The sequence below is a fragment of the Mastigoproctus giganteus genome, chromosome 3 (genome assembly GCF_048544385.1).
Source record: "Mastigoproctus giganteus isolate SK-2022 chromosome 3, ASM4854438v1, whole genome shotgun sequence".
NCBI classification, from domain to species: domain Eukaryota; kingdom Metazoa; phylum Arthropoda; class Arachnida; order Uropygi; family Thelyphonidae; genus Mastigoproctus; species Mastigoproctus giganteus.
Window position 1 is genome coordinate 80,914,209 of NC_143577.1, and position 72,089 is coordinate 80,986,297.

Here is a 72,089-nt window from a genome sequence, read left to right on the forward strand (position 1 = left end):
TGATGAACTTTTAGAACTAGAGGTGTTCTTCTGTAAAAGTAAAGCAGGCTGCGGGCGTCTCAGGAAACTGATATAACGCAACATTTATTCACATGGTAGGAAGTAACAGTATGAGCAGACAAAGCGATCGACAAGTAAAAGTGCGCATGTGAATTCAGCAAAAATGACAGGAGTAATATAAACGGAGACAAACAGACAGACAGACAGATGGGACGAATCATTCGGTTTTTTCATGCCTTATATAAATTCCAATTCAATGAGGGATGCTATTCATCGAAAGAGAAATAATTGAGAAAATGTATTATCTGTTAATTATTTGCTAAACGAAAAAGCCACACACAAAAAACTATTATATTAGGCTACCCGAATATTTAAATTCATATGCCGTGCTGTGTGTCTTATGTTTGTTAATTGTGTGCAGTCTATGGTCGATTTGTCTGTTTTGCTGGACGAAAAACCCCAGTTTCTGGGGGGGGGGGAGACCTTTCTATCTACGCCTGAGATCGACTAACTCGGCCACAGAGTGAAAAAAGTCCATTAAAGTTCCTCGCATCATCAACGGGATTCGAACCAGGGCCTTTTCCACCCGGTGTGGGGGAGCACGATGACGATAGCATTCTGCTGCCCGCGCAGACAAAATGCCACATATAGACATACAAATAAGAAATGTCAAAACCTTTAACCGCTACAGACGGTAGACGTTGAAGGTTTTGGCGCATCCCCCATGTATTCCACGCCAGAGTAGTTAAAACGTTTCTCTTCAGTCCTCTACCTCTTTGGTCAGCTGATATTCTGTGGGGAAAGAAATTTACAGCTGATGAAGGAGGTGTTGCCCTAGCTGTACTCTTTTTTGATTTTTTTAATGTTGACTCCATAATACCTGCAACACTCCAGTATCTTGTATGGATTGAAGGATGGAAAGACAAAAACTTTGTTGATGTTAGACTCGAATTTCTGTAATTCATAGTTTTCAGGCAATATGCGTCAAGGAAGTTGTTCAAAAAAAGTAGAAGGGATAAATGGGGAAGAGAAAAAGTTAGTTCTGTTAGGGTTTTCGCGAGTAGCACAGTTAGTATTATCCTAGTTTTCCGCACTTCCGATAAAAAAAAAAAAAGACCTGAGTTCGAATCCCGTCACTGAGACGAGAAATTTTTATGTCTTTTGCACAACGTAGCTGAGTTAGTCGGTCTCAGGTGAGGGTAGCATGGTTTTTCTCCCGGGAACTCGGGTTTTTCGTCCAGCAAACAGTAAATCAACCATAGACATTATATACAGCTCAATATGGTCTAAGTTTCTGATGCTCCTTAAACCGTACACGAACCAACCGACCAATTCTGAGTTTGGAGTTGGACAGTGAATGGATGTTGACTGGTTGAAGAACGTGTTCGGGTTGGATTTATGGATGGTACACTGTAATTCAGAAGAATAGCGCCAATCAAAGTATCCATAGAAAAGGCATTCAGTAGAAACATCTGTATGACCAGAGAGTGGAGAGAGAGAGTTTGTAAGAGAAGGGTCATTAATTAAACTGACTGCCCACTTTTGTACAGAGTATATCGGTCTAAAAGAAACTTTGGACACCCCACCCAATTGTGGGAACAGTTTTCCATGGTAGAGCAGATTTGATTTGTGAATTGTACAGGGTCGGCAGCTGTTTAGAAGAAAACTAATGTAGAGAGCTAAAGAGATTTTCTTCTCAGCTGGTATCCATTAATGTGTGCTAATTTGTGCTCTTGTGGAACACGTGCCTAAATTGTCGTGGTAATTATGTCAAAATATATGCACTGTTATATGTCTGTTTATATAAGTGAATCAGAACACAGCACAGCACAGCAGCCATGTATACCTACCTCACTTTTACAACCCTAAAGAAACAAGTGAAGATTGGACGCGATTACCTGTAGTTTGTAATTTTCAGGATGTGTAATGGAACTGCAGGGGATAAATGAAGAAAACAAATTTAAATTTCTTCATTCATGTACAAATAATAATGGCCTTTGATTCATGCTATTTATATGTGTTGTATTTACATTGACCTCAATAAAGTATTTGGTTTCTGCTGACCAAAGAACTAAATGTGCTGCATTTGGAGTTTGATCATTTATAATAGCATAGGATTATTTTCTTTTAATAAATGAAGTTTATCACGAAAGTATGAAAAAAAATTTACAATCATAAAAAAAAATTTAATTAATTTAAAAGGAGATATAAACATTAAATTGATCTCTATATCGATGCATGTCGCAAGCGTGGGCCACACAGCTGAAGAATTATGAATTATAATTTTGTATCATAGAAGGGTTTTGGGAGAGCGTGTAGTTTAGCTATTGGTTACAATAATTAGCTTTAGAAAATAATTTCGTAGTTTGAAACGACTTAATAGAGACAACAATTTATTATATTATTGCCTTCTAAAGAATAAAGCAACTTACCTGTAACGACACTGACCAGCAGTCCTAGAATAAGAGTAATAAAGAATCCTATAGCGGTATACCATAGATAAGATATTCGGTAGAGCGAGGACTGTAGAGGACTTAAAAGGAAAATAAAACAGCATTAATCTTCCAATAAAATGAATTATGTTTGTTTTAATATAAATTTTTATTTTTGCAGCATTTAATAATTCAGATATAAAAATTTTTTAAATATTTTAACCTGCTTACTCATTAATTTTAAAATGCCAATAAATTTGAAATTCATTATTCATTTCGTAAATAATACAGATTTTCTTTCTTGTTCTGAGTTGTGGTAAAATTTAAAAGAGCTAGTTGCCGATTTAAAATACCAGTGGTCACAAATAGGTCAGCGCGCTTTCCGTTGTCAGTATCCAGTTTTACAAGTCTACCCTGCAGGAGAGAAAAACTTTCGAGACAGATTGATGCCAGAAAGAAAATCTAGCCATAAAATTCTGTGCAATTATTATTAGTTTAATTAATTATTAGTCCTTTAGCACCGTATAATTACTGTAGTTAGTTATAATGGACTAATAATTAATGTAATATCCTTAATTATTCTTATTTTTATCCAAAATTATATTTATATATTAATTAATATAATATAATATAATTAAATAATATTAATTATATTAATTTTATAAAATTCATTTTATATTGGATTTTTATTAGAATGACAGTGAGCAGGCATAATTAAAATGAACACATTCCGCACTATATTTTATTAAGTGAGAAATACGAGAATAATTGTTACTGCTAACTTTAGGAAAGACATATTTACTCGCTTATAGAAGAGAATGTCGTGTTGGCAGTGGTTGACAGCAACGAAAGGTCAGTCACATTCATGTATAAGTCGGCACATCCTTCCACAGAGAACGGTGCAGTTTGGAGTGGCACTTGATAGACAATGGCACCAATACATATCCATCCAGACACTGCCAATCCAGCTATAAATCCAGTTGTGGTTCCCTAAAAAATTAAAGATGTGCATTTTCTGAGTCCATCGAATGTTTTTTTTTCACAACGAGTATTCACAAATCTAACTAGACGTGAAAAGAATACTAACTATACTATTTGTCCATGGAAAGAACATGCCCAATGAGAAAAGTGCCAGCGTCGGTCCGCCAAAAGCCCCACTTAAGGACATAGCTGCCTGAAAAATAAAATAAAATAAGTAATTAAAGTAGAAACTGCACGTATAGACACGTAGGAACACTTTAATTGAGAAATAGAAAAATATAAATTATAAAAAATGAAAAAATTTAAAATATAGAACAAAAAAAAAAAAAAAAAGGAACAATGATTATTTCAGCAAAACAAATTAAATAATATTAATTATATTAATTTTATAAAATTCATTTTATATTCGATTTTTATTAGAATGACAGTGAGCAGGCATAATTAAAATTAACACATTCTGCACTATATTTTCCCCTTATGCTCTTTCATATATTGTATACCAAAGCATTTTTAACTTCATCGCATTTGCTTCTCTATTCGAATACGTAAAAGGAATTTTTAAACTTCGATTACTTTCCTCTAAGCGATTATTTGCTTTCATAAATATAATTCTGCTCTTACTATATACTATCCTGCCGAAAGTATTCAGATACCACTGAGTGGCCCTCGTGGGCAGAATAGTTGGAATGATCGCCGTCCTCCCCATACCGGGTGAAAAAAAAGACTCGAGTTCAAATCCAGTCAATGATGCGAGGAATTTTTGTGCATCTTTATCACAACGTGGCTAAAATAATCGGCCAGAGGCAAGGTTAGCATAGTTTTTATGCCCGGAACTTCGGTTTTTCGACAGAAAACCGACCACAGAACACACGCAATTTACAGACATATTATATACGACGCGTTATACGGCCTAAGTTGCTGATGCGCCTAAAACCATATGACAACCGACCATCGCGTGTTTGTCAAAACACTAGTTTTAAAAAAAAAACAAATTAATAAGTTTCCCCGGCTTTGGCCTCAATGACAACATCGGTTCGTCGTGGAAAGACGGATCGATGCTAACATTCGAACCAAACAGTTTCTTGTAGCAGGCAGTTGGAATTTGTGTTCATTCCCCCTACATTGTAGTCATCAGTTCAGATGTACAAGGGTGGGGTGTATTGGCTTCCTGTTCCGGATTTACAGCTCATCCTAAAAGTATTCGATTAGTTCATACTTGAACCTGGGCCAACAAGTCCAACTGCTGGATTTCGTTTTCCTCAAATTATATTTTAAAACCGGACGATAATGCTAACGACCTTTTTCTTTCATTTGTGTGATGTGCAGCTTCTGAATAGCAGCTTTGGAGCTTCAATTTATGTTTTTCAAGGATTTTGCTCAGTTCGCTTTCTTCAGTGATTGGCTATCCAGCAGGAGTTTTTTGCTACTTACGCAAACCTACTTCGTCCTGTTCGCTCATCTTCTCACTACATCGGTAGTTGACTTTGAGAGTATCAACATGTGGCTGTAGCAAGAAATGACAAACTGATGATATGGCATCCGACGAGTAGGCCACTTTGAAACACTATAAGCACATTGGCAATAGCAGAGGTGTATAGGCATTAGCAGAATTGCTATTGTCTGTGCACCTTTAAATCGCCTTGGCGACCAATTATGCTACTGCCTGTACACCTTTAAATCTACTTCTGTTTGCATGCATCCACTTTGCACAATCCACTACATTGGGAGGGGTATCCGAATACGTTTGGTTGAGTATTTTATATTGTTTGGAACCACCAGCAGAACGTTATTGAAACGCTTGCAATTAATTCTTCCACTTCAAGCCAAATACGGTCCGTTTTCACTAAGAAATTATTTGATTGGTCAAAATTAACCAATGTGTGTAGGAGATAGTGACGTAGGTAGCATAAATCTGTCTTTAAAAGAAGCATAATATTAAATTTTTATGTAACTGTCACTCATAGGATTATTTTCTCGCCAAGGACGGACTACAAATTGTAATATTTGTAGTCCTTGGCGAGGGTAGCATGCTTTTTTGTTCCTTTTTTTTCGGGAAAGTCAGATTTTTCTTCTAACAAAATAAGTAACCCGATCAAAGAACATACGTAATTACAGAAAGAGCGTACTGCCGGAGTATGATATCGGCTCGAGGATAAAGGCATTTTAACTATGCAATTGCAATAATTGCAGGTGTAGGAAGACTCGGGTCCAAAAGGAATCCAAAGCTGTGAAAGATTCATATTTTAACTTTTCATTTGGTTCCCAGCCCAATCGGGAAGGGGGATAATTATTAATGCGGTGGGTTCGCATTAATAAGTAATCCTGTTGTAGTTATCATGATATTTATCTTTAAGACTACAGCAATACCTTTTTTACTTACTTAACAATTAATTGAAGAATAGAATTATCTAATACACATTATAATAGAAAACTGGATTAAACTTGCCTGAAGTACCGTTCCGCTTAAATACTGAGCTGCAGCAACCAACAGAAGTGAAATAATGCCATACATGATTCCTGAAACGTAAGAAATTTTGTTAATCAGTGATAACCATTAGTGAAACTATATGATTACTTTATAAATACAAGTGTTAAATGTCCTTAAACCTATATTATTAAATCTTTCACACGAATTGCGATGGATAAAAGAATTACTGTACATTTCTTCGCGTGATTTCCATCTGATGGTTATGTGCAAAATTAGAAGTGAGAAGTTGGATGCCTTTGATTATAAAACTCGAAGATCTTTATAATATGAACCCGCCCACCAATTTCCTCCCCTTTATGATAAAAATCTGCAATCCATTTATAGTTGATCTCATGCTGCGTACTTTCAGAGAAATCGTACGCATCGACTCGTTTCCAATAATCTGGAAGCAATATACTGTGAAGCCGGCCCGGAAGACGAAGAATCCAAAGTCCCGCAAAGATTTTATACCCATAGCAATAAGCTGCACCTTGCTAAAAATAATTGAAACACTGCTGTACTCTACAATTCTCAAATCACTGATTTTATCACCGCCTCCATATAGCTATCAACAAAAGATTGACAACCACCGATTCTTTTGGACTTGTTAGACGAGATTCGAGAGGGCCTTAACAACAAATCAGAACTTATCAAAGGCAGAGTTGATGTCATTTTCCTTGACATCAGTCTGCCATTGATAGAATCACTGTTCTGGTTATTCTTAATTTTCCACAAAATTATTTCAGTGTCAATGGAAATATTCTTCTAATTTTGTCAACCCATCCTTCAGGAAAGGCGCCTTTCAGTCACCCACCAATAATTTCTGTATAAATATACCACTTCAAGAGGAGTGCCACAAGGAGCTCTTTAAATTTGTTGTTTGCCACTGCACTTGATACCCTTCTACCAGTCATTCCGATATGCTATCATATATAGATGACATCAAGCTCTTTATCTATTTTGATGATCTAAAGAAAGTCCGGGAAAAAATCGACAGATTACTGAACTATAAATTGAACGTCAAGTATACTTAAACTCAATTGGCATGGAAATTAACCGCCGACCGGGCTAGTCGAGTGGGTAAAGTGCCTGCCTGGCGACACAAAGGTCGCGGGTTCGAATCCCGTCTCGGGCTTGGATCAGAATAGTGCAAAAACCTTGGATGGTGCATTATGGCCACAGAAGACAATGCACCAACAACAAAAAAAAAAATGGAAATTATCCGCTGAAAATCAGCTCAAATTATATTTACGACTGACTGAAAAACATGAAAGGATGAAATAATCATTCAAAATAACACACTCAAATTCAACACGTCAAAGCCCATGAAAACTTTGGGTTCATCTGGGATGAAATCCCTACACTTCTCTAACATTTCAAAATAATAAAAAAACCCCAAAATATTAACTGTGAAACATCGAAGAGAACCTTATCAGTATAAACAACGCCAAAATGATTACACAATGTACTCAACGATGCGTTACATCAGTTTTCATGTATGCATCCGAAGGTTAATTTGACATATAGTACATTTATCAAAATTCCTTAATATCGAATACTAGATCTTCCGATGGCAACATAAATTTCCCCGGAACCCAACAACCATTTCCAAGACAGTGATACTTGCTAACCGGCAAGTCATTTCTCGGACAAAACTTGTTGCCGTTAGAAAACTTATTACCTTGTCTCAATTCATGACGAGGTAGACTGACACTCCTGATATCTCTAGAGTTCTCACAGACCCTCAAAACAAAGGAAACATTGCAGCTGCAACACCCAATGGGACTCTAAGCCCGATAAGATTGACTGCCTTGAACACCTCTCACTAGCTAATACGGTTCCTCTCTACCTAGAAGTCGACAAGGTGTGTAAGAAATACAGAGCCGGAGCCTTGTCACAAACATTCGACATATTCAATTCTAATGAAGGCCTGACATGGAGTTGTGTTCTTATAGTCCCTTAATTATTTCACTAGACCCTAACCGAAATATCTTTCACTAATTAACTCTAAAATGAACATATATTCCTTCCAATAAGTGTGATTTTAAATGATATAATTTATGTTATATATAAATGGTTGTCATGAATTAGATATAATGCTATGTTATATAATCACATGCGCTATATTACATATTAATAAGCCAATAAATTATGTGAATGAAACCCTTCTAATTAATCAAAATAAGTATCAAATTTGTTGTTGTTGTTGTTGTAGGGTTTTAGGAGCATCAGCGACTGGGGCTATATTTTTCCGTGTGTACTGTCTGTAAATTGAGTGTGGTCTTTGGTCAATTTTTTATTGCTGGACGAAAAACTCGAGATTCCGTGAGAAAAAAGCCATGAACTCTCCCCCTCCCCATCAGGGAGAAATAACATAACAACAACACTCAAGTACGAATAGCAAAGCTTAATAAACGGTACTCACCTTAGATAATCTGCTGTTGTTACATGAAGCAGGATGGAAGAATAATTTTGAGGCTTAAGCGGTTTTGAATAATTTAGAATTTAAAATTTCCTCCCCCTTATCAGAGATTTATTTAGCAACCATAGAAAACCAAGTACTACAGCCTTACCCTTCAGGGATTAAACTATATATACGTTACGCAGACGACATACGCTTAATAGGAAATAGAACTACAATTGATAATCTTTTTATTAAATTCAACTCAATACATGAGAGATTAAAATATACACTCGAAACAGAAGTTAACAACCAAATCAATTTCCTTAACCTCACAATATACAAAACAGGCACCAAACTGGGAACCAAGATTTTTAGGAAAAATACACACACATCTACACTTTGAATCACACCACCCACTTAGTACAAAAAAAGCTGTTCTTTATAACCAAATTCATAACGCTATAAAATACAGTTCTTAACAAGACGACTTATCTGTTGAATTACAATATCTAATAAAAAAGTTCATGTCCAGGAAATATCCGTTCCAATTAATCCAACACATAATTTCCGTCGCTAAGAATAACACCAACAATTTATCCAAACACAACACAAAAGGGCGCACGCGCATCATTCTCCCTTATCCCTTATTCAAACCGCTTAAGCCTCAAAATTATTCTTCCATTGTACTTCATGTAACAATAGCACATTATCTAAGGTGAGTACCGTTTATTAAGCTTTGCTATTCGAACTTGAGTCCAATCATATCGGTACTTTAAGAAATTATATAACTTATCTAATTGTCATAACAACAACAATAATAATAGTTACTGGACACAACCAACCACTACATACACTTGGTACCAGATCCGTCACGGGGTGGTAAAAATTCCATATGGAGATAAAAGCCGCAATAATAATTATAATAATAAAGGGAAATACCAGTTGATCAAAGAAAGTGTATCGTATTACAAGTACGAATCCCAGGCAGAACTAGAGACCCCAACCCACAGGCTGTATTGGGACCGCGCCATAATAACGGGGAAGACAAATCCCGCACAACAGACCGGACATAATCCTTGTGGACAATAAGGAAAAGGCTACCTATCTAACTGACATAGCAGTGTCCAACACTGGCAACTTCCAGAAAACCCATGAAGAAAATATCAGGAAGTACAAGATCCGAAGACAGAAGATCAAAGAGGTGTGGCATATGCAACAAGTAAGGACCATCTCGATCATTGTGTCAACCACCGGTATGGTGCTAAAAACTCTACATAACAGCGGGTCTCCCAGAGCAGCGGGTTTCCCAGAGAACACCTACAAGAAACTCCAAGAAACTTCTACAAGTGTTCAGGGTTGCGACAAGAAAGTCGCAACCCTGAACACTTGTAGGATAGTCAGAGAGTTCCTCGACCGACAGTAACACCAAGCATAACAACCACCCTGTGTACTCGGTGGCAATACCCGTCACGAGGTGGGATCCCCAATCAGGGAGAAATAATATATTTTTTTGGTTGGACTAACATAGATTGGACAACACCGAGCTGGAGGATATCATGAGAAAGACAAGGACAATGATGACAAAGAGCCGCCAACACCACCCGAAGTCAGCCGTGGAGAGACTGACAATAATTCGGAAATAGGGAGGAAGGGGCCTGATAGAACTCGTCGAGCAACAGAAAACAGCAATAGTTAACCTGAAGGATTACTTCCAGAAAAGCACAGCAGCAGCAGCACTCTACCAGGCCATAAGGAAGATTGACAAGCGGCATATTCCACTCAACCTAAGTAAGGAGTCCCCTCCCGCATAAACGAAACTAGAAAGCTGGGCAAAGAAGACACTCCAAAGAAGACACTATAATGACCTCCATTAAGACCACATCGATAAAATGGCTTCCAATACATGGCTCACTAGCGGGATGCTCTTCCGCGAGACTGAAGGATTTATGCTCGCCATCCAAGACCAAGTAATCAGCACCGGGAACTACAGAAAATACATATCCAAGGAACCCGGAGTGACAGATGACACATATCGACCATGCCCCCTTGCCTCAGAAACGATCCAACACATCACTGTAGGATGCAGGGTGATCACCCAGACGAAGTACACTCATAGACACGACAAGGTCACCATGATAATACATCAAAAACTATCGAGGAAATACCCGTTGATCAAAGTGTACCGTATTACCTGTACGAACCCCAGGCCATACTAGAGACCCCAACTCACAAGCTATTCTGGGACTGCGTCATAACAACGGACAAGACAACGGACAAGACAGACCGGACATAACCCTCGTCAACAAGAAGAAAAAGGCTACCTATCTGAAAGACAAAGCAGTGCCTCCAGAAAACCCAAGAGGAAAATATCAAGAAGTACAGAGACCTAAGACAGGAGATCAACGAGATTTTTCATATGAAACAAGTAATGACCAATGTTAACCACTGGTATGGTGCCACAGACGTTACATAACAGCCTAGCTGCAATAGTTTTCCCAGAGCACACGTACAAGGAACTCCAGAAAGTCGCAATCCTGCACACCTCTAGGACAGTCAGATAGTGCCTTGACCAACAGTAATAACAACTGGATATAGCAACTTGTGCACTTGGTACCAATACCCGTCACAGGATGGCAATCCCCCCCCCTCATCAGGAAGATATAATAATAAAGAAGTAAATATATGTAAAGAAGTAAATATATGGAGAATAAATAAGCTTATAGGTTTAATTTTGAAAAAGTTTATTCCTGAAATATGGAAATTGAATATTTCTGAATGCGATTATCTCCTTCCTCTAATAATACATCAAAAACTATCGAGGAAATACCCGTTGATCAAAGAAAGTGTACCGTATTACCTGTACGAACCCCCAGGCGATACTAGAGACCCCAACCCACAAGCTATACTGGGACTGCGTCATAACAACGGACAAAACAGACCGGACATAACAATCGTCAACAAGAAGGAAAAGCGACTGTCCATCTTTTCTATTACATTGGAGTATAAATTGTTTAATAGACTATCCTACCCGGTATTTTTAACTTGGGCACCATCCTTGAACTTTCCTCCCGAGGTAGGTCATTAATTGGCGTAGTCAGAAGGTGCGTAATCAAAACTATACGCATTCCGATTTCTATTTAAATTTAAACTCGTGAATGAGCTCCAGTGTTAGTCTGGCAACACGGGATGAGTGTGTGTGTGGGGTTAACATTATACTGAAACAGAACAACTCCTCTTATAGGAAAACCGAACCTTTTCGACTGACCTGCTGACTAACATTCGATTTGTCACAAATCATTAAAACTGATGCTTCCGTTCATAATAAGTTCTTAAATACATCGAACTTACAGATGTCGTTCCCGTCGATCTACCAGGCCGTTGTTCAGAGACTGTCTGTACAGTTCGTTCCACTTGTATATGTTTTACCATAATAAACGACTGTTACCATGTTTTATCAAGTAATCAGCACCAGGAAATATAGAAAATACATCTCCAAGGAACCTTCTGTTGTGCCTGTCCTTCAATAATTAATTCCAAATATTGAATGACACTTTGCTATTTAATAACTGCATATTCTGAAAGAGAGGTTGCCATTGTTAGATTAGCACCAATATTTCGTATATGTTAAATATTAATTCTTTGCATTTGGTCCTTGAAACATTAAAAACTATTTGCTTTTGTATGATAAAAAGTAACAGAGCATAGGCATGAATAATGATTTTTTAAGCAACATTTTTTTCGAGGATCTGGAGGAAAACCTGGTGGTAAAATGCGGGCCATGGTTCACATAATATTCATGTCTACAAGTTGAACAAGAATATAGGATGTATATTTTTCCCAGCAACAGAAGTTAATTACAGTATTATTTATACGCAATAAGGCTTCATTTGGAATAATGTACAATTTGTGTCATACATTTGTGTTGAGATGTTTGAAGGTTAGAAGCAGGCGGGATGATAACCCGCATATATCATTGACCTAGTGACATAGGGTTGAAACATGGTCTTGTTTATAAATGAGTTACCTGTGTATTAATAACTGAAAATAAATGTAACTGAGTGTGAAGGATGGTATGACACTATTATATTAGTGTTCACTTGCATTCAAAGCCTTGCCTGTAATAACATTAGCCTACTTATTTCCGGGTGGTTACTCGCTAGTTTAAAGGAAACTAGGTTAACTCTTAAAACAAACCCTTTAACTTCTTCTTAGTAATAATTTTACAAACGTATTAAACGAGAAAACAAATGGATATCATGGTTTAGAACAATAAACGAAACTACTTACCCAATAGTTTAGCAGTTCTAGTGGCCCATGCTTCTGACATTCTTGGAGCCACATAAAGTCGAATACAGTCCTCTAAAGTGACTGCCGACAGTGAGTTCAAAGTGGACGATAGTGTACTGTAGGAGAGAGAAAAACAGTCATTTGTAGTAACATAGCTATCCTTTAAATTTTTTACAGGTATATATTATTAAATAAAAGATATTGAGCCACATCTTTCGTCGAATGAAAAGTTCTAATTTATCAGTTGATTCAAGAATAAGTACTTAAATACGTAGACAACCTGGAAGAAGAAGAACAGCAAATAAACTTTGATCTTCTGCAAAGACGTTACTACAAATTCTGAGTTTCTAACAAACATACAAATCATCATATATTTTTATTCGGTTAGCTTTAACCCCTCCTCCTCCCATATGGGGATCTGGGTCAGTCGTTCTTCCACTGATCTCATTATAACATTTTTCTGCAGTTATTAAAATGCAATGTGGTGTCAGATTACTTTAAACAAAATGAAAAGTTCACCAGGTGCAAACTAATATTTAGTTGAACCGCCTCTGATGAGAGCAGCACACCGTCGAGGCATTGACAAGATCAATTTCTGAAGATAATCAATTGATAGTTCGTAGTTCCAAACATGAATTATGGCTTCCTGAAGTTCACGAAGGGTCTTTGGTTTCTTTCTGGCAACTGCAGCTTCCACGCGATGCCAACAGTTCTCTATAGGATTCAGGTCCGGGCTGTTTCCTGGCCAGCTAACAGATGTAATGGACCGTTCTTCCAACCATTTTTTCACTTGTAACAAATGTAAACACGTTACTGTCGAACCTCTAATGCAGAAATGAAGCTAAAGTAACTACAGAAGTGCTTACTTACACTTTTCGCCTGATGACAAGGAGCAGAGTCGTCCTGAAAGATAAGATACAGTTACTTAGCAGGTTGAAATGGTTTCTAATGGTTCGCAGCAATTTACCTCCCACTGGCATTTACGGAACCTTTTATAAACTACCGGTGACCTACTCCGCGATACGAAATGCACCCCATATCATTTAGCTGGTAGGGAATTTCACTCTAGACGCCATACAGTCTGGATGGTATTCTTCACCACGTCTACGGCGAATCGTTTGTCTCCTATCAGAGCCATGCAGGTTGAATTTCTTCTCATCCGAGAAAACAGCTTACTTCCACTGCTCTGGTGCCCATGTGATGTGCTCCTTTACACCAAATTAATTGGGCCTCTTTAATTTTTTTTTGTGAGGAGGGGCTTCTTCTTAGGATATCGGGCTACAACTCCATTTTTGAATAGGCGTCTTCTGACTGTTACTGCACTTGCTACCACTCCTGTATGTTCTTCCCATTCTCTTTTCAGCTCAGACGAAGACGCTTTACAGTTTTTAAGGCAGAGCACTTCAAAATGCAGTCCTGTTTTCACGTTGAGACTTGTTTGCGTCCAGTTCCTTTTTTCCTATCAGCAGAACCAGTATTCTTAAGTTTGGAAAGAAATCTACTCACTGTCGACTGATTACAAGACACTCTATAAGCAGTATGACGGGAAGACATCCTTCCTCACGTAAAGTAACAATAGCACTCTTTCTTCGTGGCGTCAACTGCATGTAACTCGCCATCCTGACACAAGCAAGGAATAACTGCAACTCTTGCAGAGCGTGCTTATATAGCTGAAAGTAACAGCTGATGCAATATTACGTGATCACCTACACCTGTCAGTCTTATTTGATGCAATCTGTAAGAAATATTGCCATATACGTTATTCGGACGACAATTACAATTTTAAGGGATGATGCACTTTCTTTGAACACCGGTGTATATATGTATAGAGGGAGGGGGGGGAGAAATTCATATTGTGTATCTAAAGCCCGTGCTCCCATCGCCAACTTTAAAAGTTTATTCTGTTTTCATTCCATTGTATTTTCAACTAGTACTAATTATTAAAAGTTAAATATAAAAATAGAATGTATTCATTTCTAACACGAATTAGAGAAATTAACTTTTTGAATTAATGTGTAAATGGTGATCGTCTAAAACGTGCTTACCTAAGGGCTCCGCAAAAAATGCCCGCTGCAAAGAGACCAGGTAAACCAGGAACAAAGGTAAGAGTGTCAATTGCAAAGAACGGAAATATCTGAAAGGAATGAAAATGAAAATGATTTGTTAAAATTAATTGGTTTCGTTAAAGCATTTTTATGACGAGTGATCCTAAAAGGTTATACTTTTAGAATCACTCGTCATATTTTGTATTAAACTACCAACTAATACACTATGATATTCTTAGAAAAAATACAGCTTATGCAGTTTTTGTGGTAAACAAGCTGTAATGAGAAAAAACCAAATTCGGAATATCATTACATATGACAACGGTGGCCAGGTAGTGTTCACCACTACTGAAGAAGGTTTTTCGGTGCTTTTAGGTGTTCTTCTAAGATTGCTCCGGGTTGTCTCCCATAAATTAAAAATAAGTAATACGCTTCAATTTTGAATCAAAATTATACTATATCACAAAAATATTCGAAACTCTGCGAACGAAGCGAACTGCGCCAGTTGGTCATAAATGGAGCACTGCACGAGTGAGCGCAGTAGATACTAGCGATATTAGTAGTATAAATTTAGAAAATCAAAGGATAGAGAACAGCAGGTCCTGAAAAGGGTGGTTACATAATCCTCAAAGACGTCCCTGCACAACCTGACATTAGAGTTCCAAATGCCAACAGACGTTCATAAATGTTTCATAAGCTGTTCAGTTCATAAAATGGCCACAAGTGTCCAGCCATGAAACTCCACTTTGTTTACGAGGAGTTGTACGGCTTGGGTTTCTTGGGAAAGCCGCAGCGCACAAGTCTGATGTAATACAACAACAACAACAACAACAACGAAACTGTCATATTAAGGTTACCCGAAAATAATCTCATCCACACATACTACAATAGAATGTAGTATGTCTATAAATTGTATGTATTTTCTGGTCGGCTTGCCGTTTTAATGAACGAAAAAGCCGAGTTTACGGAACTTTGTTATCATCGCCTGAGGCCGACTAAATCAGCCACAATGGGGCTGGTTTAGTCGGCCTCAGGCGATGATAACAAGGTTCAAATCGGCCTAAATCAATATTCACTTGTGATGGCCGAGATTGGAGAATGCCCACAGAACGTAACTTATCGCAGCAGAGTCCCAACGTAAGCTTTCACATAAAGTGAAGCTAATGTGAAAGCTTGTGATGTTGGGGCGATGATCCACTGCTGTTTTCACATAAGCCGAAGCTCATGTGATTTTGCATTTATTGAAGTTAAAAACTTCACATAACTGTTTATTCCAAGGATAAAGAAAATTGGCTTTTTAATATTTTAACGTTTAAAAACATAAACATTCTTCCAAACTGGAGATATATATTCCAATATAACCAAACTATGAACATTCTGTGTCAAACAAATTTCCCTATTACAGAAGAATAGATTCATTTAACCGAGCTATATATATAAATAGGCAAGGGTAAATGCAAGAAATGATAAAATCATCAAAACAAAGATCATGAACGCCAACGTGCATTATTGCGAATTATGATCCCATCTGGCACCCAATGAAGCAGTTAGGTCTTGAAACTGTCAAAAAAAGAGTGCTTTGTGTGGTCTTTATTTCTTAAAACCGCCATGATTTTGGCTGGTTGAGAAATTGCTGTCCCATCATGGTCCAGACATACTCAACAGGAAACAAATAATGCAGTCCTGTTTCTGTTAATTGATACTTCTTGATACTGGATTTCACAAAGATGAATTAATATAATTTATATTCTTCTCACTGAGCAGAATAGTCAGTTTAGTCTTAAGCAAATTATTGGGTCATCACATTCTGATATTTTTCTGGATACTCCAGAACTTGGATGACGGTTGTTGGTGTGTTGTGCTGTCAACTGGTTCCGACATCGACGAACTCTCCTAGAATTTCGTAAATATGACCAGCAATTTGTAGGCTGGCCATCCAAACTCACGGAGTCCAACGGTGCGATCACTGCAAGCCCTTCGCAGGTAGTATAATTGGTAGGATCTCCGTCCTCCGCACACCGGGTGGAAAAGACCCGAGTTAGAAACCCGTCGATGACGGGAGGAATTTTTATGGGTCTTTTTCACAAATTGGCTGTGTTAATCGGTCTCAAGCGTGGGTAACATGGTTTTTCTTCCGGAAACTGGAGTTTTTCGTCCAGAAAACAGAAAGTCGACCTCAGAACACACGCAATTCACAGGCAATATACACGGAGCAACTTGGCCTTAGTCGCCGATGCTCCTAAAACCCAATAACAACAACATTTCTGCCAAACTCATTCAATTCAGTATTAGCTGCTCGTACATATGGTCTGGGCACCTTAAAAGCCTTTTCGACAAACTGAATTGTCAATATTCGGTCTTCTTTTGTAGCTAGTAATAATATGTGCCACATTTACCTAACCAATGGCTCTGTATCCTACTTATGTTCATTTTCAACTTATAGCCATTCTAAAATTTTGGATAAGAAAATTTTTACTAACAGTCCCATTTACTATTTTAGGATGGTTGGATTTAGATGGCAAAGAGTAAAGGTTCCAGAGAGGATCCTTCATTTGTTCCGAAACTTGGAGAAACAGGGAAGATATCGCTAAATTAACACAGATTAATTTAAGCGGCACGGTGTTAATTGGTAGCGTCACAATGGATAACACCGTGCTTCATGTCATTTCTGACTTAAAATGAAGTAATTCACAAGAATTTGGTAATCGCGAACAGTAGAACCTTTAAATCAGGCATCCTCGGGGACAACACTTTCGGTTTTTTGAAAGTTATGCTTATTGCCTCAGTATTCGAGGGACTTCGTCATTTTTATTAGATGATACAGTAGTTCTGATCCCTATAATATCCACAGAACATAGTCGCCAAAATGTTAACCCGTGACTGATAGTAGCCTGAATGAATGAACGATAGCAACCTAAAAAAATTGTTTGGAAATTATTAATGAAAAGCAATGCATAATGATGCCTGTTGTGTTTTTTTTTTAAGTCCAGGTAGCCTATTTCCCCTCTGCGTTCGACTTCCCTCGGAGAAATATTCAAAAGTTCGCGGATTTTTGAAGTTTTACTATATTTATTTTATGCTTTTGTCCTAATTCAACAGCTCATGGATAGTAATAAGGCGGAAAAATCACGTAAAAGAGAAAAAGTTTTTATCTTTTTTAATTAATAATGAACTATTTTAGGAGGCTTGCTGCCAGTTAATAAGAATCTTGGTATCCAACTTACCTGATTCGGTGTATCAACTTTTTTCGTCATTATCGGGTCACAGTTATGGTAGCTAGCATAAACCACGAGTCCAATCAAACAGGTGAGGATCACATTTAATATGTTTGCTGGAAGATTTATCCAAGTGGCACTGAAAATCAGAAAAATTACATTCTGGTGAATAAGATCTACTGGCAGACAAAGTGAAAGTAAAGCAACACAGCTATTTAAATTACGTGTTGCCTTGAATAGTTTTGCTATTTAGAGATAATTTAGTAGATTTTGGTACTGGTTGTTTACAAAGTACCTGTAATTTCATCCAATGTTTCAGCTGTTTACTTATTGTCGCACTACTGTTCTTATCTCAATACTTATAAAAGTATAGTGAAATCCAGTAACAGATTTCTAGACAGAATAAAATACCTCCACTTGGGATAACCTGAATCTCAATTGTTTTTGGCGCAGACATGTAAAATTTGTACCTCATACGCCAAACATGACTTTCTTTTCTATTAACTTCATTTTTTTATGATGTGCAAACCTGAAATCCGTTTTTCATAGATTTATATTTCAACAACTACAGTGTGTTTCCAGACATCCTTAAAATACTAAACACTATTGAAAATAAAGTGATAAACAGGTTATTTGATGATATTCTGTTCTACAGATATTTCCATCTGTATTTTTCTTTTGAAATGGCACCCCTTTCTTTTAAAACTATTAGAATGGGTAGCAATCAAATTCCATCTATTTACAGTTGAATCCCAATTACCGAAGTAAATTTTCCTCCATTTTTTTCCTCTTTACTTACTGTCCCTTCTATTTATTTTCTGAAAATTGCGATCTTCGGGTATGCAAAAAAAGTTGAATATTAATATGCATTTTCTGCTTTCATGTCTATCCACTTCCAATACTCCAGTGGTCTAGGTTTAATAATCTATCGTGTTTGGGAATATCATAAAAATCTTGGTATTGAGGAAATTAAATTGTAAAAAAAAGCATTATTTCGAATAATCTGGACGATGACGGGGACGCGTTCTTAGATCCCCATCAGCTTTCAGAAAGAATAATTTGCTCTTCAGTGTGTTTGGTACAATCATTGTTCAAAGGATGTCAATGAAAATTATCATAAAAAAATTAATTGCAGTTCTGGAAAAAAAAGCACTGGGGACTTGTAGTTCATAGTTTAATTGAAGAGCAGGTGTAATACTCATTTCTTTCAGCATGATTCCAATTACACTCGTAAGTAAGACTTGATTTAAAGGTTATTTTGGTTGTTCTGAGGTCAGTTTGCTTGTTTGCTCAATAAGAAACAAAAGTTTTCTAGAGAAGAAATCATACAACCCTCATTGATACCGACTAACTTGGTAATAGTGTTAAAAGCCCATAACAGTTTCTTTAATCTAGACGCGACTCGAATTCAGATTTTTCCACACAGTCTGGAAGAAAAGCGATTATAACCACTGTGCTAGTATCGAGGGCTTGGTTCATTTAATGGATCCATCTACTTTAACAGTAAACTGTTCTATCAGTGCATTTCATGGAACGTAGTATGACATCTGGATCTGATCCAGTTCCCAATCAGATTTTACAACATGTTTCGGTATGTCATGATCTCCTATTGCCCAACATTTTGTTTGCTCCCAGTTGATCTCTCAGTTCTAACTTTGCATTACAATTTCTTTCCCACTTTGAGGTTGATGACGTAGTTTAAATACATTTAATTAAACTGCTTTTTTTAATACTTGGTAATCATTCATCAAAAGTGATACTCACATTTTGGCTCCTCGTAGAGTAGAGATTGAACTAATCCTCTGGAAAAAAGATTGATTCACTGCATAAATGGCTAACCATGTAAAGAAGCCGCCTATTATTATACTCCATGTGGTATGGCGTTCCCTGGGGTCAGGATCAACACTGAAATAAGAATTGATTGAATCAACTGAAGATATTGAATTTCGAAACAATATTTCTTTGTAATCATCTTATTTAAATTAATTGTTAGGGTATAAAATTATTGCATTTTATTATTATTTTACATCTAGATTTCTCAGGTCGATTTTGGCACTATGCTTGCTGTATTATTAGTTTTGATCTGAAAGGAACCCTGACAAATATTTTGTTAAGTGTATTAGGAAAAAAATATCATGGCCGTATAATACATTCAATGGTGTAACCTCACTCCCATAAGTGTTCTTTTCAATGTTGCTATTAGAGAAATACAGCATCCTTGGCTCCCTCTAGGTAAGTGTGCTTCTACAGTCACTGCGTGAGCAAATCTGTAATCATTAGTAAACACAAAACACACCGTTCTAGGAAACATGCCGTCTATACCAAATGAAGCGCTCTTTTCTGTAATGTAGAGGTGTTCGTCGTTTATTCTTTCATAGAGACAATCCTCGGGCAATATTTTTTGTATGTTAGAGGCAGACACAGATGTTTCTGTATGGATGCCAAGTCCGATTGCAGTCGTGATACTGTTATAAACGTGGTGCCAATGGTCAAAAGTACCGACTTCGTTCAAAGTTGTTTCCCTCGGACAACCTGCACCAGGTCTTCTGGTGCTCGTCACTGATTCTTGGACCCTTCTCCAAAGTCTCTTGACAGCCACACAATAAACATGAAGCCATCTGGCTACATCCTCTTGAGACTGACCAGCCTAACGCTATCCAGTGGCTCTCAAAGCAAACTTTGAAGCAGGTGTTTCTTTTCAGATCTCCTTAAAACATTGGCAATCTGAAGCGAGTGTTTATTTCATTAAACGAGGATTAAGCTTGCTTCTTTGCCACGTTTACTGATTAAGTGTGGTTGGTGGATAGACTACATCACAGTTGTTGTTGTTGTTTGTTGGGTTTTAGGAGCATCGGCAACTAAAGCCATGTTGCTCCGCGTAAATAGCGTGTGTTTTGAGGTTGATCTTCTGTTTGCTGGATGAAAACACGAGTTTCGGGGGGAAAATCATGCTCCCCTCGCCTGAGACCGACTAACTCAACCACGTTGTGAAAAAGACCCATAAAAATTCCTTCCATCATCGATAGGATGGACGGCGACCCCTACTAACTGTGCTGTCCACGAGGGCGCTATATCACAGTGGAATCTGGGTACGTTAATCTGCATCAGGTATGTGAAATCCAAGTAATAATTTTGATTCGTTCCTTGCATGTTTACACTGTATGTGGAAAATGTGCTCAAAGCAGATGCGTTGCTTAAATTTTGGAAACAGGTGCGAATGCAAAATATATCCTGAAGATGCCTGCTACTGATCTGAACCTGGTAAACATTAACGATAATATTAAGAGTGTTATCAACAGTTACCGAAAAAATCTCTCTCTCCCTCACGTTTCTTCTCTTACTTGATAAACTCTATCCGTTGCCCTTTCACCGCCGTAGACCACACAATATTGATTCCACCGACGTCATGAATACCTTTGATCACGATGGTGAGCATTGCTCCAACTATGATGATGGTTTGGAGTACATCTGTCCATATAACTGCTTTTATTCCTCCCTACAAGAATGAAAAAAAAGCTGATTGTATATTTATCGTTATATGTAAAGCAAGTTAACACCACCAATTTCATGAAGGAGATAGATATGTCTTAGTAATGGAGTAAGAACTTCACTTATATAAAACAACTTAGGTTGTTAATTCACAGTGAGCTGTTCCTAAATATTTTGCATTTTCAGGTTTTCACTAGAATGTTCTAGAAAATTATTTACTTGCTGTCGCTAGACGATTCATCAATTGAGTTGGGCTGTTCAGCGTTTTCATTGAGATAACTATGGCCATGAGGTGTCTGTATATTATGTCTTCAAACTGGGTGTGTTCTATAGGTAATTATGCTTTTTTTTCAGTACGGAAAACCAGATTTTAAGCAAGGAAAAACAGATTCACTATATCCAAGAAAAATTCGGTGTTTCGAAGAATTTTCAGTTATTTTTAATTATAACTTGTTAAGTTAGTTGAGATTAATTAAAATAGGCTATTTCGGGTAGGCGGAGCGGAGTTCAAGTGATTTATTTTGAATTTTTCTTTTTCAGCTTTGAGGTAAAAATCTGAAGACCTAAAAAGCTTTAGGAAGATGAGGATGGAGGAAAATTTAAATTGACTTTCTCTCATCCATCTGAAACTAAATTAAGCATAATTATAAGATGATTTTATGCACTTAGAGGAGAGAATTTTCCTGGAGAGAACTAAAAATGACTCTTTAATCCTTATTGGATTCATTTCATCATAACCAATTTCATTTCTTCACAAAATTATTTCTACTTAATATCGCAGTTAGTACTTTACAACAGCTAATACTTATTAAGAACGAAACTTGTCTCCAAAGCAGGCATTTCTTTATCTAGTTCTCACTCAAAACGACAATAGGAGACAGAGCAATAAACAACTCATAAATTTTATCACTAAATGGCAAGCTCAGAGTTCAAGTTATATCAACTGTAGCTAAAGGAATGAATTCAATTTTTTTATCGTGATATCCTGCTTACGGAATATGCTGCGCACTTATAATAAAAACGAAATGCAGCAGCGAGGAACGAATAACTGAAGGTTCTGTAGAAAATACACAATGCTTATTCCCCTTAAAATTTTAGAAAAATCGTAACCCTACTTTTAATATTGTGGTGATTGGACTGATATTGCCACTTCAAAGGATCACATTTCAAGTAAGCGAGTATTTTATTTATTTATTATATAAAATAAATAAAGGTTTACTTATGAGGAGCGCTTGAAAAGTTATTGGCCCGAGTATGAAAGGGCCCGAGTACAAAAGTAACTTTTGTAGTGGTACAGTGTTAAAATTTTATATACTTGATAAATAACACTTCAAATAGTAACCCGCCAAGTTTCATACAATTTCATTAGTCTTTTTTTTTATTTATTAAATTACAGGTATAGAAGTCAACAAAGTTTGTGACTTATGAAAGATGGGCAAAATCAGTTAACGTGCAGCCATCCAATATTTGGGAAAAAAGGGACTAACGCCGAAAGCAATTCGTGGGGATATGGTAACAACACTGGGTAACGATACCCTTCCTATTCCATGGTTAAGAAGCGGGCAGCAGGATTTAAACGAGAGCGATAGAGTCTTGAAGATGACCCACGCTGTGGAAGATCTGCAACGTCCATCACTCCCGACGTTGTTGACAGTGCGCATGATCTGGTGGGAATCTTATTCGAACCTGTGTACCACCTAATAACAGAGGTTCGAGCTATGAAAAAGGTGTCAGCACAATGGGTCCAAAAGTTGTTGACAGCATGTCAAAAACACACATGAACTGTCAAGTAAACTTTTGTATCGTTTTCACGCAGATCCACAATTTCACGCAGATTCACTTGCAGCCAGAGACAAAGGATCAGTCCAAAAACACAGCTCTTCTCCACCTACAAAGAAAGTCAAGTTGATTCTTTCTGCAAAGTATGGCATCGGTTTTTTGGGATGTTGATGAAGTGATGCTAATGGATTTCCTTGGGAAAGGCCAGGCAATCACAGGGGTATATTACGCAGAAATTGGGAGGTATTTGAGTGGAAATATCAAAGAGAAACGCCAAGAAAAACTCAGTAAGGAGTCCTGTTTCACTTGAACAACGCGCCTGATCACAAGACTGTCATTTCCATCACTGCACCGCATGGGTGCGGCTTTGAAATCTTGGACTCTCCCCATATTCACCAGACTAGATCTGGTGAATATGGCGAAGGTCCAAGGGGATGGGATAATAATAATTTGAAAAAAATACCTGGCTGGCATCCATTTTCTCACCGAGAGTCACGTCATTGCTGCAGTGGATGCATTCCTGGAGGAACAAGAGAAAACTTTCTTCGCAGCTGGAATAAAGGAATTGTAGCGTCGGTGGAAAAAGTGTATTTACTGCAAAGAGGACTATGTTGAAAGGTAACATGTTACCAGACTCATCAAATAATTTCATACTCAGGCCACTAACTTTTCAAACGCCCCTCGTATATCAGTTAAACCACTAATGGGTTCAGCCCTAAACATCTACAGGGATAGAGGATGTACATTAAAAAGTCACATTAATTAAAAATTAGTTATAAATTTCACAAAATTATCATTAAAATTTATATAACTCTTGATGGATCTTTACAAAGTAAACCATTCAAGGCTTGTTTCGTAACAAGCTTTGAATGGCAAGTTTTGTAAACTAAATAAAGGTGAAATTAACACAAAATAACGACTTTGCTGATAATCTAAATCAAACTTTAATGATTCAAATTAAGCGAATTAGGTTATTTCAGTAAACAGTTAATCACAAGTAGTAGTCCGAAGTGGGAAAATCACCAGTTATAGATTTAAAAGAGTGAATACGTTTCAGCCAAAGTTTGCTTCTTACGTAACTTGTATGCGCATAGCTTCTCGGAATCAAATCCGAGCTGGTTGTATATGGTGAGAATGTAGGAAACGCATTCTAGTCTTGATAGATTACACAGATTGTTAGTGCAAATGCATTAGTATTATTTCTAGTTCTTAGGGATGATAGGCGAATTATCTGGAATGCTTGAGAGAGAGAGAGAGAGAGAGAGAGAGAGAGAGAGAGAGAGAGAGAGAGAGAGAGAGAGAGAGAGAGAGAGAGGGAGAGAGAGAGAGAGAGAGAGGGCAGATTCTTGATGAGAAATTGCTATTTCCATGGGACAGATTTGAAATTCATGTGGGGAACGATCCTGGGGATGAATGGCATTCCCATGATTCTTTTCATCCAATGTTGGATCCAATACTGCATTCCAAGGAAGTTTCTTTAATACGTTTCACCGGCGGAGAATCACACTTGCGAAGTACGGAATGGAAATGGCGTGAGGTACATTTGGATATAAGGCATTGCGAGCGTATAAAAGTGTACCCCCTGTCAGTTCCTACCTTATAGTCTACATCGCTGCATACAGATCTGATTGACTCCCTTACAGATATGACTATGCAATGTATTAGAAATGACCAGTCACATAGACCCGTACATAAATAGAAGAAATGTAACGAGTCAATCATTTCTTACGAACTAAAAGTAAGAAACCAATAAAAATCTGCAAAGAAATTATGGCTCTGTAAAGTGAAGTAATTTAACTGTTGATTGCTTAAGGAAGAGAGGAGCGCAGTGTAATAAGTAGTATAATAGTAAACATAGCTATGTGTGTGTGTGTCTAAAAAACATGCAATCATATTAATCATAACATAGGAAGTTTACAGAGCTATGTAAACTATGCACACATAGAGGAAAGAGTGAAGCATTTTTGATTAAAATGCTTTACTCTCAATTTTAACACTATTATTAGGACGATATATATAATAGTGTAATGATTTGAACTGATGAGCATCACTTATGAATCACGTAATTATAAAACGGAATAAAAATTAGACTTACTAGAGCAGTGTAGAAAGTACACACCACACCAATACTAAGTACACTGAACCAAAGATTCAATCCAGAAACTAAAAAATAAAGAAAAAGGCGATTTTTTTAATAAATTTTAACCACAGCTTTTATCAATGCAAAAGAAGCGTGTGTAAATATAATCCAAAAGCGCAAACAGCCTACATGGTAAATACTAAATTTTATTTATATATATATATATATTATATGAGGTAAAAGTTAGGCAAAAGTAATAAAAATAAATAAATATGGCTATGTAGCTATCATTAGAGGCAGCAAATGCACATCCTCCACATGATGCCTAATTATATCTGATAATTAAAATAAATATGATATTTAAAATAAAAACATCAGCCAGTAGTACGGCAATAATGCAGAGCGAAACGAAACGCAAAATAATATAAAATAATCAAACAGGGAAGGGAAAATAGAGATAATAGGTAGTCGATAATCCCCTGTAAAATTTAGTCATTAAACCCAATTAATAAAAAACCTAACTTTTTTGCGTAACTTTTACCTCATATAATATAAATTAGTGGTAGTAGTGGGTTGATATGCTAAATAAGCAGCGCCTGTGCCGCCATCTATTCTTTTCCTTTCTATTATATAAGCTGGTTAAGCTTGCATTATGTCAGTGGTGTGGCTCTGATTAAGAGTGTTCTCTGTTCTATAGTTTATTTTTCGCTGCATAAGGACCACCGCCATGCAAACCCTCTGCATTCGTTGATCTATCGGAGAATGGAAGGGTGGTTTGGTTCTTCGATATTTCTGCCTTTGCGATGATTTGTATGACGATTGAAATGCAGCGATTCCATGACCATTATTGGCCTCGTGGTCCTCTGTCGATATGGGGCATGATGGTCAGTCTATCATTTTGATATTTTAGTTTTTTGGTAGTTTCTTTAACCCTTTTTTGGTGATATTTCACGTTTTTTGGAACTGGTACCTTCGAGGGGGGTACCGCTAAATTATTTATAATTGGCATTATTTTAAATTTACATTTTTTATTAATTGGGTTTAATGACTAAATTTTACAGGGGATTATCGACTACCTATTATCTCTATTTTCCCTTCCCTGTTTGATTATTTTATATTATTTTGCGTTTCGTTTCGCTCTGCATTATTATTATTATTATTATTATTATTATTATTATTAATGGCCATATGGTACAAGGAAGCCTGAGGCTTATGCTGCACCCAGTGTTGCCATTTTAGCGGTTTTCCCGCTAGATTTAGCGGAATTGCTTCAGGTTTAGCGGATAAAAATATGAAATAGCGGATAGCGGATTTTTTAGCGGGAAGAGTATAAATGTTTAGCATTTTATGTATTTTGGCAATGTAACATTTAAATTAAGAAATATTCATTTAAGAAATATTAAATTAATTGTTCAATTAATTATTTAATTAACAATAAAAATAATTCATAATTGAAATAATAGGGATAACATATTTCATAGTTTTTTTTTATAAAGCGAAGAATCGGTTTTATATTATTCTGGATTTCCCTGAGGAGAACCCCAACAATTTTACGTAGTTACGCTCGCGGTCAAACGACCTGATCATTGGGTCATAGCTTTAAATTGTTGGATCAAATCTAAAAATGTGGGAAAAATTCTAATGACGCCTTTTTTTTGAAACCGCGCGAAGGAATGGCATTGGATAATTTTTCTTCGTCGTATTTGTTTGGCTTCCAAGAAATGCGATCCGAATTACCGACATCTCTTTCAACGTTTCTAATAACTACAGAGTAATAAGTAATAATTATTTCTAATAACCACAGTGTAATAATATCTTAGTATAGTCAGTCCTCGTATAGCACGATAGTTGTGTTCCTAGAAACCCTCGTGCAATAAAAACAACAGGCCCTATGGGAAAAATTGGGTTAGGTGCCGACCACCCAAGACTGAACACACATTTGTAACCAAAACATTACCAAACACAATAAATAATCGTAAAAAAATACTTACGTATTTTATTACGATTATTACGTATTTTTTTTATTACGTAAAGGTCGTAATAAAATATTGCTAATGCTTTTGCTTTTATCGTAAGCAAACTTGTTTTTTGTTTGATTTTCTATCCAAACAGATAACAGCCATTTCATCTCTTCCAATTCTTTGTATGTTAATGGATTTTAATTACACTTTGAGTTGTTCCCGCTATGAAAGTTGTTTTTATTTTCTCTGCATTCTTTGTAATTCTCGGCGATCCCTCATTTAGGTCTGTAGCACGTGCAATATCACACGGTCTTTCATTTCGCTCAAAGCGTTTCACGATTTCAAATTTTTTTCTCTATCGATAGAGGCGGACTGGCCATAAGCCTTACCTTACGGGATGGCGGACAAAAACAAAACGAAATATACCCAAAATTTTCGGAAGGAATGGTTAGCTTTTCCGCAATTCAAAGACTGGTTAGTAGAGATTCCAAAACATCCAACTGGAGCAAGATGTAAGTCTGATTTTACTGCTAAAATTTCGGACATTAAAAGTCATTTAAAAACTTTCAAACATATTAAGTCAGTAGAAGAACCATTTTCACCTAATAGATCAGGCAACCAATCTAAATTAAATTTTCCCACCAAGAATTTACAAACAGTGGAAGCTGAAGCAAAGTTAAGTTTGTTTGTTTGTGCTCACTCTTCAATACTGGCAATAGACCACCTTGGTGAATTATGTAAGAATGCATTCCAAGATCAAACAGCCAAAACTCATCGAACAAAATGCAGCGGCATTATCAAATATATCGTACACCCCCACTTTCAGAAAGATTTATTGAAGTCAGTGCTCGATGATTTTTCAAATTATAGTTTGTTACTAGATGAATCAAACGATATTAGTGTGACAAAACTATTAGGTATTGCAATTGGGTATTACGATGAGCAATTCGATAAAAGACTTTCTACGTTCTTAGCTCTTGTAGAATTAGATCAATGTAACGCTGAAAATATTTCAAATTCAATTAAAATAACGCTGGAAAAATTTAAACTTTCTTTAAATAATCTTGTGGGCATTGGGACAGATAATGCTAGCGTTATGATTGGAGTTAATAACAGCGTTTATACACATTTGAAGTCCGATGTACCGAACTTGATATTAATTAAATGCGTATGTCATTCTTTGCAATTAGCAGTATCTCATGCAACACGCGAAACATTCCCTAGAAGTCTAGTTCATTCGTGTCAAACAAGGTGGTTATCCATTGAAGTTGCTATAACAAGAATTTTAGAACAGTATATTGAATTAAAAGCCCATTTTGAAATAACTCGTTTGACTGACAAATGTTATACTGCAGAACTTCTTTATTCAATGTTCAAAGATGAAAGTAATTATCTTTTATTTTTAAAACCTATCTTATCTGAAGTACAAAGAGTAAACAAATACTGCTGATCCTACATTATTACTACACGATTTAAACACGCTATTGTCGATGATTGCCAATAAAATGTTTTTACCAAATACACATATTGAAAGGATAGAAGAGGACATTAATAATTATTTAGAACCCAAGCCATATTTAGGTTACCAATTTGAAAGAAAAATAAATGAGTTAATAATGAATAAACTTATCAGATGAAATGGCAATAAGAGAGAGAGGTCGTAATTTCTTGATTGATTTGTATCTACAATTAAACCAACGCCTTCTGGACAACATAAAAGAATTAGAAAAAATATCATTAATCTCAGTTAACAATATATTAAAGCAACAAAAAGAACCACTGATAAATTTATTACAAAATTTAAAATTGTCTGAAGTAAAAATTGAAAAAAATTGAGCAACAGTATATAAACATTACTCTCGTTAAATGGAAAACATCTACAATACAATGAATTTTTGGTAAGAAGTTTCGAAATATCGAGATGCAAGCGGTGAAAATCCATTTAAAGAAATTAGCCAATTTGCATTGGATATTTTAATTTTGCCATTATCCAATGTAGATGTGGAAAGAATATTCAGCAACTTAAATCTAGTAAAACACAAAACACACAAGCGTTGGCATGGTTAATGCAATCTTATCAGTACGATACGGGCTCAAAAGAGTTGAAAAGTGTTGTAAAAATTATGTTTTACCTGAAGAAGTGCTTCGCAAAATAAGTACACAAGAAGCATATGATGAAGAGGTATTGAATTTCGAAATTAATTTAGATTTTTAGATATTGATTTTATATTAAAAACGGAAAAATAAATAACTATTTATATATACTATTTGGTTGTTTGTTTTTATTCACTACAAAGTACAAACAAATGAAAATTTAAAAAATTTGGCGGGTCAAGTGCTAAAAATAGCGGATTTTGAGTATGCGGCTAGAGGGAAATATTATTAAGAGTTGGCAACACTGGCTGCACCAGCCAAAAAAAAAAAAAAAAAAAATTCCCAAGTTACCCCCTGAGAGAGAGAGAGAGAAAAGTAGAAAGGAATCACCAAGAAAGAGAAGAATGATGATATCCAGCTCAGGACCCTGGGTTTGCCAAGCCCATACTCACTAGATGTGAGCCCCCGGGGTTGTATTGCCGTACTACTGGCTGATGTTTTTATTTTAAATATCATATTTATTTTAATTATCAGATATATATATATATATATATATATATATATATATATATATAATATTAATATTACATGAGTCAATATTTATGAGTCAATGCAGTTGCAAGCAATCATGCAAAGCACCCATAATGTCTATAATATTACAGATAATAGAAAGAATAAGCAAATAAATCCAACAATAATACCATCAGGGACCTAAGATAACGCAAAAAAAAAAAAAAAAAAAAAAAAAAAAATATCGCTTTTTACCGACAATCTAGATGACGTCAACTGGGGCCAACCACCCAGAATGAAGGCAAAAAACGACAAGAGGTTCTCTGTTTCTGTGATGATTAATATATGCTAAGTAATTTAAATCTAAACCAAATGTAAACCACTATAGGCCTAAAGTAAATCGAATATAAAACGAAAGATGATAATAAAAATTTTAGCAATATTAGAATCAAAGGTAGGAAATATAAGTAAAATATAAATGTAAGCATATATTAATCATCGTTGACCCGACAGAGAACGTAATTTAATGATTAAAATAAGATTAAATATATAATACATACTACATATTGACCGTATCTAGGACATAATGTAATAGTCGTCAAAATAATATGTGGTGCCCCCTATGTGATGGATACGGTAAAAATAATTAATTAAATTAAATTAACGCATTGAGAAACATGCAGATAGTAAGAAGAAAAACTAAAGGAGTAGGAATAATAGAACCTGAACTCCACAAAGGCGAAAAATAGTGGTATAGATAAGAAATAGTTTCTCCTACGTCCTCGGATTGCCCTAATAATTTCGGAGAAATAAAAATAAAGAGTGTAGGACAGTTTAAAGACATTACAAGATATAAGTTGTGCCACAACTTATATCTTGTAATGTCTTTAAACTGTCCTACACTCTTTATTTTTATTTCTCCGAAATTATTAGGGCAATCCGAGGACGTAGGAGAAACTATTTCTTATCTATACCACTATTTTTCGCCTTTGTGGAGTTCAGGTTCTATTATTCCTACTCCTTTAGTTTTTCTTCTTACTATCTGCATGTTTCTCAATGCGTTAATTTAATTTAATTAATTATTTTTACCGTATCCATCACATAGGGGGCACCACATATTATTTTGACGACTATTACATTATGTCCTAGATACGGTCAATATGTAGTATGTATTATATATTTAATCTTATTTTAATCATTAAATTACGTTCTCCGTCGGGTCAACGATGATTAATATATGCTTACATTTATATTTTACTTATATTTCCTACCTTTGATTCTAATATTGCTAAAATTTTTATTATCATCTTTCGTTTTATATTCGATTTACTTTAGGCCTATAGTGGTTTACATTTGGTTTAGATTTAAATTACTTAGCATATATTAATCATCACAGAAACAGAGAACCTCTTGTCGTTTTTTGCCTTCATTCTGGGTGGTTGGCCCCAGTTGACGTCATCTAGATTGTCGGTAAAAAGCGATATTTTTTTTTTTTTTTTTTTTTTTTTTTTTTTGCGTTATCTTAGGTCCCTGATGGTATTATTGTTGGATTTATTTGCTTATTCTTTCTATTATCTGTAATATTATAGACATTATGGGTGCTTTGCATGATTGCTTGCAACTGCATTGACTCATAAATATTATTTACATATTTACAGTTACTGTCGTTTTAATTTAATTATATATATATATATATATATATATATAGTTTGAAATAAAAATATCTAAGATTATTCGTACATTGAAATGGCTCTAAATTAAAAAAATATATTTATTAAGTGACCCAGATAAAAAGACGAAGGAGCTCTTTTTAAATAATCAATTTTGTGATTATCTTTAATTAAAAGTTAAAAAGATTAATCTAATTCATTACAGAATACAGTATACAAAACAGTTTACAAAACTCTGATCTCCTCGTATTTTGAAGGCAAACTCTTTATTTGTAATTCAACAGACGGAGTTAGAAATATTGCTTAATATATATAACGATGTTTCAAAGACTGTAATACTTAAGAAAATAATGAAACTTTTATATAAAAAAGTTATTTTCACTAAAAATAAAAAAAACTGTCTTACCTTGAGACAACACAAGGGAAGGAGCATATATTACGAATGAGGTGTAAAATAACTGCAAAAACATAAGAATACGTCTGAATTTTACATGCATAATTATGATAATTAAGAATAATTAAAGTGTACACTAATTTCATTTTGATTTTATAAATTAAATTCAAAATGATGAATTACAAATATGTAATGAATTAAATCAGTTACAAACAATTAATTAATTAATCCACAATGCAATAGCCAAATCAAAATGATGAAATGGCCTGGTATAAATAAATGAAATGGAAAGAAACTATATTATTAAGATATTTGATACATTTGTTATTTATAGACGACCATTATAAATAATAACACTGATATAAATATACGACCGAATAGGAATATTCGTCCCTCATGTTTTAAAAATGACCCATACAGTCATGTGTTAAAATAATCTATATGAAAATTAAAATATCAATAAGTCATATTTCTGTTATTCTATAAAGATTAAAGTTTCATTGGATCATGTATTATGTACGAAACGAAAAACATAAAAAAAAACTGTTGATAATACACAAATGAAATGTGAGCTATCATTCCACTTCTATGTAGTTATATAATATCGGCATAGCTACATCATAGTTTATCCATTACTGAAACTACTATCCATAAATTAAACAGTGTGAAAGGCATCGTTTTTTTATTGTATCTCATATTGTGGCTACCTTCCACTATCATTCTGCCAAAAAAGGAGCTATCACCAAAAATTTCGTTCCCGACCTAACTGCACTACTCTCATCATCCACCAGAAAATGGTTTTCACCCTCACTGTTTACCTCCTACATACTAATTGGGCACGGTTCGCTTAACGCAAAACTCTACCAATTCAGACTTTCCAATACAGTCTCCTGTAGATGTGGGCTACCGGAAGACTCTCCTCACGTACTTTTTGAATGTTCCATTTACGAGGATCTAAGATCGGCTCTTAAGGCAACAGTACCCAACCTGTGTCCCGGAGGTGAGAAGATACTCATTTCTGTCAACAATTTCCAGGCCCTTCAAACCTTCTTCAATGCTGCTTTTAATCGCAGGAAGTCTCTCAACCTCAATGTGAATTCAAGAAATGAAACTGAAAACGCATCATAAATCATAATACAACTGTGCGCTGCCTCGTCGTCCTGATGACGTCATATACAAAATTGCTGTGGCTTTTAAGAACACGCAAAGATTTTAACAGATGCTTCACTTCTCTGACTCATCCTTTATCAAGACTATTCAACTAAACCTCTGCTCAGCGATACCGTCATCGACCAGAGACTTTTGACACCATTCCAGTTTAACAAAATTCAGAATTATATCAGAACTTGTTCCTGCCGATCATGTTTGAATAACATTACTACTTCTGTTTGACAATACACCTTTTCTCTTTGTGGACCACTTTGGGCAGCACTGCATAAAGTTGTGGGCAAGAAATGGATAAAGATTTTATTTTACCTTTTTTTTTTTATGCATATATATTTTTTATATATATTTTTTATTTATTATTTATTTATTTATTTATATATATATATATATATATATATATAATGAATATATATATTTATAATAATAATAATAATAAATATACATATTTATAATAATAATAATAATAATAAATATATATATATATATATGAAATATGAAAACGAAGAAGTGGAAAAACAGGAAAAACAGTACGTGTACCTGAATGCGCAAAGCAGCAAAACAGGATACATGTATATAAATAAGTGTCACCGATGAAAGTAAAATAAAATAAAATAAAAATAAAAATTAATATAGATGGAGAAGTTATTAAACACAAAATGCCGACCTAGTTGAAGAAAAAAAGAATGTTAAGAACCTATATAAAATTAAGTAGAATTAAATCTGAATTAATGCCGAATTAACAGGCCAATCATATGTACAAAAGCTGAAAGAAAAAGAGGGGAGGGTAATAGAGATAAAAATTATAAAATAAAAATTAAAATTATAAAATAAAAATTAAAGAATTAAAAATTAAAAATTGGTACATAGATCAGGTATTTCATCAGGGGGCTACACCTGATCATGTACCAAACACTGTGTTTCTATGCAAACTCATGCTGATGGAGAAGCTATAGAAATGAAATGGATATAAAAAATGAAATAGATTTAAAAAAATTTAAAATTTTAAAATTTTTTTAAATCTCCAGAAACATGAGTGAGGTAGCCCCAACGCAGTGTATTTAGATTAATAAATTATGTAACGTAGTGTATTTAGTCGATAGTATGTAAGAACGCAAACGCAGTGTGTTTAGTAAATTAAGTGTGTAAGAATGTAAGTTTAAATCAAAAGTATGTAAGTTAAATAATAATGAATAACAAGATATTAATTTCCACTTCTACTAACACTCTCATAGCCAAGGCCCTCTCTATGAGGTTGGGTACTTACACACCCAGCTTGCCTAGTATCCTTTAAACTCTTTTCCTTCTCTTTCCTTCACATTGCTTCCTTTTTCTATACCGCTATCTTGTTATCTTGTTATTCATTATTATTTAACTTACATACTTTTGATTTAAACTTACGTTCTTACACACTTAATTTACTAAACACACTGCGTTTGCGTTCTTACATACTATCGACTAAATACACTACGTTACATAATTTATTAATCTAAATACACTGCGTTGGGGCTACCTCACTCATGTTTCTGGAGATTTAAAAAATTTTAAAAATTTTAATTTTTTTTAATCTATTTCATTTTTTATATCCATTTCATTTCTATAGCTTCTCCATCAGCATGAGTTTGTATAGAAACACAGTGTTTGGTACATGATCAGGTGTAGCCCCCTGATGAAATACCTGATCCATGTACCAATTTTTAATTTTTAATTCTTTATTTTTATTTTATAATTTTAATTTTTATTTTATAATTTTTATCTCTATTACCCTCCCCTCTTTTCCTTTCAGCTTTTGTACATATGATTGGCCTGTTAATTCGGCATTAATTCAGATTTAATTCTACTTAATTTTATATAGGTTCTTAACATTCTTTTTTTCTTTTTTCTTCAACTAGGTCGGCATTTTGTGTTTAATAACTTCTCCATCTATATTTATTTTTATTTTTATTTTATTTTATTTTACTTTCATCGGTGACACTTATATATATATATATATATATATATATATATTTATTTATTATTATTATTTTTTTACTTTATGCTATTCTCATCTTTATTTCTTCGTCTTCTGCTGTCCTGTCTCCTGGGAATGAGTGTTCTTTTGAATGGCTCCAAACCCTCTTTGGACATTCAGTACGTGACTGTTGAGGTTGGCCATGGTTCCTGCGCAGTTGTGGCCTACCTCCCCGTGGTGTAGACGGACGCTGGCCAGGCTTTCCAGGTGATCGCCTGCCTGGTGACAAAACGGCCAGAAACAACTAAACAACACAACAACACACACACTGCACGAACATAACGTTACACACATTTCTGGCCTGTTACAGTGCTCTGTAACCATCACAGTGTACAAAGACGGAGTTGAACTTTCGTTCAGGTGCCGTCCTCCATAAGATACTATACATGTCTACATGTCTACCTTCCACTATGACGAGAACAGATCCCACAAACAGTGATCATAAAGATCTGACTCTTTTAACCCACATCTGGGGCGTTGCCCAATCTATAAATACTAACGACCAAGCAGCTGTCGCGCTGCACAGAAAACAAATGGACATGATTGGACCTTCTCAACTGACACACGGACGGAACTCAGTCCCATGAGAGACTCTCACCAAAAGATGAAGAAGAACCTGCACAGTCGTTGTACGGACCTGACAAGAATGCCTGAGAGAATTCCATTAGCCCTGGATGGTAGGCCATGATAGACGACCACTTCGCAGCCACAAGCCTTCACGCCCTATTGGCGATCTGGGTCAGCTCCCTTGTCTGGCCCACTATTACTCCCCTTCCCCGGTGGGGGAGGGAGGCTTCTTGCCATCTCCTTAACCCCCACCACCCTTCTCTTCTTTCTGATGGGGCATGGGCATGCCCCACTGTAAGTTGGAGCTACCTTCCCTATCGGCTCCTTCTCTGACTATATCCCCCCAATCTTCAGCTTCCCTTCCCCCACTCTAACTATACGCAAGCGACAGTCCCACACAATCCAAATTTAACCATCAAAATAAATTTCGCCCAAAACTCTCGGCTTCTCATTCTAGCACCTTCACCACGCGAACTAACCTATACCAATTGATGTGTATGCATATGCATTTTTGTATGTCGTATATGTGCATTTTTTTTTTAGGTCCTAGCCACTGAAATCTAAGGAAATTAGGTGGCAGGACCTGCCAGAGTAAACAATTATAATACTGGTGTACCTGGTCTGCCTCCACGGGGCTAAAGTGGGGCAACGTTGGGCCTCAGTAGGGGTCCAGCGGCTAAATGACCAGATGAACAACGGTACACGACACTACACATGTACAATATCCATTCACTTTTAAATCTCTGGCATTTCCAGCAAACTGGCACACCTATCACAATGTAAACAATGCGGAGATGGGAGAAACCCCTGGTGCCGTATGACCCTAAATACACTTTACACTACACTTTACCTTCACAACGAGATACCAGATATTGCACTACTTCGAATAAGTAACGCTTCTCTAGTAGAGAAGAATACTGTTATTTATTCTCAGTGGATGCCACCACTCCTACAAAAAAAGTAATGGAAAAAACACCTCTAACTGAGGAAATGTGTGTGTGTGTGTGTGTGTGTGTGTGTGTGTGTGTGTGTGTGTGTGTGTGTGTGTGTGTGTGTGTGTGTGTGTGTGTGTGTGTGTGTGTGTCTAAAAACCATGCAAATATCAAAATATTTGATATTTGATCAACAGATGGTCCGGAATTCATTTGAAAAACGAAAATGCCGAAAGATGAGCACACGGAAAAAGCTAACAAAGTTTCAGACAAGAATAATAGCTACGGATGTCATGTGGGAAAATGTGTGCGAATGTCTGTTCAGAAATTAAATGTTCACAAATCGACAATCAGCAATGTGCTGAAGGAATTGAGCCAAGAAGTGACACTAAGCTCAAGAAATGCCTAGGTAGGAGTAAAATATTGACTGAAAGGAGCCAACCTTGATACATCCGGTTACTTCATCTCACCATTCTCACCATTAGGCCCTCAATAATCTCAGTTTGGAGCTGCGAAACAGTAAAGTGTGTGTGTGTGTGTGTGTGTGTGTGTGTGTGTGTGTGTGTGTGTGTGTGTGTGTGTGTGTGTGTGTGTGTGTGTGTGTAGAGAAGGTTTCCACGCTGCATGCCCGAATTTCACGGAAGAGCTGCAGGCCACAAAAACTTTGATAACAAAAACAAATGCATATCGACTGGCATTGTGAAAGATACACCTGGACCGTGGATCAATGGAGATGTCCAATGACGCATCGAATCACACTACGCGCTCTTCCATTCTAATTCCATTTTAATAGACGAGTCTTGGAATGAAGGATGCTAGGAGAACGCAAACGACCTGAATGTGTTGTCTCAACTGTGAAGTTGACAGGAGAAGTAGGTGTCATAGTCTGTCTTTCTGGTGGTATGGACTAGTCCACAGTTTACATTGCATGAACCCGTGAACTCTGTGTCCGACACAGATATTCTGGTCAATTCTTTATGACTAATATTTTGGCAGTTTTATGGAAGCATCTCTTACCTTTTCCAACAAGACAATGCTTCTGTCACAAAGCAAGGATTATGAAAGCATGGCTTGAAGAGAATAGCACTGAAACACTGCGGTGACTAGAACAGATCACAGACCCGAATCAAGCGGCGCTTCTTTTCGATGAACTGAAAGTAGGATTAGAAAATGCCCAAGACGTCCTTTTTCATTATTGGAGTAGTGCGTGTTTGTGTGCGTGAGCTAAGCGCTAATGAAATTAAGGCTATGGAGTATCAGTATATTGTGTTACGTGTATTCTGTAGTCAATTTACCTGTTTGATGGACATAGTGGACATAGTGGACATAGTGTTTTTTGTTATGCGGTTCCCGTGGTTTCCCACAAATCCGCGTTAAATACTCTGTTAACATAGCAAAGCCAGTCAGTGTGGGTTATGTGTGAGTAGTGTGTTGTTTGTGTTGTTTGACTGGCCTCTTCGTTACTGGGAGGCGCGATCACCAGGAAGGAGCCTCCCAGCATCCGTCCACTGGCACGAGGAGCCGGACCAGGGAGTAAAAGACATCTGACGGGCCGTCCACACTCTTGCAGGAGCGAGAGTGGGGAAGGCCAAGGAAAGAGCAGAGAAGAGACAGGAAAGTGGAAGACAGACAAGATAGCGAGGATGACAGAGCGTAGGCATCCTCCCAGGCGAAACGGAGCAGGAAGAGTGCTAGGTGCAGTTGTGGGAGTCCTGAAGAAAGACTGTGGGTAGGAAGAAGAGAATAGGTAAAGTTCAAATTAAAGAGTCCAGGATCGTCACAATGGAGAATCACGGAGCGGCGTCGACAGGGCTGTCCGCCATTTGCAGTTTCATGTCTGGAAGTTTCCGGTGCTGGGTATCAGTTGCTGTCTAGAAGAGGTTATCCAGGAGTAGTGTTCGGGAGTTGCAGGTGATGCCAGCGACGACGAAAGATGGACGAAAAACTCGAACTTCCGGGAGAAAAACCATACACCCTTTGTTCCAGACCAACTAATTCGGCCACGTTTTAAAAAAAAGGCAAGCCATTAAAAATTCCGCATGTCATTTACAACAGTGAATGACATGAGGTGATTATAATCACTGTGTTATCTGTGAGAGTCGGGTAGAAGAATAGTCCGTGCGTAGCACAGTGATTACGATTATTGTCCTTCAACACCGTATGGAAAAGGCTTGGGTTCGAATCCTGTTAATAACTAGAGAAATTTTGTTTGTTTTCAAACCGTCACCGACTTAGTCGGTCTCGAGGAATGGACAAATGCACTTGCAAGGTTTGCAAGTGCATATTTTCATGTTTGCAAGTGCAAACATGAAAATATTTCTTAGCGGGGCTAACATTAAAACATAAAGACCTAATATAGGACGATGACGTGCGTCTGAACCCTTGTTCTGCATTATTTACTTCAAACATTATTGTCTGAAAAGTAATAATAGATTCCTTGTGCATCAAATGTAATACAAATGTATCAGCTATCATTACCGAGTTCTGATGTTACTGGGTACACGCTCTCTCTCTCTTTTACACACACACACACACACACACACACACCGTTGGTAAAGGCTTATCTTCGATTACCATCGTTGAAATTGAGAGGTTTATTCCCCTCAGTGGAGAAGGAAATTTTATAAGTTCACACTGATTAAATAGCGAGTCGGTATAGGGAGAAGGTTGTATAGTTTCTACTGGAAACTTTAGTCATTCATTCATTCTGAAAAATAATAATCATACTTAAAATTCAAACTAATCACAGACGCATTATTATACTGATGAACTGTAGTTTTTTCGGCGCAAATTTTAAACTGTCAAACCCAAACATTGGGAAAAAGAGCTAGATTAATTTCCACTCGTTGGCTAAGTTGAGAATGACTTCACTGACAAAAATGGCGTTTATGAGTTTTTTTCGTTACTGAGTTAGTCAATCTGGAGAAGTTGTATGGCTTTTACTCCCTGGAAAGCATGAATTTTTTGCTCCACAAAACAGGAAACGAAATAGCAAAGTACAAGCAATTTAAAGGTAAAAATAATAATAATGAAAACTGCCATATAGAGACACTCGAGAATGATCCCATCCGCCCATGTGTATTATGTCCATAAACTACGTGTGTTCTCTGGTCGGTTTTCCTATTTTCCTGGGAGGAAACCTTGCTACCATTCCTGAGACCAACTAACTCAGCCACAGAGTGAAAAAAGCCCATAAAAGTTCCTTGCATCATTGACGAGATTCGAACCCGGGAATTTCCCACTCGGTGTGGGGAGGACTGTGATTGTAACCACTGTGCTACCCCACGCAGACTAATTTAAAGGTAAGATATAATGAAGTCTGGTGGCCTTAGTTGAATTTGTGCAAATTTTAAACTACCCAATGGAACTCTACCATTACAGATTTTTTCTCCCACAGGTATCATTGAAACTCTCATATTTATGATGTGACCAATAAGTGCTGTGCTTAAATAAAAAGATTAATATTCTTACCTGATTTATAGTCGAGACCACAAAAGCCAGGATTCGGACTTTACGATTGAATCTTCTTTCTAAATACTAAGGGGGGGGGGGAAAGAAGCAATAATGAAATGAATACAGTCTTATTTAGAAACTGAAGAAAGATGAATACTGTTTTCATTGATTTCGAATTAGCGTTCCAGAGCTAAACTGGTGCCTGAAAGTTTATTTATTTATTTATTTTTAACGTGGTTGCTTAAATGTTTAATGTAACTGAACATGATAAACTTTCTGGTCTAAGCCATACAGATTAGAGAGTTTAGAATGTATTGTAACATTTCCTCTTACCATAACATTATCAAAAATACTAATATGTCACAATATGGTTTCAAGTTCCTCAACTGCAAATCAGTGGTTTTAAAAGCCTACGCTCTAGCAGTATCGCTCATTTCTAATATAAAGTGGTACATCTAATTAGGTTGACTGTTTCTGCGTTATGCAGCCTAGATGGTTGGAACAATCGGTGCCCATTAGTTGAATGTTAGCAGAGCAGTCGAAAACTAAGATGGCCAGAGCCTTTAACATGTTAATAAGGGCAATTACAAAGTTATGGCAACGATAGGGGAAAGGAAAGAATCTCGAAGTCAAGTTCAGGGTCAATCATGAGTTTCGGGTGCATTCTCATAACGAGATGCCACAAGAAGATGATAGCCAGGCAGCTCTCTCAAGCACTTAGCACTGGAGCCACAGGAACGAGTATGAAAATATTATACAAAAGGCTTCAAGAAAGGAGTGAGACTGCTATGGTTTTTGTCCCTTCTCTGGAAACTAGAGTTTTTCGACCAGGAAAACAGACAAATCGACATGTTTGGAGTTGGTTCTCGGGTGGCCCTAATGTGAGAGTTATATATTATTATTGTCCCTCTTACCAAAGGAGAATCATTCTGACTTGATGCACACGACACAGTCTCTGGAGCCAAGACCAATGGGCTGACCTCTTTACAGATAATTCAGGCAATGGGAACAACACTATTGTGTCAGTAGTCTGAAAAGGTATGGTGTTGAATGACCGCAGCTCCGAATTCGATATCTTTGAGGGAGATCCCTTAATTGCTCAAAAAATATAGAGAACCCGGTGAGAGGCTAATCAGAGGTGAAAAGACCTAAATTCATTTTCGTGGATTATAATGCTCTTCAACGTAGCTGGTACACTCAATATAATTGAATTAACCTGATATATTTTCACAAAATGTTAGACATCTTACGTATCGTATTATAAATAAAACTTTAATTTCCTAACTTTTCGCTCATCCTGTACTTCAGAAATTGAGTTTGAGAACTAATTTTCTTTGACGCAACTTCCATTAATTCTTACAAAAAAGAAAGTCCTAAATGAGAAGTTCCATAATTTCAGAAAATGTGTATCAACATCGAGGTTTTAATATCCTCAGAGATTTATTATACACTTAATATGAATTTATAGTGACGTCATATAACATCATGCCGATTTCACAATTATGACGTAATTTCAGATTTATGAATTTTTTTTTCTATATCAAATTTTATTCTTTAGTAGAATTAGTTAACGGCTTGCATTTAGAATACGAAATGTCACACAGATCAGATAACAAAAGTTAAACGAAAACTGTAGTAAAAAAGGTCATAGTTTCTCCTTTTAGTTTTGGGAGGCTTGTGTTATTTACATTGGTATTTATTTATTTATTTTTTTCTAAATGCTGTACTCCTGTTTTTTCTCCCTCCCAGAGGTCTCTGAAGTATTTAATAAAATAATTTTTCACCCAAACGAAATAAACATCCGGGGAATTCAGAATTCTTTATAGCCTTAAGCGAATGCATTTCAATGTTTAATTTCTTTATTTTTGCAGTAGGTAACGAAGGCTTGTATTTTAGAAAATCTGTGCTTCTACTGTATTAATAACTTTGCAAAAGTCATTATATCAATTATATCTGTTTATGACTGAGCCTTTTAATACACAATTAGGCTTGGATGAGATCGAGAATTACAGGCAGCGTAAGTTCATCTTTCGCTTAGAATAGCAAGGTAACCGTAATGCTTCTCGTTGATATACTGTATTATCGATAAATATAAATTATGTGTCTTTAATGTTACATTTGTCTGGTTTTCTTTCTGTTATCATATTGTGAATAGTTTAGTTTTCAGTTTTATTTTTTAGTAGGATAGTATGAGCTCATTACACCAAAGTTGTATCAACAAATAAATGCCATTTCTAATTATTTGTTACCTAAAGTATGGATTCTTATATACAGTATTATTGCTCTGTTGAAATAAACTTGTAACACCAAATATATGTATGGAACATTAGTAATAAGTAAAAATTTTCTCGATTTTTTAATACTAACACAGAATACAATAGGTATTTTCTGTAATTTGTAAGAAAGTCACCTACACCTGACTATTTTGGTGAGGATGGTTATGTACACTGTTTTCACTTTTTATGCAACTAAAATAATTAATTGCTTTGAATTAAGAATATTGCGAAATTACAGCCAGGGATCGAAAAGGAAAATGCCTAGTCTTGAAATATCGATGGAAATTAATTATGTTATGAGGTTGGTGGGGAGACTTCCAAAAAATTTGATAACGGTTGACAACTGGTGGAATGTATGACGAATATCTTGGAGTATTTCCATACAAAGTTGAGCATGAAAAAATTATGTAGAAAAAATTACTGCGAAAAATTTAATTAATCAAAATTAAATTAAATGATGTATATTTTAAATCAACATTTTTCATAAATCAAGAAATTTGTTTTTTTTTTTTTTTTTGGACCAAAACTGGGATTTGGATCTTTGGAATAAACGCCAAAGCATCTAAGACTAAGCATTGTCTGTATATATGGAATCTAAAATCCAAGTTATAAGGTAGAAACCTTACACTTTCTCTCAAGGCCCACTAACTCTGCCACCACTTGGAAATCCCATTATAAGTTTTTGTTGCTGACCAGAATAAATTACTCATCTGGCTATGCGAATCTAGTCCTGACCTTTAAAAAACGGAAAGTAAATGGTGTAGCTACGTTTACTGTCATGAAGAGCAATAACAAAGCGTGCATTACTTAATACAATGACACATTACCAGCTTTATTAACGCCACGTTAATATAGATTTTAATATGGGAAGTCATCATCGTTGTTCGTTGTAGTTACGTTCTTGGAACCGCGACGAACAACGAAAACGATGAAGAATAGGGCCGATCAACATCCCCATATTTATTGACTGCCTGTGACATTTATTGCCTGAAATATATCTTCCAAAAGGGAAAAAAATATATTTTTGTGCGTATAAAATACAGATTCTCTTTAAGATCACATTATACCTTTTTAATAAAGTATAAAAATATTATTAATTTAAAAAAATTGGCAGCTGAACCCCCTCCTCCCTCCGTGCACGTCACGCCCTCTCTGCCACGTAATTCGTGGTTTCGAGTGGCCAACTGCTTTCCACCTTAGTAAAACATGTAATGTAAGCAATAAATAAACAAAAAATCACCAATTTATTTCTGAAAGGACTCATCCACTGCGGCTTCATTTTTCTCAAAAAAAAAAAAAATAATCCTCTTTTACTAAATTCTTGTTTTACACAATTTCTGTGAAATTTCTGAAAAAATTCGATAATTTTCAATAAATACACAAAACGAACTGATTTAGCAGCAATACACGGACCATGGCTTAAACGTGATAGCCAAGTGGCCACTAAGTAACGAAACGACGAAAAACAAGGACTTCCTGTATCTGTACAATGAATGTCTTTATGTATTATAATGACAAAAATCGGAAACTATATACAGTAAAAGCCCCCTTATCCGACGTAATCCGAACCGGTAATTGGTCGTTTAATCGAAAAATTCGGTTAAAAGGACCATAAAGCAAAAAATAATAATACAAAAAAAAAAAAAAATAGATAAATAAATTGGTAATTTTCATCTGTTTAGAATTTTAGATGATGATATGTGACGTTTTGCGGCACACTCCCTCCCTTCTTTGTAAACACGTTGTCGTTGTAGGGTTTTAGGCGCATCAGCAACTCAGGCTGCATTGCACGGTATTCCTGTGAACTGCGTGTTGCACATCACAACGTTGATTGATAAATCAGGCTGTCGTTTAATATAATGTAAATTTTTGGTCCTGGATTTGATTCAGTCTCTTCTTCTTCTTCGTACTTTGGTCCATCTGTTTCTCACGGTGTGGGTATTTTTTGCATTAGTCCATAATTTAATTATCCAGTAAATTGCCCCCTAATTTTATGGAAGACGTTATTGATCTATTGTTGTATGTGTTCTTGCTGCAAATATTTTGAAACTTCAGTTTGCTTGAAATCAGTTTAACTATATTCTTCGTCACCTGTATTCTTTGTAGTTCATCATCAGCTTTCATCAGCATTCTTGTAAATGCTGATGAAAGCTGATGACTCTTACAAGAATGCTTTCATCAGCATTCTTGTAAATTTACAATGTACAATTCTTGTACATTGTAAATACATCTTTGAAGTTGATGACTTTTAAGGATTCTGTAAGGCCTATATTCATGTCTTCAATTTTTTCCAAAATCGAACTCAAAAACTTTTGTCTGTGTCGACCCTCTAGAGCTTTTAGAATCTCTAGAGCCATAGGCTGGACCAAGGATGTTATATTTGGTGGTAAAACATGGCCTTTATGTCCCTTCTTTAAGTTCTTCATAATTGAGATGATGTGAAAGAGTGTTATCCAGAAACAGAATAGCGTTTTCAGGGCCCTCGTGGACAGCACAGTTGGTTTAATTTCCGCCCTTCCCACACCAGGTGGAAAAGACCCGAGTTCGAATCCCGTCAATGATGCGCGGGATTTCTTTGGCCTTTTTCACAACTTGGCTGAGTTAGTCGGCCATAGGCGAGGGTAGCATGGTTTTTTCGTACAGGAAATTTTGGTTTTTCGTTCCAGCAAATGTCAAATAGACCAGACAATACACGCAATAGAACTTATCGTCAGAAACTGGTCACAGCATGCTTCTAGTTTTTAATGGATAACAGATGCGTGTAATGGGGTGATGCTATCCGATTAAAAACTAAATTGGTTATTTATGTCGACTAGGTGGGCATTTCTAGTCGTTTTTAAAATAGCATAAACGTAAGTTCTGTCACTGGAGAGACCACAGCGTCGCCTGGCGGTTGACTGAAAAATTTAACCCAAAGAAGAGTTATAGTTAAGCTTTTTCAAATATTTGTTTATTCTTATTTTTATTTTATGCTTTTAGTATTATTATCATTCAAAATTCCATAACTATTTTAGGTGCGTTAGCATGTATGCATAAATTGCTTATTGTCTTAACGATGTCTGTCCGCATGCAATAACTCGTCTCCCAGTGAATAGATTTTGAGAAAATTTTATATTTTGCTCTCTTAGAGAGACTTTTCGAGCCATCCCAAATTTCATTCAAATTGGACCAATAGAAATCCGAAGTTATTATTTCTTATTTTTATGCACATCATATAGGCTATCCATATATTGTATATTGTAGCTGAAGCACTGGGTACTGTTTGCCGCCATGAGCTGATTGGAGGAATGAATTGGAAATATGGCGGTTGCGCAGAAACGAAATGCTCTCCGATCATGCATAAAAGTCGTTGCTTTTTTGCCTCGTTTTTTTTTTTTCATAAATCATGAATTATTACTATTTACTGACGCGCCTGAAATGTAACGCATTGCGTACTAACTTGTTCATTATTATTTTGGACTCTAGAGTACATCCCACAATTTTTTGCACATATTTACTTTAGGAACACATATTCTATAGTATTATAACTTTGCAATGATTTTAATTTAAATTTAGGTATTTATTTAAAGAGCTACAAAACAGCAAACAAACATGCCTTATTTTGCAGCAACAAAAAGTTACACAGCTCCAAAACAGAGACTTGGAATACAAATTTCATCATGTAAAAAACGGAAAAAGTACATAAATGAAGAAAAAAGCAATTTAAAGGCTCAAGTAACGGGTGCGGTTAGAGATTTCAGTTGCCTCTTGAAGTGGTCTCAAATATCTCCAAGTTTGCTTTGTTAATTGATCTTTGTTATTTGATAATTTGTTCTTGAATAGGATGGTTTTAGCAGTGGATGGTTTCTTAAAGCTCTTTTCGGTGCGTTGAAGTTAATTTGTGAGCCTAGGTAAGGGCAGTTTATACCAGCTGGTTAAATAGGAGTAGATCGACTTTGTCTCTTCTTTCTTCCAGCGTTTCAAGTCCAAAGAATATACACCACTCTTGGTAAGATTTCTCATTATATTCTAATCCACTTTTAAAACAGACGTATTGCATTGCTCGTTTTTGGATATTTTTAATTTCTTGTTTTTGGTAATCTGGATGTTGGCACCAGACCTGATAGGCATATTCCAGGGCTGGCCTAACATAAATTTTGTAAAGAAATATGAAAAGTGCCAACTGATTGAAGTCAGTTAATTCTTTTAAGAAATTCTAGTTTATTGCTAGCTGCCATTGCTAGGACATCAAAGGAAAGTGATTCTTTGATGAACATACCCAATTTTTTTGGCAGAACTAACTTTCTTGATCACCCTGTTGTTGATGTAGTAAGTAAAGTTAATGTTTTTTTTTTTTGTGTTTACATCGGCAAAACTCATCAGCTCACACTCATCAGTTCATTGACAACCATTCTATTCTCATTCAGTCACTGAATTACTCGTTGCAGAGCTTCGTTAAGAATGGTACAGTCGTTGGTAATTGTGAATAGCTTTATAAATTTTTATTTCGTTTGCAAATATGTTAATTTTAATTTGGTAGTCTTCAAGAATACTTGGCAGGTCGTTAGCGTAGATCAGAAATAGCAGCGGGGCCAAGGATGATCTCTGCGGGACACCCATTTCGGGTTTAAAAGGATGTGAGATCTTACCTTTAAAAGTCACAGAAATCTCTTTCCCTTCCAAGTAGTTTGCTATCCAGCCAAGAGCCTGTCCTCTGAGCACATAACGATCCAGTTTATTAATTAATTTTTGATGAACTACCTTGTCAAAGGCTTTGCTTAAGTCAAGGAAGATGGTGTCCATTTGTTCTCCTTCGTCAAGCGCCCGGGATATATCCGATACAAAAGAGATCATATCAGTGCAGGTAGAACGTCCCTTTATAAATCCGCGAGAGAAATCCGACAGATTAAGTTTCATAAAATTAAATAGCTGCTTCATTACAATGGATTCAATTATCTTTTAGAGTGTATTTAATTGACAAACTGATCTGCAGTTGTTGGGCGAGGTCTCCTTTTTTATAAATGGGGATAACAAAAGCCTTTTTAAGTTGAGTGGGATAGATTCCACTCTCAAAGAACGATTTTTATTAAGTGAAGGAATTTTTTTCCATAAAACAGTAGGGATACCATCCGGATCTCGTGTGAGGGCCTTTTTCATACTGTGAATTTGGCTCAACAATTTTGCTTGATTTATTTCAAATACTTTTAATGTATCAATGTAATTGAGGGGAAAATTTCGTTAACTTCAGGTAAGTCGTCGTCCGAATCTGTTTTGTATATTTCTCCAAAGCTGCTAGCAAAGTAGTCCGCCTCGGACATAGTTGAAAGATCTTTGGGAATATCCACCGTGTTTACAAAACGTGGATATTCCCAAATTTCATTCAAATTTTACTAATAGAAATCCGAAGTTATTATTTATTATTTTTATACCTATCATATAGGTTATCCATATATCGTATATTGTAGCTGAAGCACCGGGTACTGTTTGCTACCATGCGCTGATTGGAGGAATGAATTGGGAATATGGCCGTTGCGCAGAAACGAAATGCTAATATTTTTGTACAATAAATAATAATAAAAAATCAGAAGCATAGTTACGATACACAGGTACTGTGACTTCTCCTTGGTTAAAAAAAACCCTATAAAATATATCAATTTCGTGTAGTTTGTCAAGTAAGAAGGTAAATAATATTTTTTTTTTGTTGTTTTTTTGTAGTAAATTTTAGTGTAGCAAAGATGACTCGGACAAGAATTTGAAGAGTTCCCTCTTTAACATTAGAGTGGCAGTTATTTAAATTAAGTGAATCTAACGATATAACTAATTTATTCACATTAACGGTACTTTACATCGCATTCTAAACAGCTGAAGTCTCATTCTGAAGCCTGCTAAAGTTGTTTTGTTTAGGGCAAAGTTCCCGTATTCGTGTTAGAGGCAGGATGTTACCTGGCGGCCTTGGGCAACGCAAGATATTCGCTCTCCTTTTATGTAAATTATTTAAATGCGAAAATAAAATAATGATAATGATTATTACTGTTTTATTCACAAAAGAACACTTTACAAACATAAAATAATGCCAGACAATTAGAAAATCAGAAAAATAATCAATGTTTATTAAAGAATTCTTCAATGTTTATTAAAGAATTCAATATAAAGAATATTGTAACAATAAAGATAAATTCTATAAATCAAAAATAAAAAAAATAATAAATCTAAAGATTAATTTTCCTGTTCTTTAATGCCTCAAATTAGTCAATACTGTCACTGAAATCAATGTTCTCTAAAAATTCTTCTTCTTCTAGTGGAGTCAGATCACAAAGTCAATCTTGTTCCTCTGATGCTCATGAGAATTAACTTTTAATTCTAACAAGCGCGTAGACTCTCACGGTGCTAAGTGGCAAATGCCCCTACTGCTCCCCCGTCGCTACACCGCTGATTTATGTCATGTTTTGGTATGTGACTAGTTGTTCACAAAATAACTAGTTCTTACTGGCTGTGTGAATCAATTAGAATAAGTACTGTAATACTTGTTATATTTGCGTGGGTTCGTATCAGCTCGATCACCCGTCCCTACCCTTATCACAGCCACAATTCATGGCTGTATCCTAAATTTTCTCATTGTCTTCTTCATGCGATACATAAGTTTAACTGACCATTTCTTCAACTTTAGAGATATCTTTGAAGATTTTAGTGTTCTGAGCAAGATTTTTATTTTACGTACTTATACATCAATTTTACGGGATAAAGCAGTTAAACGAAAAATAAACCTTAGATTAACAATAAGCAAAATAATTTTCTTACCTCATATAGACTGGATAATCTTAGATTGTAGAGTACTGGAGTATAAACGTGGGCCAGCACTGGTGTCATAAGGAGGTAGGCAAACACGATCATTGAATACTGAGTTCCAAATTGGTACACTTCTGACGGTATTCCCAATAATGTGATGGCAGAGAGAAACGTTGCCACAACAGATATCGCTACAGGAATAACATGAAGCGATCTTCCACCAAATAAAAACTCGTCAGTTGTGTTCGTTTTGTTTCCACGTACTGCATAATAAACTCCCACTAGTGCGGACACTATCAAGACAGAGCCGAATACTGCGTAATCAGTGATGGTGAAGTAGTAAGTTTCTTTCTTAAGCATAGTGAGGGAAGGATAAATGGCTCTTCAGTTCCTCTATGGCTCATATAATTTTGTAACAAAAACCTTCAGCTGCATCTGAGTCTCAAAATTTATTCTTATCACTAACCTGGAAATACAGTAATTGATTACTGATAATACCAGAAGAATCTGATAACAAATCATTCTAATCAAGAAAGTACTGATTCAAATCTCGATGTACTGTAATTATAATGTAAGAGAACATTTTGACAAAAATATATATACTCAAGGTCACTAATAGTCGGATGCGTATAATCGGAGAGTAGTAAATTTAATTAATTGAAAGGGGAATATTACGTGATTTATCATCTTAATAGTTAATGAAGTTAAGATAAAAGGCACTGCTATACCAAGTGGGAATTTTGTATAAGTTATTAATTGAAATGTTACCACCTCAATTTAAACTGCTGTAATATAGGTTGGCTGCGTTTCAGGTTTCTGCTGAACACCGTCGTGAGTTTTTGGTGATGTCATCACTTGTTCAGCTTTTGGGTAGTTCGTCCCATAATGGTTTAAAGGCCTGATGGCGGCATTCAGTAGAACCCTAAAACGAGACAATGTGTATTAAGTTTACATTGTATTAGTATTTAAACTAATACAATTTAAGTTAACTAAGCTGGAACCAAGAAACCCTGCATATGTACCAACAAAATATGAGACCTAAGTGAAACTGACAAATGTACTAACTGAAGATAGAGAACCAAAAACAAAGACATTCAACTTGGACGGGACACTGTCCCACGAGTGACTCTACTACCGGACATGATCTTATATGACTACACTACGACTGCTGCAGCCTCACTGCCATGTAGCCAAATGGTGATCTGTACCAGCTCCCTTGACTGGTACCTTTTTTCCTCTCCCCGGCAGGGGGAGGAGGAGATGGTCTTCCTGTTTCCTCCCTCCCCTACCACCCCATATACTTCGCCTGGTGAGGCATGGGCATGCCTTACTGACCACCTGGGGTTGCCTTTCCTATCAACCCCATACTTCTGTCTTTCCCTCAGTCTTCAGTCTCTTCTCCCTACTCTGACTAATACGCCAGCGTAAACCCCACACAACTAATCAAAATTAACGATTTCTAAATTGAAAACTGAACCACATTAACCTCTCTTGGCTTTTTCTTAACTTAAATGTCCCCCGTTTTTTTTTTTTTTTTTTAGGTCCTAGCCACCGAAATCTCAGGAAATTAGGTGTGGCAGGACCTGCCAGAGTATATATAAGCTACTGGGTTCCTGCTCTGCCTCCACAGGGCGTAAGTGGGGCAACGTTGGGCCCCAACTGGGGTTCAGCGGCTGAACGACCAGAAGAACAACGGTACAAGACACTAAACGATCCAAGACCCACACACTTTTAAATCTCTGCCATTTACAGCGTACTGTAACACACCACAATGTAAACTACGCGGAGATGGGGGAAACCCCTGGTGCCGCTTGACCCTAAATACACTTACACTTACACTTACTTACACTAAGATTGTTTATTATTTACACATAAATTACGAATTTTGCACTTAAGTATACATACTTAAGTGCAAAATTCGTAATTTATGTTTAAGCCTAATACAGTATATTAATTGATAAAATTACTTTTCATGATCGGACTAATTCAATTTACTTCACAATACCAAGAACTTGCTACTGGTGCTGATCAAGGGTCGCAGTCATTGATATTCAGAGGCCATATTAAAAACAACTTCAGTTGCGTTGTCCAAATAAGCAGAATGACAGTGACTTATCACGTTTATGTTAGTCAAACATCACATCTAGCTCCAGAGCATAAATCAAAAAATCGGGCAACTCAAAAAATCTAAAAAAACAACACCATTATTGGAGACGACTTTTTAAGGAGAGTCTTTATGATAGACGCAATTGATAGGATAAATAGAAACAAGTGAATACATATAGTGTAGTGTGCGTAGTATTAGGTTCAGGCGCCACCTGTGATTTCCCACATTCTCCCATAGGTATGCTGTAAAGAAATACAGATCACTGTAAATGCCAGAAAAGTGTTATGTTGAAGACGTCGTATTATGTTGGGTTCTCTTGTGTGTACTGGCATTTGACCGCAGGGCCCCTAGTGGGACTCCACGTTGCCCGAACACACCGCTAGGAGGTAGCCAGGCTGCCCATTATTCTCTGACCTGTCTCCGTCAGGATCGCCAGAGCTTCCTGGAAGGAGACAAAAAAGGGGGGGGGGAGTCGGGGAAGTACAGAGTGTACACAAGAAAGGAGGGTATAGCTAGAAATATGGAGGATGTAGGCGAAGGCATCCTTCAGGTTATCAATGGAGCAATAAGCGGCATCAGGTGAAAGGGGAACCCGGCGAGGAGGATAAATAAGACACAGCAAGAGAGCTGCGTGTAAGTCGCCACTGGCGAATCAAGTGGCCCGTGGGCCAGTTAATCCTATCCAGGTTAAGATCTGTTGGCCAGTTAGGTTAGGATCAGATGTTTGGAGTGTTCCTATTCTGCGTTGGCGTTCCGTCTTGTGAAGAGGGCTTCTGCAAACTTGGTAAACTTAGTAGTATTTTTCGTCTGTGATGAATAAGCGTTCATTTCCTTGAGGGTTGTCTTGTATACGAGTAAACAGGATGCTGTGAAGGTCCTCATAATGTTGACAGATATTTACTAGATGGTTCCGTCTTCTATTTCATCATATGTACAGTAGAAGTTGTCAGTAATTCCCATGGATGTTAGTTTGTGGTTTATTGATCCGTGTCCGGTAATAAGGTAGATGGGATAAAGACCAGGAGAGAACCAATTTGGAGACTTGGGAAATACGGCATTCACATAAGGTATAAATTTCTTGGTGATTTTGCCCTTGTCGGTAGCAGTCCAACTGTCCTGCCAAGTCTAAAGTAGTAGGGTGGCAATTTGTTTATTTTCCTGCCTGATTTCATTCAGGTTATTGATGGAGTGTCCAAGAATAGTTATGGTATGCCCCTTGATAGGTAGTAGTGGAAGCCCCTTCGATTAACCTCCACATCGAGCGGAAGGACGCCCGCAAGAACCTGAAGGGCTGTGTTGCTAACCGTGCAGCATGCCCTTGTATTAGTAAGAAGGATGGTGCGCTGGATGGTTCCCAGTTTACGTTTGCTGTTGTAAAGAGTTGCACTGCGAAACTAGACCCCAGATCCATATGTTATGAAAGGAAGGAAGATTGATTTGTACAGAACTTTAAGGGTGTGTTGATTCAATCCCTAGTCACGACGACTCACCGGTGCAATGAGAGCACCGGTGAGTCGTCGGAGAAAGTGAGCTTAGGGTCAAGTACTGTTCCCAGTAGTTTTAACGTGGAAACTAGCTTGATGGTTTGGCCTTGAATTTTGGCAGTGGGGTTTCTAGTAGGCTGCAGTGATCCGTTCAGGAGAATGGATTGTGTCTTCTGGGGTGAGAGTCTTAGCTTGTGTAGGGCTGCCCAATCCTGAAGGATTTGAAGTGTTTGGTTTCCTCTGGCCTCAAGAGAAGCTCTGCTGTCAGCCTCAACGGATATGGTGACATCATCTGCAAAGGCTTGTATTATGCTGTATTATGCTTGTATTATGCTTGTATACCACAGGACCTAGGTCCAGTCCAACGAGCTCATCCAGGACGATGTTTCACAGAAAAGGACCAAGGACCGAACCCTGGGGGCAACATCTGTAGATAGACCTGGTGATTCTTCGTAGAGGAGATGGTAATTTTCCTATTTGATAAGTAGTTTTGGATACATTTGTATAAATTTAATGGAATACAGTATTTGCTTGCCTAAGTCTGCGAAGAATACATATTAAAAAACCAAATTATGATATTAGGGTTCCGCGTAAATGATTACATCTACCCATTTATTTATTTTGTCTGTAAATTTCGTGTGTTCTCTGGTCGAGTTGCCTGTTTGTTGGACGAAAATCCCCCAATTTCTGGGGGGGAAACCTTGCTATCTACGCCTGAGACCGACTAACTCAGCCACGGAGTGAAAAAAGCCTATTAAAGTTCTTCGCGTCATTCACGGGATTCGAACCTGGGCCTTTTCCACCGGTGTGGGGAGGACGATGACAATACCACTGTGCTACCGCGCAGACTAAATATGTAATCATTGTATTAACTCAATATAACATCGTCATCATCATCAGCCATTCTCAATCCAATGCAGGATCAAGGCCTCTAAGCAACTTTCCAGTTCCTTCTGTTTTGTGCAATGGCCATACATTTACTGCCCATGAACTCTTGAATTTCATGTGTCCATCTTTGTTGTTATCTTCCAGGTTTTCTTTTAGCTCCTCTTGGTACCATTCTGTTATTTTCTTATTCCATCTGTCATCATGTCTTCGAGCTATGTGTCCTGCCTAAGTCCATTTCAGTTCTTTAGTTTTAATAAGAATGTCCTTTACTTGGGTTTGCTGCTTAAGCCATGTGTTTCTCTTCTTGTCCAACAGTCTGATTCCTAATATAATTCGTTCCATTATTCGTGTGTAGTTTTCAGCTTTTCTTCTATTTCGCTATGTACTTTTTCAGTTACTGCTTCTTCAATGATTATATCCCTTTCTATGGCATACTTGTTCATCATTACTTTTGTTTAACCATATTCATCTTTAGTCCGAAATCCTTACCAACTCTGCATAACTGATTAACATTTTCCTCTAATTCTTTTGGATCATGGCTTTTTTGTAATATTTATAACACTTCTTCTCAAATATCTTTGAATACAGTTGAACTTTTTACAAACAATTATTACTAAATTAAATTATCCCAATCCAGTACTTTAAATCTTACTTGGCGATTCCCAGGGTTAGATTTAAATTTGTTACATTATGAAGATGTTTGTTATTGTTTTTAAATTATTTCTTGTATTTGTATGATGTGTTGAATATTTGCCTGCTTAATAATAATAATAATACAATACAATTTTATTTATCAAGAGAATTCGTTTACAATAAATGAACTTGTTAAGAAAAGTAAATTTCTTTACAACAGTTTTGTACAAATTTGTTATCTTACAGAAAAGACTATGAAGTCACTACACATAGTATATTCCACACTGTAAACAGAGGTAGTAGTTTATCTGCATATCAATTCTAATCTACTGTGTCATTGAGTATCAAGAATTTTCTTATTAGGAATTTTAATTTGGAGATGGGATAACTTCTCCTGAGCCTGAAATCAATGCTAGCCGACAAGTTGTTTATTATATTCATTGTGTGCCTATCTCCAAATCTATTTAGTATCCTAGGGTGAGGCAAAGTAATTGCTTTTGGGTTCCTTAAATTTTGTGAGATATTTCTTTGCAGATTCGACTCTTCAAAAATAGTGTTAAGATTTTTTAAGAATAGATTTAACTTCAGTTTTTGAACTGGATACAGTATTTTATGTTTCGATAAAAATTGCCTTCTCCTGTTCAGGTCATTCCAAGAGTTTGTCCCCATTAAGTTTCAGAATCCTATTCATTAAGTTGTTTATTGCCCTTATTTCTGTTTTATTTGCTCGTGCCCATATATTTACTAAATAATTGAGTTGGGAGTCCACTAATGCATAAAATAAGGTAACTTTTGTTCTAAGATTTAACTTATTCTTAATGTAGAAGAAAAAGTACACATAAAATCTCATTTTTTTGTACAAGTTTGTTATATGCATTACCCAACTTAGACTGTAGTCAATCCATAACCCAAGGTAACAATGATTTGAAACTTCTTCCACAGTTAGACATTTGCAATTCTTGAAATTCTGATCATGTAGGCAATCATGTTTGTGCAATTTGATAGAGGGTTGAATTTCCAAGGTTTGATGAGGAGGTCTTATTACCAAAAATTTTGTTTTTTCAAAGCTGAGTGCTAATTTATTATCGTGCAACCAAGTTTGTAAATGTATTGCATCCTGTTGTAAATCATTCGCCATTTTTGTTAGGTTCTTTCCTATTGTATATAAGATTATATCATCTACATAAATTTTTATAAAGTTCTTAATTACTTCGAATATGTCATTTATATAGATGTTGAACATGATTGGCCCAGCATGTGTGCCCTGAGGTACTCCTCTCTTTACATTATAAGATTTTCCCTTTGTATTTTCTACTTCTACTGTTATTTTTCTCTTGGTTAAATAATTTGCCAGTAGTTGATTGAGTCTTCCCCTTATACCATATTTTAGTAATTTCTGTTGCAATATTGGGATATCAATTAGGTCATATGCTTTGGTCAAATCTCTAAATAAAACCAATATGAAGTTATTGTTGTTTAAATGTAAGTTTAGAGAGTCTACTAAGTTCTCTAATAATGTCTGTGTGCTCTTGCCCTTCTGATATGAGAATAGAGAGTTGTTTAACAGTCCATATTGATGTAAATATTTGCTTATATGGGAAAATATATAATTTTCTATTATCTTATTTAAAATTGACTGTATTGTTATTGGGCTGTAATTGCAAAAGTCATCAGGTGGTCCCTTTTTATATATAGGAATTACCTTAAATGAGAGTAAATTTGTCGGTTAGCTTCCCGACTCTAACATCCGTGCTATTAGCTCTACCAAGAGAACAGAGAACTGTTCTTTGTTTCTCTTTACCTCGGTTAGTGTAATACAGTCCAGTCCGTAAGATTTCTTGTTCTTTAATTGTTCTATAATTTTAAGAATCTCAGTATATGTGGAGCTAAGATTACACAAGAGTTCATTATCTGAGGAAGCCTATCTTGTTGAGTAAAGGAATCTTGGCAATAATGTGTTATATATCTGTTGAGATCTAATACAGCTTTGGCAGACCTATTTGCAGCCTCATATTGTTTGTTTGCACCAGAAATCTGTTCTATTAGTGTTTTAATTTGGTTTCCTCTTGACTTTTTCTTCCTTGTACTTAACATGTTATTTATAATGTTCCATTTATCCTTTTGTGTTATCTGCTTATCCATGAAAAGATGATTGTAATAAGTGTTTTTTTTGCTTTTTTATCATACCTGTCACTTTATTTCTGAGTGTTTTATAATTGTGATAATGTTCTTTCTTTGATGGACAATTTTTATACTGCCTGAAATATTTATCCCTTTGTACCATTAGTTCTTCTATTTCTTTAGTGATCCAAGGTTTCCTAAGCTTAATTCTGCTACTCCCAGTGTTTGTGTTGTTGGCTGTGTGATTAACTTTTCTCTCGGTATTCAACCTCGAATTGTTTATAATTTGTATTATCTTATTTGAAAAAACATTTACATTTGTTGTGTAAGATGCTTGATTTTGTATTAACATGTTTTCTATGTTCTGTTCCAGTTTACCTGTTGATAAATCATTTTTCTTCGTAGCATTTGTTAATTTTATATCTTCATATGGATGTTGTTTTGAATACATATCTACTATTAGTATACATATTCTGTGATCTGAAAGTTGATTTAATAGTATGTAGGAATTAGCGTACTTCAACTTGATATTTGTAATTAGGTGGTCCAAACAAGAGCTGACTGTTCTATTACCCTCCATCCTTTGTTGCCTAGTTATTCCAAATAAGGTATGTTCAAATCCATAATTGTTTAAGATTGCAGAGTATCTGGGTATCACATTATCAGTTCCATCGGTTAGCAAATTAATATTAAAATCTCCTGCTAGTATGGTCTTATCTGTTTGTATGTCGTCCCATTGCAAAATAATGTTTTCTAATTCTATTAGGAAGCTGTTTATTGAATCTGATGGTGGCCTGTAAAAAGCATAAATCATGAATGTGTTTTCTGGGTCTTCTCCTAATAATTTGACACAGCAGTTTTCACAAGACTGAGTTAAGTGGTAAACCTGTATTGCCCTAAAGCATGTTCTATAGTATATTATTATTCCTCTACCCCTTCTCAACTCTCTCAATATATAGACCTTATCATAATCTTGTATGTTATAATTGGAAATTTCATCACTTTTTATGTTAACTTCTGTTAAAACTATACATGAGATATATTCTTTCATTGCATTTATATATTGCAAGAAGTTAAACCAATTTTTTCTTAGTGACCTGATATTTAGAGCTACCATAAAGAACTGTTTTTTATCAATTATAAGAGCTTGAATATTTTGATTATTTATAAAATGTAAAGGTGAATTGAAAATCTGTGATTCCTCAAAAAGCATACCTGATGTCTTAATTTTACCTTAAATCTAGATTTCTGGAAATTTCAATTATTCACAATAATAATAATAATAATAATAATAATAATAATAATAATAATAATAATAATATACATAGTGTGGCTGAAAAGTTCCAGGAATAACTTCAACTTCAACTTACTTTTTAAGTAAGTTGAAGTTGAATTTACGAATTATCTACTTTTTTCCTCTTCAAAAGAACCCTTATACCGCTTGGTCACTCTAGCGGCACTGCACCTGCCTCCCCGTGGCGGGGCCGGTAACCTGGGAGAAGAAATCCACTCTCCCGGGGCTGAAAGGAGCAAAGATGGAAAACAGTTCTTTTCCACCTTTAGAGCCATCGAGCTCAAGACTAGAAAAAGACACCGAAAATGACTATTCTCAACCGAAGAGGTTGAAAACAACCCCACAAGAGGAAATACCAGCTTTCCTCATACTACACTCTCTATCAGAGCTGCCTCTGAGTAAACTGTCCCCATTCCTTATCCAAAAATGCATCGAGTCTGCTGCAGGCTCACAAAAAACAGTAAAGCGGCTCCAGTCTGGAGACCTTCTTGTAGAGACTATGAAACCACAGCATTCCGAAAAATTACTAAAGATGACTACTTTTGGCGGACAACCAATAAAAGTTACTCCCCATGCCACCTTAAACTCCTCGAAGGGAGTAATCGCAGAATGGGACTTGCTAACTGTATCAGAGGAGGAGATAGTTCAAGAGCTAGGTAAACAAAAAGTCATACAAGCAAGGAGAATTATGACTCGGAAAGATGGTGTGCTTGTTCCCACTAGGAGCATAATTCTCACTTTCAGCTCTCCCATCCTACCATCATCTGTTAAAGCAGGCTATCTCCATTGCCGTGTCCGGCCTTACATCCCAAACCCAATCAGGTGCTATAAGTGCCAAAAATACGGACATTCCCAAACTGCATGTCGAGGTGAGTCAGTATGTCCAATTTGTGGATCGAAGGAGCACAATCAAACTGAATGCACTGCTACGACTTCTGTTTGCCCAAACTGTAAGGGTGATCACCCAGCTTTTTCCAAAAGTTGCGAACTTTGGAAGCAAGGAAAAACAATCCAGAAATATAAAGTTGAAAATAAAGTGACATATCCAGAGGCCAGAAGGCAAGTACTAAATACAGATCGAACACGTACATATGCAATGGCTGCTAAACAATTTCAATCAATAGGTACACAAACAGATGTTGCCGTTCCCCCAAATATGTCCATCGCTAATTGGGCACGCTCCATTCTCTCTGCTCCCAAACAGTGTCCTTCGCAACAAAAAACTGAACAAGCCTGTAATACCCCAATTACCATTCCAGCTAATGTAAACCCAACAGCAAAACAAAAAGTGACAGAAACCATGGTACTGAAACCACCAAATTCAACCAGAATGGATATTGACCAGCACAATGACTCCGAAGAGGCCATATTAGAACTTCATGCGACTGATGAGATGGACGTAACACGCCCCTACTTTCCAAAGAAAGACAAAGGAAAATCGGATCGATGTAAACAAGTCACAACTAAAAAGCAGTCAGAAACAAAAACAACCAACAAAACCGCTTAATGGAAAGAATTCTTCAATGGAATTGTAGAGGGTTTCGCAGTATAAAAGATGATATATGTGATCTCATCCACAGTTATGATCCAGCAGCCATATCCCTTCAGGAAACTTATTTAAATTCACAAGTGTGTCCTACTATAAAAGATTACTCTATCTTTAGAAGAGATAGAAGTATTGACTCTCCAGCCCGTGGAGGAGTGGCGGTTCTTATAAGAAACAACGTACCATCGAAACATATTGCTCTTCAGTCTCCTTTTGAAGTAGTGGCAGTGTGCATTGAAATTGGCATCACTCTTACAATAGCATCTATATATATTCCTCCTAATTTCTCATTTTCTTCAGATGACCTAGAAAATCTAATAGAACAGCTACCGTCTCCTTTCTGCTTACTTGGAGATTTTAATGCTCATCATCCGATGTGGGGATCTCTAACAATTGACAAGAGAGGCAAGTTAATAGAATCCCTTCTGGACTCTTATCAACTTACCTTTCTGAACACTGGTGAACCTACCTATATTCATTTTTCGACAGGATCCATGAGTGCAATAGACCTATCAATCTGTTCTCCTTCCATATATAGTATTATGGAGTGGTCGGTTCTTGAAAATCCGCTAAACAGTGACCACCTTCCGATTCTCTGCAAGCTGCAAACACGGGTAAACTCTCCTTCACTACGTCGCTCCTCTTGGAAATTTCGTAGGGCACACTGGTATGAATATGCCTCTCATGTGCAGTTAGACAACAAAATAATCCAATCTCAACCCATAGACAATGTCACAGAACATGTAACTAATCAAATATTACGAGCTGCTACCTCTGCAATACCAAAATCTTTCTCAGGGAAACGGAAACATAGTAATTACTGGTGGAATCAAGATTGTACACACGCCAAACAGTACAAAAATAGAGCTTGGAATTTATTTCGTAAATTTCCCACAACTACCAATCTAATTAACTTCAAAAGACTGAAAGCCAAGTTCCGCCAAATAAGACGAAAAGCAAAGAAAGATGCCTGGATCAGCTTTTCCTCGAGCATAAACAAGGATATAGACAGCAGAATTATCTGGAGGAAAATACAAATGCTTAATGGCAAATACATTCAGTCCCCAGCTACAATACTAAACTGGGAAGGGAAAGAGTTGTCATCCCCGGGAGAAATAGCAAATGCCTTAGCGGAATCATTCGCCAGTATATCAGCAATAGCCTCCTACAAACCAGCCTTTCAGCAAATTAAAAAAACTGCAGAGCAGCATAAGATTAATTTCTCTACCAGAGTTTCACTTCCATATAACCAGCCATTCACATTAACAGAGCTTTTTGGAGCGCTCAATAAAACATCAAATAGCGCTGCTGGCCCATATGGGATCTACTATATAATGCTAAAACAACTGAACGACAGAGCAAAAAGATCATTGTTAAACTATTACAACCGAATATTCTTAGAAAATGCTTACCCTATCTCCTGGTGTCACTCAATAGTTCTAGCCTTCCCAAAGCCCGGAAAGGATCGTACCTTTCCACATAATTATAGGCCAATTTCACTGACCAATTGTTTAGGCAAAGTCCTGGAAAAAATGGTTCACCGGCGTTTAATCTGGTTCCTGGAAACAAACAACTTGCTAAATAGTAATCAGTACGGGTTCCGAAAAAACCGTTCCACCTTAGACGTAATGATCAAAGCAGAGTCAAATATACGGAATGCCTTCATAAGGGGACAGCATCTGGTCATGATTAATCTAGATATTCAGAAAGCCTTCGATACCACCTGGCGATATGGTGTTCTACAAGATCTTCATTCTTTCGGCTTGAGAGGTCATCTACCCCAATTTATACAAAGCTTCCTATGCCAAAGAACTTTTCAGGTCAGATACATGAATAATTTATCTAAAACATTTGAACAAGAGGAAGGTGTACCACAGGGTTCCATTCTGAGTCCAACGTTATTTGCAATAAGAATCACCAACATGACAAGGGATGTACCAAATACAGTACAATCGTACATGTTCGCCGATGACCTCATTATCTCTACTCAATCCCAGACTATAAACACCATTGAAAGGCAACTTCAAATTGCTATAGCTAGAATAGAATCATGGGCATTGCGGAATGGTTATTCCCTAGCAGAAAAGAAGTCTGCTGCTATTCATTTCTGTAAAAAACGGAAACTACATCCGGATCCAGAAATATTTTTAAATAACAGCCTCATTCCTCTCACTACCAATTTCCGTCTGTTGGGTTTACATTTAGATAACAAACTTAACTTCGCTTCCCATATGGCATACCTCCGGAATACTTGTCTTAAAAAACTTAATATCCTAAGAGCTGTCTCTGCTATGTCCTGGGGTGCTGACAGAAGCTCTCTCCTAAACCTCTATAGAGCTTTAATAAGATCGCGCTTAGATTATGGAGCACCTATCTACGACTCCGCCAGGAAAAGTTCTCTATTACGTCTGAACACCATCCAGCATAGTGCCCTTAGAATAGCTGTTGGAGCCTTCAGAACATCTCCGGTGCACAGCCTGTATATTGAGGCAAACGAATCCCCTCTGCATCTCAGGAGAAAAATGTTATTGTTAAATTATGCAGCAAAGATTGGAAGTAATCCAGCCCACCCCAGCTGGCAGTATCTGTTTGATCCTCAACACACCGTGCTATATCACAATAAACCTAATGAAAACAGCCCCGCAGGGATTCGACTACAAGAACTCATGATCAGTTGGAAAATTAACTTTAAGAATATATTCCAAGACCTTGCCACTCCTGAACCTCCCTGGACTGAATTCATACCTCTCTGTGACAATTTCTTTTCAAAATGGGGAAAATCCTCCCTGGCAAATACCAACATTCAACAGCTACATAAACTGCATTCTTTGGAAAACTCAGAGAAAGTTCATATCTATACTGACGGCTCCAAAACAGATACGGCTGTTGGTGCAGCAGCAGTTTCCGCCACTTTCTTAACAGCTGCCTCTCTTCCCACTGAATGCAGTATCTATACTGCAGAATTATTTGCAATAAAACTGGCTCTAGATAACATAAACAAATATCATATTAAACAATCTCTGATATATACAGACTCTCTAAGTGCAATCAATGCCTTTCAATCTACCTTTCCTCCCTCTCATCCCGTTCTTAAAGAGATCCGGTCTAAATTATCTTACCATCAAACAGCCAACTACAAGGTTACCTTCTGCTGGATTCCTGGTCATGTCGGCATCCAAGGTAATGATTGTGCAGATGAGGCTGCTAAACATCCCGACTCTGGATCTTACAGTCAACTAAAAGCTCCATACACAGACTATAAATCCATTACTAAAAAAACATGTTGGAAACAATGGTCTGATCTCTGGCAATCTCAAACCAATAATAAACTGTTCCAGATAAAAAAAGTGCCCCAACTGTGGACATCTAGTTTTAGAAGAAACAGGCGACAAGAAGTAATTCTGGCAAGGCTTCGCATCGGTCATTCACACCCAACTCATCTGCATTTGCTTTTGGGAGAGATTCCTCCTAAGTGTTTTTTCTGCCAGTCGCAACTAACAATAAAACATATTCTCATTGAATGTCCTCACCTTTCATCTGTCCGAAATTCCAGCTTCAGCTCCCTCTCCAATTTGCAGGAACCCTTAATGTTATCACATATTCCTGGCAACGAAGCAAATTTCGAGGATCTGTTTAAGTATTTAAAACGCATCAATTTATATAATGGTCTCTAATCATAACGTGAAATCAGTGATACCCAAACCATGAACAGGCACAATATGGCCCAAGAGGCCCTTGTGCCAAAAACCTCAAATACAACAACAACAACCTCTTCAAAAGTTCCCTTGAGCAGTTCTTTGTAAAATCATTCTCTTCTAACACGATTAGACACATTGCCGGAATTCGTTTAGTGATATTTATTTTAATGCCCTCTACTTACTGAATATCCTTTAAAGACCGATAATGTGTTCCTTAGATGGAGCCAAATCGGGAAGGTAAGGGAGACGTTTCGTTTGAAGAATCCGTTTTTTCTTTTCCGTCAGAAATCGATTCACACAGCGCGTCAGTTTACGTTGCGTTATAGGTGAAAGAAATTTCTGATGGAAAAACAAATATGTCAGACGGAACATCCTCCCTACATACTGATTTGGTTCCATCGAACTTCTTTCTGTCCCTAGGCATCAAAAACTTTCCTAAAAGAAACGCATTTTGGGCTTTTGAAGGAAGTCTGCTGAAATCGAAGACGCTGAAATCGATATCAGTGAACGAGTTCCATAAACGCTTTCAATCATAGTAGATTGCAATGTTTCGTGTAGAGTTGAACAAGGGAACTACTTTAAAGGGACAAATGCATGTAATTGGTACGTTCAGCTTTGATTTATAAATTCATTCATGGAACTTTCTAGCCACCCCACACAGCAAAAAACAAATTGCTTAAAATTGCCACTGATTCTGTTTTTTATTCCCAGCCTTACACCGTGGTTTGAGGAAGGGAATAAAAAATAATGCATAATTTCTGAATTGACTATTAGGTTATAAGTGTGTCATACTTATAACTTTATAAGTAAGTTACAAGCGATGTTGTTTTGTAATAAAAACTTTGTAATATTTTGTCATTTGATTGTAGAACTATATTGCAGAAATACATTTTATTTTACGTTCTTTTGTGCTTCGTTGTATGTGCATTGTCATGAATATATATTAAATATCGTGACAGCTGTCATTGAGGAAATTAATTTGCATTCCTAATAAAGCAATTATAAAGCACATATGCTATCAGTAATGTTTTGTAATTTTTGTCTATTTCACAAATAGGCGAGGGGAGATATATACTCTTTTTACTGTATATTATTCTTATTCTCTCCGCATCATAAATATATTGAACAATGACTTTGAACTTTTTGTTTTTATATCATATCTCCACATCTCTACAAATATGATTTTTGACTGAATTGACTATCGCTTTATAAAATATTGGGCGTTGATGTCCACTAGCATAACGTCCGAATCTATCCTTATTAGTACTCAGCTGTAATTGACTAGCATGCTAGGGATCCGCTTGGCTTGGCATCTTTTTTCCATTGCAAAATTGCCGATACAGCTGATTTCCATGTTTATCGCCGACAACTCCAAGGTTTGGAGGATTGGAACTGATTGGGGCATATCTAGGAAAACTTTGTTATTGTATTATAATATCGTATTGATCTCTATAGTAACCTATGCAGCAGGAACATGGTTCCATGGGTTAGGCATAATCAGGCTACAAATCAAAATTCAGTCCCTTCAAAGGTTAATGTAACAGTTAATCGTGTTTGTAGAAAAGTATCCACCGCAGCTTTGCTGGTGCTGACTGGAGCCATTCCATTGGATTTATTTCTTATTTATCGTGGACTTTGTTACAGGATTAAAAAGAACAAAGGAAGATCCTTACTATATGTTTGGGTATTCAAATACATTTACAGAGCGATTGTCGGGTTGAGAAGGAGAGATATTGGAATGAGCTGGTCAATATCTGGAAGATTAGGTGGGATGCGTCAAATACAGGCCAGGTTACAAGGTGATTTATACTAAAAGTCACATATTTACTTAATAAGACGATTAAAAAATGGTTTCATATCGATTTGGACACCTGATTTATTGTAACTGGTTATGGTTCTCTAAATGAGAAACTTTTTCAATTGAGATTAATAGATAATTAATAGACTTATGTTTGTGTGCATTAGAGGAAAATTGGAAGTACATGTTATTTGAATGTCCTCATTATGATGATTTGCTTTTATCTTTACAGAAAAGTAATTTTATACCAGGACATGAATGTGATCTTGTGAATCAGACAATATTTCGAATGTTACAGGACTTTGTAATCGCTGTATTTAGAAGAAGACGACAGATGATTAATCAAGAATAAATTAACGTGTATGAGATTATTTAAGGAGCTGCCTTTATTTTTGTCTTATCTTATCTTCCTTCATGGATTAGGCGATCCGCCTATTTCGATCTCGAAGAGGTCTGCCCATCTTTTCTTTGGTCTTCCTCTGTCTCTTTTTCCTTTTGCTCTATATGTATAAGCTAATTTTACTCTATACGCTAATTTTATGATCACTACGGAATTCATTGTTTGGTTCTCTTAATTTTTTATTCGAATACTGCGGGAGTTATTTTTTCTCTGAATGGACTTCCAGGGAATCCCATCACCTACTGGTTTAGCACTACCTCCTGTGGGCAAAGAGAGTCTGATATAAGACAGGCAGAGCTATCTATCACCTTCCCGTTGAGCGGACGAGTATCTAGAATCACCTCTCCTGATGCTGATGCTTTTGGGTAGCCGAGTGGCCCGAGAACAGCACAAACACATAATACACACAAATCTACACTAATCAAATATCTCGTCCCTTTTGCAGTGGTACTGTTCTTCATAGAGATACGAGGGAGAGTTGAACTTACGTTCTAGGAGAATTCCCTTACAACAATACATGTCCACATATCGAGAACAAAGCTTTATCGTGCCTTAATCAAGATCGTACGCCACAACGAGTTTTTCCAGAATTTTGGGTTTATATTATAATGCAGTCTTTATCCCGATGACAACTTTCAGCGCCGGTGCTTAGTTCCACCGAGCAGATAACAAGATTTTTCGGTCAAAGCTATCTGCCCTTCAACGCAGTATGCTTTTAGCTTCTTTCAGAGTCTACAGAACAGCTTCAACGGCTGCTCTTTGGTCCTCTTTGGTGCATTATTTCTGGATTTACATTTGACCTTTAGAGGACTCCGCAAAAACATTTCAACGGAATTTCTTGGTATCAGAATTAATTTATTAATATCTGATACAACGATATTAAAGAGGAGAAGCAAATAATCTCGAATGAACTTGTAAACATTTGGCAAACAAGACAGGACATATCACTCGATGGATTCCTGAGGTCACCTTCCTGCTCGAAAGGAAAAGAAAAATCTTGATTCTCCATCGGTCTACTTATATACTTCATTTATTTTAACAGGACATGGTTCGATTGACAACAAACTGGTCACCATGCGAATTTATATTCATGTGGAGTAAAAGAAGATTGGAAACACATCTTATACAGTAATTTAAGAGCATCGTTAAGCTCCTCGATTGCAAACTTTACTCCTGGTAACGAAGTATCTCTTCTCGCAAACTACAAGACTTTCTGACTCCTACCAGATTTTGCAACAAATGTGTTCAACCCACGACGTACTCTACATCAGAGCTTCTTAAACTTTTTTTCACCCGCGGCCCCTTTTTATAATGGGAAAATTTTTGCGACCCCTGGTATTATATATGGTCCTAAACATACCTCTTTCAGACAGGCATAACCTAAAATTTACGCTTTTTCATACAATTTCAATAGTATTACTATTAGTAATGGCCACATGGTGCAAGGAAGCCTATGGCTTATGCTTCACCAGCCAAAAAAAAAAAAAAAAAATATATATATAATAATAACAATAATAATAATAAAACAAAATAACAAAAAATACATAAAATAAAAAGAATAAAAACAAATTTATTAACAAATTTGTTAATAAATAAACAAATTATAAACAAAAAGAAAATTAAAAAATAATAATAATAAGTAAATTTAAAAAAAAAATAATAATAAAAATTAATAAGAGAAAAGGAAATGGACAACCTATGCTGGATAATTACCTCCTCGCTTAGGTAATTATCCAGCTGACCTTTGAATTTCCCCAGATTGTCAGCTTCTACCACCCATGCAGGTAACTTATTCCAGTAATTTATAACCCGCTGTCTAAAATAAAACTTCCTGCAATCCAGTCTAAACAACTCCCCCCATAAATTGAAATAATGGCCCCTAGTTCTAGAATCATTTATAACCTCGAAAATTTCGCCCTTATTCATTTTGCTTATGCCTTTCAGAGCCTTAAACACCTCAATCAAGTCCCCTCTAAGATGCCTGGTTTCCAAGCTTGCAACCCACATATTCGAAGTCTTTCCTCATATGGACGCCCTTTTGTCGATCTCACCAGGCGAGTTAGTTATCAAACGAGGACAGATGATTATTAGCAATTGTGTAACACATTTCTTTCTTTATGTACTTATCTCTCTCTACCTTGTACATTGAGGTACGTATTGTGGTATTAAACAAAAATTTAGTACACTCAAATTTATAGTTTTACAAAAATATTCCCTTACAAAAAATATAAACGTAAAAAAATACAAAAGTACAATTAAATATGCAGAAAACAAACATAAGAACAACCATAAATGTAAAAGTCTTTAATGAGATGGATGAGCTTGTTTATTTCGGCACAGTAAATTAAATCTTGGCAAAATTTTTGTTAGTGCAGGTCTCATAGCAACTACGATGTTATTAAGACTAGAACGGTATTTCGTCTTTATTGGAGCCAATGTTGAAAATTCTGATTCGTATAAATAAGTGGTGGCAAATGGTAGAAGTGCTCTCATTGCCAGATCAGAAAGTATTGGATATTCAGCTTTAACCTGAACCCAAACACCATTTAAAGATTTCTTCGAGAATTCAAGCTTAAGATTTCCATCACTAGATAGCTTTGCAAATTCTTCTTGAACCTGCAATGAGAGATGTTTTACCTCCTCCATTTATACAATTAATGGTTTTTGAACCTAATTAAACTGATCAGTGTTAAAATCTGGAAGAAAATATTTACAAAACTGATTTTCCAAGCATATCAAATGATCAAGTATAATCTGTTTTATCAGATTAAAACTGAAATTATTTTTACTAATTAACTCGTCCATGCATGGAAACATTTCAAATAAATCATTTTCCATTTTACTCTTCCATATGTTTATTTTTTCATAAACGCTTGGACTTGATCTTTCAGAAGGAAAATATTATGTTCTCTCCTTGCAGAGACATATTCAGTTCGTTGAGTTCCTCAACTATATCTGGTAAATAAAGTAATTTGCAAAGCAAAATGTCGCTGTAAAAAAAAACTTTTGCGAAATCCGAGTTATTTTCAGACAAAAATAACACTACTTCAATTTTTAACTCCATTAGTAGTCTCAAACTTCACACCCCTGACAACCATCTTATTTCCGTACGCAACAACAGTTTATCGTAATCGGATCACATATCCTTTCATAGATTTTCAAAAAAGGCGGCTATTAAGTGCACGACATTTAATGAAGTTTATAGCTTTTACTGCATCTTGTAGTACAGTATTTAGATCAGCAGAAATGTTCTTAGCCACAAGTGCCTCTCGAAGAATGACACAGTGAGTAAAACTAATGTGTTTATTATTAGCAGATTTAATTTTGGCTACAAATCCGGCATTCTTTCCTATCATTGCTCCGGCACCGTCTGTATATACACCAACGCAGTTACTCCATTCTAGACCTTCTTCCTTGAAAAATTCATCCACTTTCTGAAAAATATTTTCAACTGTTGTTCGTCCATGTAATGGCCGACAGAATAGTCAGCCTTCCTGTACATTGCCATCATGACAATATCTGATATATGAGCCACTCAGAGGGCAAACTGATCAACTCCACTTTCTGTAATTTTCTCAGTTTTAGTACCAGAGCACATGATTAGTGCTTAACTTATCAGAAACCAAACGATTAACTTCGATAATTCTATTTATCACCACGAGATGGCAGAATCATGTATGGCTTCTGAATAACAGTTAATATACACTGAACGTTCAGAATTCATGGGAACACCTGGTTTCTGGGTAACGCGACACTGTTATCCCTTTCGCTAGTGGACGAACCCACCGCTTGGCAGGTATATAGGTACACTGCATCACTGCATTCACGTAGACTGTAATTCGATGTCAGTATGGATAAACGTTGTGAGTTAACCGACTTTGAAAGAGGGATGATAGTGGGTGCCCGACGCATGGGTCACTCTATCGCGGAGGTAGTACAAATATTGCACTGTCCCTGTTCGACAGTATCAAGAGTGTATCGGGAATACGCCATTTCCGGAATAACATCTCATCGTGGACAGCGCTGTGAGCGGAGAAAGGTGAACGTGGCCATCGACGTCTGTCTCGCATTGTTTCAGCCAACCGGAGAGCGACAGTGGGACAAATCACCGCCGACTTCAACGAGGGAGGTGCCAGAAACATCTCCACTAAGACCATCAGGCGATCATTAGCCGCAATAGGTTATGGGAGCCGCCGACCCACCAGAGTCCCATTGCTAACACCACGACACAGGACTCTATGCTTCAACTGGGCGAAAGAACATCGGCACTGAACCTTGGATGATTGGAGACGCGTCTCCTGGTCCGATGAGTCCCGTTTCCAGTTATTTCGAGCGGACGGGAGGTTGCGTATCTGGCGGAAACCGCACGAATCTATGCACCCGTCATGTCAAGAAGGAACTGTTCAGACAGGTGAACGGTCGGTAATGGTCTGGGGCGTGTTCAACTGGCACACGTTGGGACCTCTGGTACGTCTTGATTCATCTCTGAACGTCCTAGGTTACGTGTCCATCCTTGCAGACAATCTATATCCTTTCATGGTCATCGTGCACCCACAGGGCGATGTACTCTTTCAGCAGGACAATGCTCCTCCCCACAGAGCCGTGGTGACTAGAATATAGTTCGAAGATCATTCCGCAGATTTTACCACCATGGACTAGCCTCTCCGTTCATCGGACATGAACCATGTGGAGCATCTTTGGAATGATGTGGAAAGGTCCGTTCGATCTTTGAATCCTCCACCCAGGAATGCGACGGAATTATGGACAGCGGTGCAGCAAGCATGGATGGAATTACCTGTGGAACGCTTTCGTGAACTAGTGGCCTCAATGCCTCGACGTGTGATTGCCCTTATCCGGGCGAAAGGTGGGTTTACCCGTTACTAGGTAGGTATCCCACGATTTCTGTCCACTCAGAAGCCATTTCGATTAACTCCAGTTTGGTGTCAGTGCTGTCCACAATCGAGGTTATTGTGAAGTGTTAAACAAGGAACATCATATTAAATATAAAAGTACATTGTTTTATAAAAGAAGCAAAATTTATGGGTGCAAAATAAAGATGGCAAGTAATTATTATTGTGACATGCAGAGTAAGGAATCAGATATTGATCCTCCAATGCTCGGAAATCCCAGTTCAAGGAAATATTTTTGTATTTATTCGGATTCATTGTCAGATCCAAACAAGGAAAATATTGCTCATAACCCTGCTACCGAAATAAATCATTCAAATTCTGGACGGAAACAAAATAGAAATATTAAAACTGTTCTAAGTTTATTAAAACTGGTTCAAAGTACAGAGATAAAAGCCGAATCAATTGAAATGAAATTTTTGGTAAGTGGACATAGTTATTTGCCTAATGATTCAGATTTTCCCATTCACGAATCACACGCGAAGAAGAATCAAAACATTTTTTCTCCCACTGATTGGTACGAAATCATCAGAACATGTAAGAAAAAAAAAAACGTTTGCTGTGGTTGAGATGACTCATCAGAACTTTCTTTCCACAAAACCGTTAGAAGATTCCATCACTAACAGAAAAGAAAAACAATTACGGTATTATCAGTCAACTGGGTGAATATGCAATGGATTCGATTATAGAGGTCGAAACCACAAATTTTACAATTCAAATGCAAGTTTAACAAAGATATAGAGTTTGTTTCAATAAATTTTAAAAAATCCGAAGCATGTAGATCATCAATACTGAAAAAAGGATATAACTAGCCCTTGTTATATCCTTCTGGTAGACCTGTAACAAAAGAAAAGAGAACAAATCTTGGTGACGGTACATTGGATGCATCTGACATTGAAGATATTATTTATGTTGATAATAATAATATAATATAATAAAACAACAACAACAATAATAATAATAAAACAGTTCCTATATTGATTTTCTGTTGAAAGTTCCATAATAAATAATTTTATAATGACTTTTGTAGTATTTATTTTTTCTGCAATTTCCATATTTTGAATTGCCGAATCGATTAACTCCATAAGTTTACAGAAAATTTGTAAAAACATGAACAAATTATTTTGATATTTTTATTTTTATGTATTTTATATCTTGTAATATAAAACCTAGATCTTAAATAATACACTATATACTATTTGTTGTTGCGTATATTTCAAGTTAAATAAAATAAAACAATATTTATAACTTCAATTGTATTTACTTTTTATTTCATGGAGTTGATCAGTTTGGCTTCTGAGTGACTCAATTATGTTAACAGTAGGGCCAAGCCTGAAATGTCTGTCGACTCGTCCAGCTAAATTGCAAATTTGGAACGTTCTTTAATTCTTACAATAAGTTGCTGGAACTTGGTCATTGCTAATTTCCGAAATTCTTTTACTGACCGTGTCATTTAATAAAGGAATTTTACGTAATTCGTTTGCATATTTTTTCCCTGAATCATTTTTGTTATTTGTACTGCAGTGGACAAAATAAGATCTCCGCCAATCGTATATGGTTTTTTAGCTTTCACTATTAAATACGACGCCTCATCATAAGATGCAATTAAATATTTTTCTTGAACACTTACACATTTTTCGAAAAATTGTTTTTCTTGTTTTAAGGATTTTAAGAGTCTTTCAAAATACTCTACTGGCTTACTGGAGTAGGCAGCATGTTTAGTTTCGAGTCTTCTTAATTTTGCAGGCTTCAAACTTTCGCTGGCCAAAGTTTCATTACAAATTAAACATACTTGTTGCTGTTTAACCCAAAGGACGCGGGTTCGATTCCCACCTCGGGCTGGATATCACGATGGTGCCGAACCAACAGGTTGGTTGGGTATCCCAACCACGATACACGAAGGAAGCAAGAAAAAACTGGTTCCTTCGTGTATTGATCACATCATACGAAATAAATAAAATGATTAGGGTTAAAAGTAAATCCATATTGCAAAAACGATTCATTATGTTTCCTTTTTATTTGTACGTGCAGGTGATTCTTGTGTCATTTTACTACTTCCTGATATTCCAGTATCCATCACATCATCTTTTTTTCCGGTTTTGTCTTTTTTAACTAAATTTAACAATTTATCCATAATGATAATCCATTTTATTATATTTAAAATTTTTAAAATTTTCAGTACTATTAAAATTCAAATATTGTTACACACTGCTTTCTCATAACAATAAACGTACCCA

General features: G+C 36.4%; 2 protein-coding genes across 2 annotated transcripts; both read right to left on the reverse strand.

Annotated features, from left to right (window-relative positions):
• Positions 1-21,025: 21,025 nt before the first annotated feature.
• LOC150088109 (sodium-coupled monocarboxylate transporter 1-like) lies at positions 21,026-49,336 on the reverse strand. Its single transcript, XM_090370024.1, has 3 exons — positions 48,989-49,336; positions 21,173-21,327; positions 21,026-21,089 (listed from the first exon to the last, which is right to left on the reverse strand). Exons 1-3 carry the CDS (start codon positions 49,334-49,336, stop codon positions 21,026-21,028), a joined length of 567 nt encoding a protein of 188 aa, XP_090226150.1.
• Positions 49,337-67,249: 17,913 nt separating this feature from the next.
• Positions 67,250-67,591, reverse strand: LOC150088110 (protein ZBED8L-like). The gene has a single exon (XM_090370025.1). The coding sequence runs from the start codon at positions 67,589-67,591 to the stop codon at positions 67,250-67,252; it is 342 nt and encodes a 113-aa protein (XP_090226151.1).
• Between the last annotated feature and the right edge of the window lie 4,498 nt (positions 67,592-72,089).

Excerpts from the sequence above, each read along its gene's own strand:
- LOC150088109 (XM_090370024.1), bottom strand. The coding sequence starts at position 49,336 with ATGCTTAAGAAAGAAACTTACTACTTCACCATCACTGATTACGCAGTA. Across the intron at positions 21,328-48,988 it reads GATTATCCAGTCTATATGAG|GGAGGAATAAAAGCAGTTAT; the intron begins GTAAGAAAATTA and ends TCATTCTTGTAG. Across the intron at positions 21,090-21,172 it reads CAACGGATAGAGTTTATCAA|GTTCAGATCAGTAGCAGGCA; the intron begins GTAAGAGAAGAA and ends AATGTTTACCAG.
- LOC150088110 (XM_090370025.1), bottom strand. The coding sequence starts at position 67,591 with ATGGAGGAGGTAAAACATCTCTCATTGCAGGTTCAAGAAGAATTTGCA.